We start from the raw sequence: 72,089 nt of genomic DNA, 5'->3' as shown, positions 1-72,089 counted from the left end.
TTCTCGGCCCAACATGAGCAGAGCGGGTGTGCAGGAGGTGGACTCTTGTGTGGCAGATCTGTAGGCCATGAGGATGAGAGGCAGGTGCGTGTCCCAGTCTTTCTGGTGCTCCTCAGTGAGGATGGCCAACTGCTTTTTCAGCGTCCGATTGAATCTTTCTACTAGGCCATCGCTCTGGGGGTGCAATGCTGTGGTCCGTGTCTTTTTAATGTTCAGTTTCTCGCACATGGTGGCGAACACTCGTGACTCAAAGTTTCTTCCTTGGTCACTGTGTAGGGTGTCTGGTGATCCGAACCTACTGAACATGCCTGTTACTAGTGCGTCGACCACCGTCCCCGCCTCCTGGTCGGGCAGTGCGTATGCCTCTGGCCATTTTGTGAAATAGTCCATGGCGGCCAGGACGTATCGATTTCCACTGTCTGAGCGTGGGAAAGGTCCCATCACGTCTACTGCTACCCTCTCCATGGGGGCTCCTGCTGCTAGCTGTTGGAGCGGGGCGCGAGACTGGTCTAACGGACCTTTGTACGCTGCGCAGAGGTCGCAGCGTCGACAGAAGTCCTGTACGTCTCTCCTCATCCTCCCCCAATAAAAGCCTTGTCTGATGCGACGGAGGGTTTTGCTTACCTCAAAGTGCCCAGCCCCTACAGTTCCATGGCAACTCCTGCACACCTCCTCCCTCAGCGTCGTCGGCACTACTTTCCGCCACTTATTTTCTCCTGTCGCTGGCTCCTTCCAGGACTTCATCAGCACTCCGCTGCTCAATCTCAGGGTGTCGAACCCTGCCCACAGCCCTTTGGTTGTGTCGGTGGCCCCTGCCACCTCCTCCCAGGGCGGCTTCTGGCCCTCTTCTACCCATTGCATTACTGGCGACAGCTCCCTGTCGTTTTCTTGGTGGCCCCTCCAATCTGCTGCCTCTGCCATCCGCAGCGTCTTGCACACTGGTCCATCCCCCGTGTGGTTAGGGCATATTCTAGCTTCCTCTTGGAGCTCTCTCTCTCTCCCCTCTCTCTTCTCGCAGTACACACACCCCCTTTCTGCGCAGGGTCGTCGTGACAGGGCGTCTGCATTGACGTGGTGTGTCCCTGCTCTGTGCTCTATGGTGAAGTTGTAGTCCGCCATTCTCTCTAACCAGCGGCACACCTGTCCCTCCGGCTCCCGGAAGGACCATAACCACTGCAGTGCTGAGTGATCGGTCCGTATGGTGAACTGAGGCTGTCCCAGGAGGTAGTATCTAAAGTGTCTTAGTGCTTCTACGACGGCTAGGAGCTCCCGGCGGGTGACGCAGTAGTTTCTTTCTGTCTTATCAAACGTCTTGCTAAAGTACGCCACCACCCGCTCCCCTTCAGGCCCTGCCTGGGACAGCATGGCCCCCATACCCCCATTGCTGGCATCAGTGTCTAATAGGAACGGCAGTGCGGGGTCTGGTGCTCTAAGCACTGGGGACTCGGTCAGCGCTTTCTTGAGGGCCTCGAACGCTAGGTGGCATTCTGCTGTCCAGTTGAAGTCTGCGTTCTTTTCTTTAAGCCGGAACAGTGGCTCTGCGATTTCAGAAAATCCTTTTACAAATTTCCTGTAGTAGGATGCTAACCCTACGAAGCTCTCGAGTTCTCTTTTGTCTCTGGGGGTGGGCCACTCTACGAGTGCCCGTGTTTTTTCCTCCAGAGTGCGAATGCCCCCCGCGCCGATGCCATGTCCCAAGAACTCCACCCTCCTCTTCAGGAAGTGGCACTTATCTGGGTGTAGCTTTAGACCTGCCTCTGCTATCTTCTGTAGGACCTTTCGTAACGCCCCCACCGCTGCCTGAAACGAGCCCCCGTGTGTCAATATGTAATCTAAGTATACGACGCATTCGGTTTGGGGAATGTCCCCCAGCAGTTTCTCCATTAACCTCTCGAACGTTGCGGGTGCGTTGCACAGTCCGAAACTGAGTACTCGAAACTGCCACAGTCCTCTCTCGGTGCGGAAGGCGGTCTTTGGTTTGGCATCGTCGCAGAGGGGCACCTGCCAGTACCCACTGCGGAGGTCTAGGGATGAGAACCAGGATGACTCCCCCACTCTAACAGCTCCTCGATGAGGGGCAGCGGGTACGCGTCTTTTTTTGTCACCTTGTTCAGCCCTCTATAGTCTACGCAGAATCGCATCTTCACGCTATTTTTCTTCTTCACCAACACTACCCCCGACGCCCATGGGCTCTCTGACGGCTCGATGATCCCCGCCCTCAGCATGTTCTCTACAGCTTCATTCGCTATATCTCTTCTTGCTGCTGGGACTCGACGGGGATACGACCTGATGGGCCGCGCCCCTTCAGTGTCTATTTGGTGTTCCACCAGGTGGGTACAGCCTAGCTCATCGTCCGACATCGCGAAAATGTCTTTATATTCTTCTAGTACCCTCCATAGTTCATCGCTCTGCTGGGGTTCTAACCCTTCGCTCTGGCGTTTGTGTAATCTCCTGAGCATCTCTAACCTCTCTCTCTCCCCCTTTGCCTGTTGCGCTGGCTGAGGGCAAGTGTTTGGAGGTGGGCTAGGGGCGTGGTTTTGTGGAGGGGCTTGGTCTGCTGGGTGGGGCTCATGCTCTACGGTGACGCGGTATACGGTGATGTTGTTAACATTAGGCCGCTCCCCTGGAACGGTGGGAGGGTGGCCCATCTGGACTATTGGCCCCTCTGCAAATGTCATGTGCTTTTTCCTAGGTCTATTGTGCATTTGTTCACCGTTAAGTAGTCTTCCCCCAGGATGCAGGGCCCCGCCATTTCTACCACCCACACCGGAAAGTCCACTGTCTGTCCCCCCACTGTTATCATTACGTGTCCCCTCCCCCTCATTGGCATCAACTCACCGGATACTGTTCTTAGCAGCTGTGCTGCTGGCTGCTCCAGGCGCGTCCCCTCGGGCATCATGTTGACGTTCACCAGCGTTGCTGTACACCCCGTGTCCACCAGGGCGGCGCAGTATCTCCCCTGTAGGTAGACTGGAACATGGCAGCCGTTCATCGCGCGCGGCCCGCTCTGCATGTTGACAGCTCCGGCGATGTCGTCTACTTCGGGGCACGGTGGAGCCCCACCTCCCCGTTGCTGTCGGTGGGCTCCTTCCTGCGACGACGTGGCTATGGGGACTGTGACATCGTAGACCCGTCTCGCCCCATCTGGACGGGCCCTGTGCCGTTTCCCTGGTTCCACGCTCTCCGGCGGCAGTCTGCTTCCCGATGTCCGGGGCGTCCACATCCCCAGCAGATCATGCTCCCTCTGGCCCAGCTGTTGTTCCGCTGGGTGGGCTGCCGAGCGGGGTTGGGCTGCAGGGTCGCTCTGCGGAGCAGTTGTTCTTTTAGCTGTTGTACTGACTCGGACAGTTCTTTCACCATGTTGCCTTGCTCTGTCAACGCCGTCTTCCACGCTGGCTCCTCTTGTATCGGGCTTTCTGCTGCCATTCTCGCCACGGGGGCAGCTCTCCCCTCTTCGCTGTTCATGGCCCAGCCCTCTACTGTCTCTCTTTCAAACGCCAGCTCCAGCGCTACTTCTAGTGTCTTTGGTCGTTGTAGCATTACTTGCTCCCTTAGTCCTCGCGGCGCGATAGCCTGGATGAAGTAATTTCGGGCTAGCTCGTCCAGTGCTTCTGGCGGCAACCGGCTGTATACGTGCCGGCTGAGGATCTCAATGTCTGTAGCCAGCGCCCGCAGCGACTCCCCTGGTCGTCTACGTCTGTTACACAGTTCCGCGACCATGATGCCTTCTTCTTTGCACTGTCCGAAACGCCTCCTCAGGGCCGCCATCACAACGTCTAAGTCTTTTGTATCTGCCATTGCCGCCACACATGTTATAGCTTCACCCTCGAGTGACATCACCAGGTGACTGGCTCTCTCCTCCCTCGACCAGCCATTCATGTCCGCTGCTACGTTAAACATTGTGCAATATGGCTCCCACTCGCCTTTACCGTTGAATTTTGGCGGGGTGATTTCCTTCCTTCCCCGGCGCCCGCCGTCCTTTGTCGCCTTGATCCGTGTCCCGTCTTTGTCCCCGGCTCGCAGGCTAGCTCCGCTGGGCTGTGGCACAGCCTCCATGGCTACAGCGGCAATGTCAACAAGCTCGGTCTTCACTCTCACTGGCCCCGGTTTTTCCGCTCCTTCTCCCACCTCGCTAGCTTGCCTGCTAGCTCCCTTGAGCCGCGGGATAGCTTCCGTGGCTACGGTGATAGCGCCGTCTAGCTCGGATTTTATCCTCACCAACCCCAGGCTTTCTGCTGCTTTCCCCGCTTGGATCTCTGTGGTAGCGGCCGCGTCTACCCAGTCATCTTCCTCTTCGGATGCCTGGTAGTCTGCCCCGGCTCTTGCTTTTCCCGCCTCTCGTTTGAGTCTTTTCCGCTCTTTCTTCAGGAACTTGTTAACCATCTCGCCAATTCTGGAGGCAATATTCACCGTTTAAACTTCTGACGCCAGTGTAACGTTCCTGGTAACTCATGAGGCAGAGGCTTCTTGCTGGTACAGGGTTCTTTATTATCAGTTAGTTATATTACAACTCTCAGCGGTTGTCACGCTCATAGCTAGCAGCATTCCCTCTAGGCAGTATCTGGAGACTGACCGCGCATGCTCAGTCTCCCCCGGAAGTATCCCCAACAGCATAGTGTTCCCCAATAACACTCCCACACATCAGTTCCTATCTGTAGTCGAGACACTACCATTGCTCACCACTGTATGTGTAACACTGATTCGCTACAGTATCTATACAGTTACGTGTGTCTACTAACATTAATACAATATAAAGTAACGCTATTTTCTGATAATTTGCTAAACTATTAATCAATCAATCAATCAATCAATCAATCAATCAATCAATCAATCAATCAAACTTTATTAAGGACATGCAAACAGTCCATAGCACACAGACAGTAGAAAACAATACATAAAACAAGAATAAAACTAGGCAATAACCACAAAGTCACATTGTGATTACATAAAGAATGCCAATGGTTCCATAAAGTGGAAAAGAGCCTGACTGAGCTTAGTACAGGTTCATCAGCAATGAAATCACACTGTTCGTAGAGAGAGCCTACACATACAACTGTACATGAGATGACGCAGAACAGCAGAACAGATGGGCACACCATCACTGACAAACATCTGGCTTGCACTGCTCCATCGTGGCATCTTGAGCAGCAGCCTCATTCCATCATTGTATGCTACAGATCATCTCTGCATACTGCTCTTTCTGCAGCGCCGCCACAAGTGGGCAGTATAGGCCTACATAAGGGTACAGAATGCTTTAAAAAGTGCAGTCTTCACAGGTACAGAGCACATACCAAATTTACAAAATAAATATTAGCTTGTGCATACAACATTCAACACTGTCTGTAAATGTCCCTATCATCGGACAGGTCATCAATTAAATAATGTTCTAAGTATTTTGTCTCCTTACACATTTGAAGGACTACCAGACAGAGAGAAATCAGGAAATGACAATTGACTGTCCTCCCTGCTCTTAGCAATCATAATATTACTCTTCTTTGCATTATACTTAATGTCAAAGTCTGAGCCATATTGGGAACAGACCCTCAGTAGCTGTTGAACACCAGCACTGTATGAACAGAAAATAACCAGATCGTCTGCGTACATCAGATGGTTGATGATGGTATTACCAACCATACAGCCTGTTCCACAGCCGTTTAGCTGCTTGGATAACTATGGAGACAAAATACTTTCTTGTTTCACGCCATTGGAGACGTTGAAAGGGGCAGAGACAGAGTTACCCCATTTTATATACATTAATTGGTGCGCATACCAAAAAGACAGAATTCTGACTAGAGATTTGAGAACCCCTCTGTTGTGGAGCTGTTAAAAAAGTTTTTCATGGTTCACACGATCAAAGGCTTTAGAGGCGTCAATAAAACACATACAAATTGTGGAATTATGCCTGTTATACATTATCTAAAATCTCCTTTAAAGCAAAAATACACATATTTGTGCCACTTGAAAAGAAAAGGAGACAGAAAAGACAAACAAAACAAAATTGACACGGGGGGGGTGTGCTTCTCAGTCCTCAGATCCTTCCTACTAGTCCGTTAGTGAATTCTGCTCGCCTCTTGCCATGAAAGCAGTCCACTTTTCCCAACGGCGGTCAAGAGTCTTAGCCTTCGTTCTAAGATAATAAGTCATCTTTTCCATGGAATGAATCTCCTCTACTATGGCCATCCATTGATCTGCTCCTGGTGGATCTTCCTTGAGCCAATTCCTCGTGATGGCCTTTTTCCCAGCATGAGTGAGAATCTTAAAAAGATAGGAGTCCTCCTTATGAATGACATATTCTGTGATTAACCCGAGATATACAATGTGTGGCTCCTTAGGGAACTCGTAACCCAAAACTTCCTTCACACTTTGACTTATAATGTCCCAAAAAGATTGTATTTTTGTGCACAACCAGAAAATATGAGAATGATTGTTCACCTAATTGTTTGTTTTTGATTTGAGGTGTGATGAAAAAGCGGATCAAATTCTTCCAGCCAAATTCCCTCCATCCTCTGGAGCTAGTTGAAGTTTGTTGTGTTTCGCATATCGAAAGCCAATCATCCTCTGACAAATTAATACCCAGTTCTAGTTCCCATTTCGATTTAACATATAGTGAATTATTCCCATTTCGGTTATGCAAGCTTCTGTATAATCTAGAAACAATTTTAGCGGGGGTTTGTGTATATGGTCCCATAAATACTTCACTTCATTTCCTTCAGCTGAAATCTGTTTCTTAATTTCTGTATCAAAGAAGTGTCTTAGCTGAAAATATCTGAGCAGGTCCCCGTTTTCTAAATCAAATTCTGTTTTACATTTCTCAAAAGGTTTAAACTTGTGACCCTCCAATAGTGTACAAACGGCTGTTATACCTCTTTCCCTCCACCTTGCAAAGGTGTTATCCAATACTCCAGGTCTGAAACTGGGGGACTGGGATGGCCAGATCAATAGTTTACTATCTTTGGCCAAATTATATTTTTTAACCACTTCTTTCCATATTGCCAATGAGTTTTCTAGAATGGTGTTGTCTCCCTTTAAAATTGCACAGTCGTTTCCCCCTAGTGATGCCTGAGGTTGAGTTTGTTCCAGACTCATCTCAATATCCTTCCATCTAGCCCGGTAGGTCGGAGAGCACCAACAGACGATATATCTCAATTGAGCAGCATAATAATATTCCCTAATATTTGGTAATGCCAGGCCTCCTCGCTCTTTACCAATCTGAAGTGTCTTGAATTTCACCCTGGGCCTGGCACCTGCCCATATAAACCGTGATATCTGTTTATCCCACGTTACGAACTGAGGGTCTGGGATCTTAACTGGTAATGATAGGAAGAGGTAACAGCCTTGGCAACACGTTCATTTTGGTCACCTCTATTCTAGAACTAAAATCTAGAATAAGCGTAGACCATTTTAACCAATCCTTCTTTAACTTATTATTAATCATATTATAATTTGACTCGTAAATGTTGTTCTTATCATGGGTAATTAGCACCCCAAGGTACTTTATTGAATCAGCCTCCTTTTGGCCTGATATTCTATATTTTCTGTGCTCTAGGGGTCTGACCTATAGTGTAATATAGCTGTATATACGTGATGTTTGTGTAAACATGTTATTTTGTCAAATTGTATTTTCTACATGTAACTTCTTCCGGGATCATGTGACATGTCACATGACCTGGCCACGGGTATTTAAACATGGCGTCCTGTCTATGTCTTCATGTCTGAGGAAGAGCGTGTGTGCTCGAAACGTCACTCTGTTTTGCTGGATGGCTAAATAAAAGGTAAATGGGAGCTCGATCAGTGTGCGGACGTTCTCTCTTTTTACAGTTTATAATCAACATTCAATATAGATATAGGGCGATAGGACTCACGATGCTCTTTATTCTTCCCATCCTTTGGTAGGACCGAGATCCTCCATCCTCTTTCCATGATGGAGGAGCCTCAGCTTTGTCAAGTGTCCAGTTAAAAGAGTTCAACATAGCTGGAGTGAGGTCCTCTTTAAAGATTTTATACCACTCATTTGGAAAGCCATCGCTCCCCGGGCTTTTATTGGCTTTCAGCCTTCCAATCGCAGAGTCCAATTCTTCTTTTGTTATGGGAGCGGTTAAAGCTTCATTTTGCACCTCTCCTATGGACGGGAGGTCTAATGTTAGCAAAAATTGTCTAATACTATCTTCACTTTCCAACTCAGGTTGCGAGTATAAATTCTCGTAATATTCTTTGAAGATTTTTTGAATCTTTTCTGGCTCATAGGTAATTTTATTTCCTGAGGGATCTCTAATTTTATGTATTGAGTTTCTAATTTGTTGATTTCTGAGGCGTTTTGCTAGGATTTTTGTTGTCTTCGGCCATGCTTCATAGAATGTCTGTTTTATTTCTTTCTCTATTTCATCCTTCCCCATAACATCTAGTTGCTTCCTTACTCCTTTTAACTGCTCTACCAATGCTTCGTCTCCCTCTTTTGGACGTCGTCTCTCTAATTCTCTCAAATTTCTCTGTAACTCCTCATATCTTAATTTCCTGAGCTTATTCCGTTCTTGATATTAATTTCCCTCTCATTACTGCTTTAACCATATCCCACACAAAGATTGGGTTCACTTGACCATTGTCATTAACTTTAATACAGTCAGTGATTTCTTTTTGGATCTGTGTCACCACATTTTCATTGTTTAGGATGCCAACGTTCAATCTCCATAGTGCATTCCTTTGCTTATCATTCAAATGTATAGTCAGATAAATTATATTGCGATCGGATATATCTGCTGTTCCTATTGAGCAGTCCATCACCCTATGCCTATCTCCAGTGTTCATCAAAAAGAAATCCAATCTAGAGTGCACCTGATGTGATGCTGAGTAATGAGTGAAATCTTTAACTCCTACATGTATGTTCCTCCAAACATCGAACAAGCCAGACTCCTTGATTAGAATATTAACATCTTTAGACCTCTGTGACTTATGTTTACTTGTACTTGTGGTATCTTGGGAATAGTTTAAGATTGTGTTCCAATCTCCAGCACATACTAAAATCCCCTCAGCTTCAGATGATATTACGTCGAAGAGGAGTTTAAAGAACTTTCTGTCACTCTCAGGAGGGGTGTACACATGAATTCAAGTGAGCAGAGCATTATCTATCTTCCCTGTAATGATCATATATCTGCCTTCCTTATTTCTCCTTTAACAATTCAAAATTAACGGAATTATGAATCAGAGTAGCCACTCCCCTTTTCCTACTATTTTTACAAGAGCTAAAAAATGAATTTGCATAACCAAACTTTTTCAACTTCTCATGTTCTTGCTTCGACATATGTGTCTCTTGCAAGAAAATCACTTGTGTCTTATCTTTTTTCATTTTAGATAGGACTCTACTTTTCTTAACACGTTCACTGCCGTCGACGAGTTAACTCTTCACATCACAAACCCTTTTACATCTCCTATAAAAATATGGGAGCTATTGAATGTGTATAACCTATTTTACCGACCCACTAAGTGGCGACAGTGCTCTCCAGACTAGAGAAAGCCGAGCAAAAACAGCAGGAAAAAGCGTGAGGAATCCATTCACATGAAAATGGTTTGGCGAAAACGCTTTCGCGCTGGCGCTGGGAGCTGGCGCACAACGGTGGGGGATTCCAAAAATAGACTCTGGGTGCAACACACTTTGAAACACACAGCAGAAAGCCCAGAATCGCACGCAGCTTCATCCCAGCTCACAACAAACGAACGAGCCAGATCCAGACTCGCCCGACGAGCGGCCGCCAGCAGCCAGGCAGCACAGACAGGCAGCAGAGACTCGCCTGTGACACACGCTGCAAAGCCACCAGAGACACACCCACGGAGGGAGGAGTTTGAAGGAGAGGGGGGTGGGGGTGCTGTTATGGAGGAAATTACTGTTCAGAACTATATTGTTTAGATGTCTGATGTCTCACTGATGCCAAAAATAAATGGTTAAAGTGACTGTTCTGCCTGTTCTATCGAATTTCACAAAAATGCATTTTTCTCAGCTTTCCTTCTCAGACGCTGAAACCATGCTGTATTCAACTGCTAATGCCTACATAACAGAACATGATAAAAACTAACTCTTTTAGACAGAGAAAGCACACATTCTATTAGTTCTTTTGAGATATTTTGTGTTCACAAAGTCCTAGAGAAAATAATCCTCCGCTCTTGAAAGATGAGCCAGAATCCTCAAAAAAAACCTTGGCAGAAGCTACCTACTGTATTGAAAAAACTGTTGGCAGTGAATGTGTTAATAACAGGCACTAATACAGCAGATCAAATAGAATCAGGTAAGATTCCATGGACTAAAAAGCCAGTAAAACAGATGGCAAGCGGAGGAGTTATCTACTCGCACGTTTAGATGCTCAGCAGATATCTTATCCAAGCCACAGGCCTTATTATCTTTTAAAATCATAATGGCATCATGAACTTCCTGTGGGGAGACTGTCACATTTTCATTGTCATCAACAGTGCCCACTACAAACCAATGCTATTGCTATCTGCTAGCATTGGTTGCTAGGTTGCTAACAAATTTCTTATTCATGTTACTTCCCGCAGACTAGATGCCTTGCGGGACATTGCTGCCTCTACCTGTCAGAAATATTACTGTTCTTATTATCCGATGTAGCCTATATCATCTATTCTAGTTTCCTCGAAATGGGGCTATAATTCAGAAAACGGAGGGCGTGAGAGCATGAAAAAGACTTGAAATTGTTTTTTCAGACCATAAACTCATTTGGAAAGTGTTTATTTAAGAGATAGACCGAGAGAGAAGTTGGCTCGTTTCCCATTGAGTTGAATGCATGTTCATGGGTAATGCTATACAAACTGTGCCCCCCCACTGGCCATTTGAAAGAATGCAATTTACGCATAGGCTTCAAACAGAGGGAGGTTGAATTGGGCACTGCAATGAATACATACAAATATGGCATGTTTTACATAACCTTGTGTTGAAGTAGTTTTCTTATTTTGCACAGTGAATGTGTGAAAAGCATTCTATTTATGTCTGCATCTGCCAGTGGGCCATCATGATGAGAGTGGGCATACTAACTACACAAGAGACTTGATGTTCTGTGAAATTAGATAAACAAAAATGTGCGCATATCAGTATCGGCATCGGACAAAAGAGTTGAAAAATACTGTTAAAAAAAATCCAATATCGTGCATCCTTATTCACAACACCTCTTATTCATTTTCTCACATTATGTCATTGTGTGTGTGTGTGTGTGTGTGTGTGTGTGTGTGTGTGCCACCCATGTGAAGTCTCCGATGTTCAGCTTCCTGGTGTCAAACGTCACTCCATTCCTCTGAAGCTCTTTGACCAGCTCCTGCTGACATTGTTTGCTGCCACACACACACACGCACGCACGCACGCACGCACGCACGCACGCACACACACACACACACACACACACACACACACACACACACACACACACACACACACACACACACACACACACACACACACACACACACACACACTATCATACCACAATACATACTGGATATATACACATACTGTCATTTAGGAGGAACTAACAACATTTGCCATGAAAAGGCAGGTTTGTATAATAGTCATTTTCACACATTTCAAACTACACCTACTTACAAATGGACAGACAGTAGTGGGTGATGAACACAGATGCATGGCATGGGACAATATTTCAAAATTCAAGAAGTCGCACTCGCAACACAAACATGTGACAATACCAGGGGCGTAGCTATGGGTGGGCCTGGCAGGGCCTAGGCCCACTCACTACTTGCCTAGGCCCATCAATCAGGAGACTTTAAAAGCTCTTAAACGGCCAACATTCCTGTCTTTCAGAAGCTGTAGCAGGCTCAGCTAGAGTCAAGGTACTGCTATCATATGAAACTAGAAGACCTAGGCATCCATTGGCACCAACCACGTCATCATGCTAGCTTGTCAGGCTAAATAACACCTCAAATCTAGGCTACATTTTGGCGAGGGAAAAACCAAAACACAATGTTTATTACATGACTATAAAAACTAGACTAGAAGAAGAAAACTATGACTAGAAAAAGCTTAACAGTGCTGAGCTGTATCTCAAATTAATCTTCGGGTTCCCACCTTTCAGATGATGTGTACCACTTCCATGTAGCATATACTATTGACCTCTGACCCTAATATCCCCAGGAGCAGAATGTTAAGTGGGGGAAGTGTATCTCCCACCCAATTTCAATGGAGTTCACATTCGGTTTCATCATCTCTTATTGCCAGCATTTAGAACAGTCCTCTTCCTCCTCTCTCTTGTTTTTGTATTATTTGTGTAATGATGTCATTCCCTCTATACAATTTAAGTCATTTCATAATCAATAAGCTATAATTGCACACACATCATTATTGGTATAAGTTATTAACTATGGTTGCATATCACACATGGGCAGACTCGATAATCATAAGTACCATTCTACAGACAGACAGCTTATCTGCTATCTCTATTGGCATTGAGAAGGTCACTGCGTTCTGCCACACACACAGACATGGCGCCATCCCTCCCCTCTCTCTCTCCTCTCTGCCTACTGTATAAGAATCCATGACAACTGTTGAATCTTCAGGTCTGCGGGTCTGCTTAGAACACTGTGTATATATATATATATATATATATATATAGTATATTATCAGTATATAAATGGGAGCTGGGGCTCTGTTTGTTTCTCTGTTTGTTTGTTTGTTTGTTTCTCTGTCCAACTGTGATGTCATAAATCCCACTGTGACATCATCAGTGATGTCATAAATCCCAATGTGACAGCTCAGTGATGTCATAAATCCTACTGTGACGTCATCCGTGATGTCATAAATCCCACTGATGACATCATCAGTGATGTCATAAACCTGACATCATCAGTGATGCTGGTCTCATTGGCCACACAGCTGCCGAGCTGCGAATGCGAGCTGCAGGGCCAGCTTGCGAGCTGCAGCTCAGCGAGCTGCAGGATGGGCAAGGCCGCAAAGCGGCTGCGAGCCTAGGAACCGAGCGCTTGTAGTGCGCGAGATCCCTAGTATATATATATATATATATATATACACACATACACACACATTTATTATCATTATTATTACACACATTATTATTATCATTATCATTATCATTGTTATAGGGTATTATTATTATCTTATAATTTTTGGGGGGTCTGAGTGAAATGTTCTGTGGTCTCTCCTGATTCTAAATATAGCTGGATCGCTTTGTTTAACCTAGTAAACTATTTTTATACGCATTTTACGAAATGTCTATGGGGAAAATGCGGAAAATACCAGTTCGGGTTCATATGCCTACCCCGGAAGAGGGCGTGACTTTCGCACTCTATTTTGGGCAAGAGACCTTTAAGAGAGACCCCACTCCTACTACCCCACTCCAGGCTCAGGCTGCTAGTGTTTTATTCCTAGGTGAAACGTGGGATGACCACGCCCCGAACTAATTTGATTGGTCGCAGCCACTGCTTCTTCCTGAAAACGTGCAGCAAGTCAAAAAAAGATGTGTTAGGGGGGGGGGGGGGAGTTCAGGCCAGGTTGTGCCGCAGCTCGTATGTTATGGTGCATTCCTTTGAAAGTCGGGTATCGGAAGTTCTGACGCAGTATTTCCATGTTCCTCTCTAAATGCCTTCCATTGCATCTGTGTGGAAAAACATGCATGCCTACAAACATGGACGGCTAGTAGGCTACCTACCGCATGCTTCTATCAAGCACAAACCAACTGTGTGGGAATGGAAATGGCAACTAAAAGTTGTTTCATAACACAAACACTAGGCTACATCAAGTGAAACATTTGTGAAAAAGGACCTTCTTACTTATCACAGTGTGTGTCTTTGTGCACCGCCATGTTGATTGTGACATCAGAGTGTTTGGCTTGGCGGATGCTGCCCAAGTTTCCGACTCGGAGTTCCGTCTTGAACGACCGTTCCATTGCACTTTTCCCTGTCGGAGGTCATTTTTTCCGAAATTCCGAGTGTTAATGGGTAAGGTGCTTGCCTTCCAATCTGGCGGCTGGAGTTTGAGTTCCAGTCAAAGCAAGTATTTTTCTTATTTTAAAACATTAGGGTTAGGCAAGTAAAACAATGTGGTTATGGTTAGGGTTTGGGTCTGGTTGTGGTTAAATGAGAAAACCCTAACCCGCCTAATCTTAAACTTTTTTTTTTTTTTTTTTACTTGCTGCACGTTTTCAGGAAGAAGCAGTGGCTACGACCGAAGAGTTCCGACATCTCCATTCACCGCAATGGACCAGTTTTTTTCCAGGAAGTAGAAAGTGGAACTCTTCAGTAAACAAGGCCAGGTCGAAACCTGGCATACGGCCGGTGCATGCGATCGTCACCCATATACTATACCCATACACATTTTAACAATCAACACAACACATATAAGCCGTCATCTGATTTTCCACCTTTTTTCCCTGTTTCTGTTTAGGGATGCAGGATAAAGATTTTTTTTTTAAATAAATGCTGCAGCTGCACACTTACTGTTTAAACTTGAATTATAATTGTAGTTTTTCTTTGTTCTTTGATGTGAATTTATGGCTTTTTGGCACCTATATGTAACCTTTTAAGGTTGAGATAATTGTATTATCATTATATGGTCCAAATATTTCAATAAAGCACTTGAAACACTTGAAATATTCTTGCTTGGGTGGTATCATTCTACTTGAAATGATGGTAAAATGTATTATTTTTAGTGTAAGGGTCAGAAATGCACGGCTTCACTCCCACTCGGGCTATCGGGCTGGCCCTTTAGCTCGAGTGGTTAAGGTGTTGCGCAGTGCATGGGTCTGAGCCAGGGATCCTTACATTAGTAAAATAACGGCTAATAGTCGAACTTAGCCATTGTCCCATAAAGATTCCATTACAAAACACGTTAACGTTAGCCAAACGTTTTTTGGTTACACAATGCATCGCCAGCTAATGTGACAGGATAAGGTCCGTTTGATATGTTGTTAAACGCGTTATTTTACACCATTTGAAAGAATGAACCCACCTTGAATTCTTTGAACAGGTCTGCCATAAAAAGTTGAATGTAGGCTAAGTAAGCAGCAGAAGCACTATTGTTTTTGTTTTAAATACTTGAGGGCTACATGCCACTGGTGTTGCACTGTCTGCACTCACTGCCATACAGAGTTGAATGTAAGAAGTAAGCAGAAGCACATTGTTTTGTTTTAAAGTTGAAGGCTACATGCCATTTGTTCATTGGAAATGGTTGCATACTTTAATAAAGGAGATCTCACTGCTGTTTACATGCTTTTCTGATCGGCTAACACGCTAGTTATAGCCTACTTAGCTCAGCTGTTAGCTACTTATCTTAGCTCTCTAGCTGCCTCGCGGTAAGATGTCCATGTTCCTTACGCATAACATTCATGTATATTTCAGAGGAGGTTTTTCCAGTGAGGCATAGGAGGATGGTCCTCCTCTATTAGATTGGGGATTTTATATAAAAAAAATATATATTAAAAAAATATATTTTTTATTTTTATTTTTATATTTTTCATTTTTCATATTTTTTTTTATAATAAAATATCAATCAAATGTGTTTTTTCTTATGTGCAGACGCTAATTTTTTCATTCATTATATAGCTCCATGCAGATGAGTCACTCTGGCCCTGGTCCCAGCATGGGGGAGGGGATTAAAAAAACACCCGCCCTGTGGGCTTGATTTATTTGGTAATTTATCTAATGAAAAAATAAGATTGGTTGAAAAAGACTTGCAATTCACAGAAAACAGTGAGAGTGATGTGTTTTCCAACGAATCAGATTGAGGAGGAGGGGAGCTCTCCCTTAGCCCGTGAAACCAGGTGAAACCCTAATTGGTTGTTGTTTGATAGATAGATTGCTTGACATTGATTGACATTCTGTATTGTCCAATGCTGATGAATACGTCTGAAAATCGGCAACGTTGTTCCACTGCCTGGTCTGTGGTCTCTCACACTGAATCAAGGAGGTGAAATCCACTGCTTGACCTGACAGGAAGGATTTACTGAGACAGTAGCAGCATATCATATTTCCCTCTTATTTTTATTTACTTTTTTATCAATCAGTAAGTGTTCACAAGCCAGACAGTCGTTGATATTGGATTACCACCAAAACGAGTTTCGAGTTGCGGGGAGACGAGCTGCGCGATACGGGCTTTTTGCAATGTCAGAAAACTGGAATATTTGCAACGTCTCGACTGCAGCGTTTCCCCTACAGACAGCACGGATATTCAAGTAAGTCAATTGATTTCAAGTTATCCGAACCTTCTATTAAATTTGGCGTGGAAATGGTTCACCGAGCAGCGCTATTTTTGTCGTATTGAAGTTTCATCCTGTAATTTCTTATACTAAAACCCGCAAACTTTAAATTCACACATTTTTTAACTGAATTTGGCCTGTAAATCGATAGCTGACAGCGGGCTCAATTTTAAAGCTTGAGTGGTGATCTTTATATCATATGAAAGTAGAAGAAATAAGGAATCGATTGGGATGAAGCATGTCAACCTAGGATGTCGGGAAGGGGGGGTAAATAACGCTCCAAAGTTGATAACTAAATGAGTAGTGCAGCACTGTTCACAGGAAGACACACTCTCGTTCCAGATGCAATTAAGTGTAATTTAACGCTATTTGACAACAGTTTCGGCCATAGACTTTGTCAAGTATCATACAAACAGTGCAAGACAGCCATTATAAAGACAGGTTAGCTGATTGAATGGACAACACCTGTCTTGTGAAAGCACACCTGAGTGTGAGACATCATAGGATGAATCAAAACAGTGATGTCACAGGTAGGCTGTATACCATAATATATCATGAATCTATGTGAATAAATAGATTTATATAAATAGTAATCACAGCCTAATGCATAGAGATAAATCCTGAAACCTTCTCGCAACAGTTCTAGCCTAAGCCAGTGGTTTTCAAAGTGGGGTCCCCAGCAAAAAGGGGGGATAATCTATTTTCACTATAATTCCATGCCATCCATAAGTAACACAATCTAAGATAGTGTAGAAGTGAGTAACTAGGCTAATTATAACCATAACAGCACAAATAATTGACAAAAATCTCGAAATAAATATACAGTATTTACTCTGAGAAATGAAATAATGAGAAAAGGAACAATTATTGATGGTTAAAACTGAATAATGACATCACAACAGTCTAATCCTAATGCTAATTTAAAATGAGATTTGGGCGTTTTGGGCAAAAACTGCTTGTGGGTGAGAGTATCAGCAGCAGAGCACACGTCATATTTTCCCTGGGACCGCCTCAGGTGCCAGGTGCTGTTCCGTCCTGTAGTCCTCTCACTGGGTGCTAATGCAATGCTCCTCACTGGGTGGAAAGCTAAGAGGCTTGACAGCATGGGAAACATGGCAAATACACACACACACATGCGCGCGCGCGCACACGTGAAAAAAAAAGCCCAAATTTTTAAGGGGGTCGCTGCACTAGCTTCCTCCCCTGTTTCCAAGCTCACCAGCCACCACTGGTATATTTGCTGGAAGGGGAGACGTCTCCCGCTACTGTTGATGTCCAGAGACACTGGGAAATGTGTGTTTGTTTATTTGTTGCGTCGCGTGTAACGTTAACATGGACCCTATGCGGCCGTGAGCGACTCTGTCAAGCTAAACATGATCAGATCAGGGCAGACAGGAAGTCCGAAACCGGACATTCGTCAAATAAAACACATTTCAAAGTAAAAGCCCATCTTGATGAAAGGGTGACAGGAGTCGTGTATGAAGCCGTGTGTGCAGCGATTGGGACACACAGTGCAAGCACCAGCCTAAAAAAGCAGCACTGTCGAGTTGCATCAAAATAGACAGTGTTGTACTTTGAAAGGGTTTTTCATCCCTTGAAATGAATCAAATTGTACATTATCGGCTTTATTTTAGCATGCAAAAGTAGCGCGAGACCCATTCCTGGCTGTTCATTGGCTAATGATTCTTGCATTTTGGTCCTCCGCTGACGCCACTGTCAATGGTATGAAAGTTCATTGGCTGACCAGTCTCCTAAGGGGGCGTCGCAGTGGCGAAACCTCCGTGGCACAGATACAGGAAGTGACTGGAAGTTGTGGTGTCTCTATCGCGGCCCTTTAACGTACTCTCATTGGCTACCCAAGAGTCACGTCCGTGTTACGTGCCATCCTATTGGTTGCTGGATAGACGCCCATATCGGATTGTCCTAAAGCGGGTTGAAGGTGAACAACAGAACCAGGGCCCGTCTCTGTCTCCTCTCCTCCCCGCAGCACAGGGACCCGACAGCCCGCAGAGTCATGTCAGTGTTCACCGAGGTCCCGCAGGCTCCCCCCGTGGCCGTGTTCAAACTCACCGCGGACTTCAGAGAGGACTCCCACCCGCAGAAGGTCAATCTGGGAGTAGGAGGTAAGAGATGTTTGTTACTTGCTAATGAATGGGCGGTAACTAGCTTACTGACAGTGAGTTAGCCTAGCAGTAGCAACCCGTCCTGTGGCCGACTGTGCTGCTTGTGCTGCCTGCTAGCCTGCTGGCTGGGTCGGTCTGTGACTGGAGCAGTGCTGCCTACCTGCTATGATCACGCCAGGGAGCATGCTGAGCTGCGCTTTGCTTTGACCTTCGTACTAGCTAGCTAGCTAGCAAGCAGCCACTGACAGGATCAGCTGTTTTGACAGCAACATACCGGTACATGGATACATGAGTCGCTCTATGGAAAACTACTCCTGACATTAGTGTGATAATGTAGTTGCTAGTTATATTCTAGATACTGAATCAATGAATGATACGTGATTGATTGGAATTAACGCTAGAATTTATAGATTTTTCTTTACATATTTATTGACAGTCGAAATGACATGGATACAAGCAAAGCAGAAATGCAGACAAAACAATCACACACAAATAAAGACGTCATTGAAAACGTCCAGACAATTACATCCCGAGCCAGGGGGGGGTTTCTAAATGAAAACATCAAATAAAGGGAGCATGCATCAATCAACAGTCTGCGAATTAAAAAAAATCAGTGACTCCTCTTGTGACTGCACTGCTCTGTCAAAGCACTGACATGAACAGGCTCCAGTCCTGCTCTGTAGAGAAAAAAAAATAGATTATCATGTTCACATGTTTGTCAAGGTCTAAAACCTTTCCACATGGACCCCTAATTTAGTCCACATTAGTTAGCAACACAAACTTCCGTTCTGTCTCTCTGACCCAGATCTGACAGTATTTCTATATGATTTTGTCGACAATCCCTGATTATATGTGTTGCACGTAGAGACAACAGTGGAACTATGGTCAAAACAGTCATTCTCCTACATTATGTAATTGTTGTATTAACTTATTGTAATTGAAATAATGCTGAAATTGATCAATTCATCCATTTGCTGGGGACCCCCTGGGACCCCCTCAAGGACCCCTGGTGGTCTCCGGACCTCAGCTTGAGAACCACTGGTCTGGTCGTGTGTAACTTCATGTGGCACAGCCTTGAACATGTCATGCTCCAGTATTTAAACGGGGAACTCTACAGGTGGATGTGATGTGATGTGATGTGATGTGCACTGCAGGTTAGGGATGCACGATATATCGGCAAACATATCAGTATCGGTCCGATGTTGCAATGTTAATATCGGTTATCGGTATCAGCCAAATTCTTCACATTGAGATGAAATAATGCAGTAAATCTATGATTTATGGGCTTTTACAAATGTTTTTGAAATAAAGAAATGCATTACTTTTTCAAATTTAGTGTTTACATGTATTTTTCAGTATGTCATTTTTTTTATTATCATAGAAATGTGTTTTTATACAGATCATATCGACATCGGTAAATATCGGTTATCGGTCATAACAACAATCTTAATATCGGTTATCGGCATCGGCCAAAATTTTCATATCGGTGCATCCCTACTGCAGGTACTGTATGTAGCATTTTAAATGTAAGCCCAGGCAGAAGCATTAAGACTGGGGCTTTTCTAGTTCAATGTCTTCAAAGCATCCGAATGTCAACATCAGTTCTTAAACTGGTAAATGGCCTGCATTTGTATAGTGCTTTTATCCAAAGCACTTTGGAGTGAGTACATTCACCCGTTCACACAGACATTCATACACCGAGGGAGGCAAGCTACCACGCAGGGTGCTGTCACAAGCATCGGGAGCCATTTGGAGCTCAGTATCTTCCCCAAGGACACTTTGACATGCAGACTGGAGGAGGCGGGGATCGAACCACCGGCCTATTTTATAGACGGTTTTCACCAGAGCACTTCCTATTTCTCAGCATTCGGCAAACTGCAGAAATATTCACTCGACATCGTTACTTTGTTTTCGCCACTCAGCTGTATAGACGGTTTTCACGGAATGGTCAGTCCTGCACTTGAATGTTTTTTTCTCTTTTATGTCCATAGCAAACACTGCAACAGGAAGTGAGCGGGGGTTCAATTTAGAATGTTTTTGTTGTCAAGTTAAAACCGTCTATACAAAGCAAATCAATTTGTCCATGGAATGCCTCAACATGAAATTCAAGCTACACGCTTTTTTTCTTTACACATCTTTAATATTTAAAAAGGAAGAACCAAGATAAAGGTGACAACAGGTGACTTCACTGATTGGCTCCTCCTCTCTGGTTGAACTTGTGTTTGTTAACACATTCAGTGCCAAGGACGTCTGTGGACGTCCTAAAAAAAAGTAACGAGGAGTGCCAAGGACGTCTGTGGACGTCCTAAAATCATAATTCATATTATTCCATAATTCTGCTGTTTAAGGTCGTACCTAGCCAGTGAGCATGAATCCCTTCAAGGGATCACACGGCGCCACCTTAAACATCGTCACAGGAGCTGCTCCACCCACCTCAGATCCTTTACTTTGTACAGGAGACAGCGGAGAAAGTGGAAACCGATGCATGCTTTCTGCCAGAGCCGTATATATTGCTCTGTCTACAGCGGACAGTGGGCTCGGCTGCATCCGCGCTCACAACTGAGCTCTTATGCTTCTATCTATCTCCACACGATTTCCTAGAAAGCCAGCATCCGAAGCCGAACGGCCAAGCCTTTTCGTTCAGTCGCGTTTGCCAGCGCGCATCATTTCCTTCTTGATGGGCGCTGGGATCTGTCCGGGGCAAAAACGAGAAAACAAACTCTGTGCGTGTGGGAGGAGCCCGCAGCTCAGAGGTGGAGAGGGGAGAGGGGGGAGAGGGGGGAGGGGGGGGGGGGGGGAGAGGGGTGTGTGGCACACAGGCTTCACAGAAACCACACCACACGCCACCACATCAGAAAACACCAGCCAGAGTCAGTGAATGTGCTCGAAATTAGAGTGCAAAAGGTATTCATAAAAGGGCCTATATCTTGGAAAGTAAAAAAAAACGACAGAAAACCCTTGAAAGTGCACTTTTTTGAGAGGCTGTAATTTCATAATGGAACTGTCTAGAAACAAAATTTCTTCTTTGGAAGAAGCAGGAGTGTTCAATGTTTCATTAAAGTCCAGCCCCGTTAATATAGCCATAATAGAAAAAATTCTATAGCTGTTTTCAACTGAATGGAAGTGAATCTGGCACAGGCTCCAGACAATTTTACTGAAGCGCTGTGGCACTGAATGTGTTAACCAATGAAATCGCTGCATTTAGACCTCGGTTGCCAAAACATTTATCTGTGCCCCAAACCAGTTAGGCCTGGATAATAAGCACTAAATGCTAGTAGCCAATGTGCCTCACTCGCGTGCTCTAGCCTACACTTTAAGATCTTTATTTCCTGGGATACACACCCATATAGATTGGTAGTAATTGTTCCAGGTGAAATTAATATGCCTTGTGGATTTGGAGATAAAACAGAAGAATTAACTGTAATATGGATGGCAAACAGTAGAGGCTGTATGACCTTCATGCATGTCAGCCTCATATTTGTATGGAAGACATTGTGTTTTAAAAGAATTATGTCTGTTAAGAAATCACACTGATCTCACTCCTAATTAAATATATCATGATTTTGTGAAGATATCTTTGTCTATATTATTTTGAGGATGAATAAACCTCATAAAAGTGGTATAATATGGCATCGTGCCCGGAACAATACACATCAATATCCAATAACAAAGTGAAAAAAAAAGTTGCATTACAAAATTCTTCGTCAGTCTTATCCTTGTAAGTAACTGTGTCACTTCACAATACATTTTGTAGCATACGTTTAAACTGCAGCTAACCTACTTTAACCTTGTGAGGGAGCTGGATTCGCGCGAGATCATGAGATCACAAGATCACGATCACATGACTAATCCAAATCCGAATCTATTGGTTTGAATCCGAACCACCCACCAATCAGCGCCCAGAGGCAGCACGGGGCGGGCTTTAGGCTTTAGGTGTGGCTCAGAAGTGAGCCCGTGATAGGCAGATGGTTCATCCAATCACCTGCCAGGTATTTTTTTAATCCAATCACAGGCCACATATTTTATGAAAGTGCCTGCCCTTTGAAATAGTTTCCCGAGTGACTCGTTCCCAGATGGTTATATTATGAAAACAAACCTCTGGCAGCGTCAGCTTAAATCTACTATGGATGGAGCAGGAAATGACACATCAGCTGTTTTATAGTTGTATTTACAGATAATAGTTCTGGACAAACAGGAACATCTTTTTGAAGGACCACGCGCGTCTTAACGAGGTTAAAGCTTCAAGCATCCACGGGAAAAGGCTTTATATTAAAGGATCAATATTGGGATTCATGAATTGATATCAGTTCCTCTAAATGAATATCAATTAGGGCTGCAACTAACGATTATTATTATCATTATCAATTAATCTCTCGATTATTTTCTCGATTAATCAATTAGTTCTTTTGTCTATAAAATGTCAGAAAATGGTGAAAAAATGTCGATCAGTGTTTCCCAAAACCCAAGATGACGTCCTCAAATGTCTTGTTTTGTCCACAATAGTCACATTTAAGAAGCTAATTGATTAATCGCAATTGCAGCTCTAATATTGAATCTATCTGTCTGTCTGCCTGTCTATCTCTATTTATCTATCTATCTATCTATCTATCTATCTATCTATCTATCTATCTATCTATCTATCTATCTATATTCTATTGTTTTAACCCAGCCCTAGTCTGTAGCGCTGGCTGATTTGAATGTTTGACTCAAGGCGTGTTGAACTCTGCGCAGCACAGAGAGCAGAGCTGAGCACTGTGCTGGGCCTGTCATCTGATATCACAGCAGAGAGCTGGACCGCTTTCTTAAAGCAGAGCACGCGTTCCACAGGAGTCAAACAGACACACACGCGCGCACACACACACACACACACACACACACACACACACACACACACACAGACTTTAGTCTCTGTTCAGGGTGACCTTCAGGGAGTGTCTGGTACAGAATGAAATTAAATACACTTGTTTCAATGGCTGCTCTCTCTCTCCTCTTATCATTTCAGACTGCACGATTATTATTATTATTATGGCTGAGCAATATAACAACATATCGATATCAGCATGAGACTAGATATCGCCTTCGATTTTGGATATCATAATATCGTGATGTGGCATAAGTGTTGTCTTTTCCTGCTTTTAAAGGCTGCATTACAGTAAAGTGATGTTATTTTCTGAACACACCAGACTGTTCTAACTGTTGTATTATTTGGCTTTACCCACTTGGTCATTATATCCACATTACTGATGATTATTCATAAAAAAATAAAAAATCTCATTGTATAAATATTTTTGGGAAAGCACCGATAGTCCGGGAAGGAAACCCTGCCGTTGTATTTTATTTTTGATCACAGTTGTTTTGAATAAAAAGTGCTTGTGACATCTGACATGTGGCTTTGACTTACAACTGAACATTTAGCTCACTTTGTAGAATATGATTTTTGGTCCATATCGCCCAGCCCTAATTATGGCTATTATTATTCTTAGCACTAAAAGATCAAAAGATCCTGGACATCATATTTAGAGAAATGGTTCCATGTTTCTGTAGTTCTTCTAGAACTGCTGCTTACATAATATTCCCTGAGGTATTAATCAAAATGTATTCAGTCAGATGAGCTGTGTGCGTCGAAGAGACGACCGCAAAATGACAAATGTTGCAGGCAATTTTTTTGTGTGTTTGCCTAATTTCAAAACTAGGGATTAAACGATAACCGGTTTTAATGATAACTGTGATAAAATTCCTTACGATAACCACACGCTTTGAAAAACATGTTAAATATACTGTCCATCATCAAGCAAAGTTGACAACCGTCTCCAAGATGCAGCCTTGAAGAAATGATTTTAGTGAGTGTATCAATCCTTTTTGGGTCCGAGTTCTCAATATAAAACTTGGTGAAATGATGTATGTGAGTGTATTAGTTAGGGCTGTGAATCTTCACTGGCCTCACGATTCGATTCAATTACGATTCAGAGGGCTACGATTCGATTCGATAACGATTATCGATGCATCTCGATGCATCTTAAATCGATGCATCACTTTTTTTCCCGAATACATGATTTTTTTTCTCACTTTATTTTTTCTCACTGTGTGGCTACTTTTAAAATAAAAGTGCATTTAGAATTGCATTGTATTATGATCCATAACTAAAATAAACAACTGCATGTACTTCCATTATATTTTATCTGATTACCGTATATATAAAAAAAAAAAAATTAAATTAAATAATCGATTTTTGACATTTGTGAATCGATGCAGAATCGTGCAGGTCCGCATCGCGATGCATCTTATACTCGATTATTTTTGACACCCCTAGTATTAGTACTTTTTGAACATCTTACATTTAACCGTGATCATTTTCGTCATTATAATCGTGGTGTGAGATTTTCATATTGTTTCTTCTGGCCAGTGGATGCTGAAGTCGAGCTCTGTGGCCTGTTGTTGGTGTTGATGTGCTGTTGTGGCTTTGTGTCCCCTCCAGCTTACCGTACAGATGAGTGTCTGCCCTGGGTGCTGCCGGTGGTGAAGAAGGTGGAGCGTCTGATCGTGGAGGACGGTAGCCTGAACCACGAGTACCTGCCCATCCTCGGCCTGCCAGAGTTCAGATCCGCCTCCTCCAAGGTCGCCCTGGGAGATGACAGCGCCGCCATCAGCGAGAACAGGGTAGGAGGGACACACATGCACACACACACACGCACACACACACACACACACACACACGCGCACACACGCCAGGGTAGGAAATTAATGGCGGCTCAGGGCAAAATGCCCCCCCCCCAAAAAATCTAAAATGTCCCTTTGAATGGGGATGACAGTCCCCGTAAAATAAAGACTTTCTGCAAATTACTCTATTTGCAAAGCGTGTCCGGATTTTGTTTTGAGTTTGCAAAGCATGACTCCAAAATGGCCAGCTAGTCATCCCTACTCCTACTGGGGTTATTTAGGGGAGAGAGGGGATGACATGCGGCATTAAGGACCACAGGTCGGATTTGAACCCGGGTCGCGAAGGATTTAGTGGTACATGTTCTACCAGGCAGGGCTCCAGAGTGCGTGTATTTACACGCATTTTCCCACCTTAAAATCGGCCAGTGCGCATAAATATTTTCATAACACGCACTGGTACGTGCACCTTGGAATTTGACGCCTCTCTCTCTCTCTCTCTCTCTCTCTCTCTCTCTCTCTCTCTCTCTCTCTCTCTCTCTCTCTCTCTCTCTCTCTCTCTCTCTCTCTCTCTCTCTCTCTCTCTCTCTCTCTCTCTCTCTCTCTCTCTCTCTCTCTCTCTCTCTCTCTCTCTCTGCTCTTGTCCCACAGGGTGCGGTGCGGTCAAGCTAAATCTCTCACATAGAAAGACAGGGGAAATACAAAAATAAAAAGCTTTCAATTGCTTCTGAGTGCTTTAGACTTGGGCCGAATCATTTTACTTTGTAAGTCCATCTGGAAGTCGTATCGTCCTTATCGCTAGTAGAACACGGACAGGACAGTCCGCAGCCAGCCGTCCATTACATAATGTTAGCATCGCTAGCGGGATGCTAGCTAACTATCAAGCCAATTCTGGGATTACTAACATTACCAACATGTAATTCAACATCGCTAAAATGTGTTGTTGACAATATGACTATGCTGTCTGTTAATGTTAGACCATCTAAGAGCAGCTATCTGCTACGTTTTTTCACTGTCTGCAGTGCACAGTGAGACTTCACAGCACACTGTAGGATTTGTCACTACACTAATCACAGTAACGTGAACGTCCACAATCATGCCCACCATTACATAATGTTAGGCAAACTACAGATGACTAAATAAATTACTGTGTTAACTCAGTTGGTGATGACTTTAACAGACGTTTATTGACATGAAAATCTTTGATCGTATCGTTTAATAATTTGCCAATATGTATACAAAATGACAAAGAAGGTAACGCTTAAAATGTATTATTGCGGTGCCAAAAGGCGTGGTGAAAAATGTGGGCGCACCTAAATGATGTGCTGGTGCACCTAAATTAAAAAGTAAGGTGCACCAGGGCACCTAGGGCTCTATTCTCCCACAGGCCATCGGCGCTATTACGGGCCTTAACCGCAAAAAAACGTGCCTTGCGCCTGTTTCGGCAAGATAGCAATAGGCTTTAGGCTGCCAAATGCGCTTTAGGCCGAATGGGCGTGGCGCAGTCCCAAAGTGGGCGTGTCGGCGCTAAATACCAGCTTAGTGATATCTTGGGAGCTGGCCTACATTTAGCGCTTTGCGCTTTTGAAAAGCACGCCTATTCTGTGCCTTCACTGCTTCTTCTCTGTCACCCTTCTCTCTCTCTCTCTCTGAGTTCCCAGCATGCATTGTGTTTCTTCATTTCGCTACTAAATAGCCACCAAATGAGCCAAAATAGATATAAAAGGTAGTTCTAAATTAATGTGTAATGGTAACACAGCCTGCCATTGTCAACATTTCAATATTGGACCAAATCAAACATCGAAATGAAAATACCACCCTATGTGAAACATATATGTCCTCCTGGGCCTATATATACCCCTTGTGGAGTTAACGTGATTTAGAGAAGTAACAGCGGAACGCGCTTCGGAACGCGCTTCTAATGGCATCTGCTATACTGTGATGTCCCTCCAATAACTTGGCCCTATTTCACATTTAGTTTTACAATAAAAACACATTTATGCAATGACTTGACATAATGTAGGGTATATTTATGTGCATCATCCTTCCTGCAGCAGGCGAGAGAAAATGATATCTTTCTGGACAAACTTTCACCAATCTAATAGGCTATATTTTTCTAGCTGATGCATAGAACATTCTTTTCACTTTGATCTTGCTATAGTGTAGCGTATTTACATGCTTGCAGTATTGAAACTGCAGTTAGATTGGTTTGAGAAGCATAATAATATGGAATAATAGCCTATAATGCAGACAGACAGGCTGGATGAAGGGAGGGGGGGGGGCAGAGCGTTTGGCTTTCGTCTGGTTTTGCGGGATCACTGGAATTGGAGCTAAAAAGGCAAGCGTGCGATTCGTTTATTGCACTTATCCAATGAGCATGACGGTGCATAATTTTACGCCTAAAAGGCGTGGTTGTAATGCTTTGGGCTGCATCTAGCGCCAGCACGACGATATCAAGTGCGCCTTTCCACGCCCACTGCTTTGATCTGCGCCTGCCGCTCGGCCTAGAAACTGCGCCGATGCAACGATAGGGGCCACCTAGTGTAAAGAGTTAGTCTGGAGCCCTGCCAGGTGAGCCCCAGCATCGCCCCCTTCTACCTTGCCTCATAGAGTGCAGCAGGGATGACGTATTTTTGTAGGCTCAACCAGAAATCGCCACCATTTTGGTTCGTCAGGGGAAAAAGTCTATGGGGTTTTAGAATGGGGATTCACTTAAATGCATAAAATAAGGTCTGTGGTTCACAAAAGTTTATGGGAGCAAGAATTTGGTTTGAGCAAGTTAATCTTCACAAACGTGAATCACTTTTATGCCTTTTGAAGCGTTTTCTAAAAAACATGTTTAAAAAAAAGCATTTACGTTCCAAAAGTACCGTAATAAAAGTTCTTCACGTTTGTGAAGATTATCCTGCTGAATCCAAATTCACGCTCCCATAAACTTTTGTTAACCACGTACTTTATTTTATGCATTGAAGTGAAATCCCCATTCTAAAACCCCCTTCACTTTTCCCTTACGAACCCAGAAGTATACTTCCAGACTCATTCCTGCCGTTCTCTATTGGTTTGCCCTCAAAGTCTCGCCCACTTCTCCGGCTCGCAGACGCAGTAGAGCAGTTGTGCGCCGGGAATCGGCCCTCCAATTATAGTAGTAGAGATACTGTAGGAATACTTTACGAATACTAGATAGAGCCCGACCGATACTGAATTTTTGAGGCCGATGCCGATACCGATATTAGGGAGTAAAAAAATTCCGATATCGATATATATCGGCCGATATTCTTTTAATATATATATACCCATTATATTACACCATTTTCTTGCAATGATCTCTCAAATATCAAACACTTGACAAAGATATGACTTGACATGACTTGAGATATGTAATGTAGGCAGGATATTTCACATCTTATCAATAAACCTTATTGTCCAAAATGACATCAATGCAATGAAACTGTAAACTTCACTGGGAATTTAATAATTATAAATAACTAGAAATAGAAAAACACAAATAGAATATAAAATATAACTTGAGTTAAGAAAAAAGATCAAATATACAGAACATGCTGTCTATAACTTAAAAAATAAAAAATATCGGCAAACATATCGGCCGATACCGATATATCGGTTATTGGCCGATAATATCGGTGGACCGATATATCTGGCGGGCTCTAATACTAGATCAACTGTATTGACTGTATCTCCTGCTAGACATGACAGGACTAGGCAGGGTGCACTTTGCAAGCAAAATAAAACAAATTGCGCAAAAAAAGAAAATCACGCACGCACAAAATGAATATTGGTCTGTCATGCAACATACATTGGAAGAACTAAGGTGTTTCCCAGCATTTGATAAAATTGTCCTGGGAATTATCCAAAATGCCCAGAAACATATTTCACAAGGGCAAAAAAAAGAAGTTCAAGTTGAAAAAAAAAGTTTCCTGAGATTTCCTACCCTGACACACAGATACACAAATGCTCACTCATACTAAACACATTGGCTGCGTTTGCATGCACAGAACCCGGCTATTAAAGTCTTATTCAGGTTACCGGTAATCTGTTTACATGGAAATGTGTATGCACGTGTAATACATTCCTGCATAATGTAAAATAACATCACATTCAGTGTTTCCCCTAGAAAAATGTTCAGGCCTGGAGGGATTTCGAAACGTACCCCGACCGCAACGGTGGGAGCCCTCGCTGGCAGTGGCGACGCTAAACTTTTAGCTCACCTGTTCACATCTATGTTCGCAATGGCATCCCAAGTATCATCATACTATTATGGGATGCGATGCGAACAGTTGTATTATGGGATGTGCGTTTCCCAGGCAACGACACACAGCACTTGGGAACAGCGCTGCACACTGGCACAATGCTCCTCAAGGCAAAATGCTTATTGTTTTGAATGATTTGGCATCTTCTATTACTGTCAACACCAGTATTGTTGTATTGTAATAATGTGCCATAAAGGTTTATTGAAATTTTGGGGAGAGCAAAACCACTCCACCAACCACACTACCAACTACCAACTACCCACCCCTCAAATTCAGACTTTCTACCCCACCTTCCTATTCTCTATGGCACCTCCCCCCTCCCACCACCCACAATCCTAACCCCCTAGCCACTAATCCTACCCACCCCTTGAATCCCGACGCTCTACCACTTTCCTATCCTGAGTTACGGCACAAGACAACAAGTATTCCTAATCCTTTCTACCCTTCAATCTAGCCTACTCTGTACCAGCGTTTCCGCTAGCACTCACAGCTGCAGGACATCGTGTCCTTTAAGATTTCAAATAAAGGACAAATGGTATAAATTCAGGACACATTAAATCTGTGTTTATTGGGCTTAAAAACCTACACTGCGCTATGTGGTGTGGCGATGGTCCAGCTGGTCGTCTCGTCCAGGCAGAAAACACTAGCGTCCCGATAATATAATAGATAAATGTGTCCACGTTAGCAAGCAAGCAGAAAACACTAGCCTTTTTTTTTTTTTTTTTATACCTTTATTTATACAGGGGGAGTCTCACTGAGAGCAATGCTCTCTTTTTCAGGAGTGCCCTGTTCACATTCACACACACATTCATACCTGGAAGCTGCCCAGTCGTCACCTTGCTAAACTAATGGCCTAAGTCACTTTTTTCCAAAAATGATATTTTTGCCTAAGTCAGCTCTTCAGGATGCTCCCCACCTCTGGTAAAACGGCCAACATCCTAATTGAAAAGAAAATGCTGTTTTTACCTCAATATTCGAATGGCCTAAATCAATAGTGTGACTAAATCAATCTAACTGTGACTTAGGCCATTTTATTTTTGCCTAAGTCACAAGACAATGCGACTTAGGCCATTTTACAAGCTTTTAAAATGGCATCTGCATCAAGGAAAAATAAATACTTAAAGGAAGCTCTTTGTATGTACAAACTGCTAGTGGGTTGGTTACGGGTGTAGCCTCAGCAAGTGGGACACCGATTAGAATGAAGAGGGCCAGAGGAACATATGCCAAGGGTGTTTATTTAAAGCAGATCCCTTGATGCTGATGTACAGGCAGATGTACAGGCAGATGCAGATGTACAAGCAGATGTACAAGCAGATGATTTAGGCTTCAAATAATGCATCTGTACATGGCAATCAATAGGGAAGAACGAAAGCAGCCTCCTCCACTGCTGTCTGGAGCACACACTGAGTGTGAAGGCTCTTAGAGCCTCTTAAGTGCAGGTGTGTGGTGATCAGTCCAGAATTAGGTGCAGCTGTGCTTAGGGGAGGGAAAATGGCTGGAGGTGAGGGAGTGATGGGTTATGGGAATTGGAGTCCGAGAGTCACTTTTGTACAGCCGCCCCCATATTCACTAGTGAATATGTATACTAAGAAAAGTGACTAGAGGCAGAGGAACTGAAGGTAAGGAGAGTAAATGAGGCAAACCGTTCGGCTGTCATGGCCGCCCCATAGCAGGGTGAAATGGGGCAAGCTGCATGGCCGGTGGAAAAAGAGCCAAGACGGCCGGAGGCAGGGCTGAAGGGGCCATCTGGTCCGGAGGGCATCCAGGAGGCAGAGCAGACAGGTTGAGCAACCCCGGATGATGTCCCAGACACTGACGCCACAGACAGGACCTTTCCGGAGGCCGACCTGGATGCTGGTGACGCCGGCAGGTATACTCAGGGGGCCGGCCCGGATATTGTCGACTCCGGCTGGACTGTTCTGGAGGGTGGCGCCGAGGGATGGGAGCCACTGAAGATTGGCGCCGAGGGATGGGCGCCAAGGGAGCAGACGGAGGTGCGGGGGCCACCAGAGCAGGGGGTGCAGGGGGCACCGGGACTGTAGCTGGGGGGGCCACCAGGACTGACGGTGCGGGGGGCACCGGGACTGGCAGTGCGAGGGGCACTGGGACTGGCAGTGCGGGGGGCACTAGGACTGGAGCCAGGGGGGCCACCGGGACTGGCGGTGCGGGGGGCACCGGAACTGGCAGTGCAGGGGGCACCGGAACTGGCAGTGCGGGGGGCACTGGGACTGGTGGTGCAGGAGGCACCGGGACTGGCAGTGCGGGGGGCACTGGGACTGGTGGTGCGGGGGGCACTGGGACTGGAGCCAGGGGGGCCACCGGGACTGGCGGTGCGGGGGGCACTGGAACTGGCAGTGCGGGGGGCACTGGGACTGGCGGTGCGGGAGGCACCTGGACTGGCGATGCGGGGAGCACCGGGACTGGCGATGCGGAGGGCACCAGGACTGGCAGTGTGGGGGGCACCAGGACTGGCGCCAGGGGGCCCACCAGGGCTGGCGGTGCGGGGGGCACCGGGACTGGCGATGCGGGGAGCACCGGGACTGGCGGTGCGGAGGGCACCAGGACTGGCAGTGCGGGGGCTGGGTGAGGCACAGGGAGCGCCTGGGCTGGGTGAGGCACAGGGAGCGCCTGGACTGGGTGAGGCACAGGGAGCACCTGGACTGGGTGAGGCACAGGGAGCACCTGGACTGGGTGAGGCACAGGGAGCGCCTGGGCTGGGTGAGGCACAGGGAGCGCTTTCCTTGAGTACAAGCATCCCTCTACCGCATCAAGCCTCCTCAAGAGGTGTCTCAAATAGTCCATGGTGTCTCGTGCAGGTTGACCATGCTGCCGCTCAGGTGTAGGCCCAACTACATGGGGATGGTATCGTTGTGGGGGAGGGGCGTGCGATGGTGGATGATATCCCCACAACTGAAGGTATGGAGGTGCCCTTCTTCCCCCTACTGGCTGCTGGTTTCTCTGGTCCATTCCCACTTGCTGAGGCCCATCCGGGCTCAAAGGACCATGTACATGCAGCTGGATAGAACGCTCATCCATAGGGACTTGAGACTTGACTTGGACTTGCCCCTCAAAGACTTGACTTGGACTTTCCCCTCAAAGACTTGACTTGGACTTGCCCCTCAAAGACTTGAGACTTGACTTGGACTTGCAAAAAATTACTTGTGAGCAGTGAAATTGTTTGAAATGTTAAAGGGTTAGTTAAAACCCAGCAAAGAGCTGGAGGAAGAAGTGAGGAGAGGCACATGCCTCCTCAGTGTTTGATTTAATTGACATTTGTTTGATTTAAGAAGGATTTAAGTTTAAATTACAATTTGTTAAGAGTGACCCAGCAAAGAAGAGCTGGAGGAACAAGTGAGGCACATGCCTCCTCAGTGTTTGATTTAACTGACATTGTTTGATTTAAGAAGGATTTAAGTTTAAGTTTAAATTACAATTTGTTAAGAGTGACCCAGTAAAGATGAGTTTGCTTTATTAAATGAAAGTCAAACTGCCCTCTGTCTCCTGAGTCTCTATCTATGTGCTCCACTAGCGTTTTAAACTGTTTGTGGTCACAGAAGTGGGAATAAAAGATGTGCAGTGTTTTGCCTAAGTCAGCTTTAAAATTGCCTAAGATGCAACGGCATGTTCATAAATTGGCCTAAGTCATTTAATCCACTTATGGAACATGATTTGACATACAGCGTTATTTGTATGTTAATAGTCATATATTGTCATAACCTTTTTGTGTGAAATGATTAAGGAATATCATATACTCTCTATTTGGTTCAGTTTTTTGTGTCTCCTGAAAAACTTGAAAATATGACTTAGGCTATTAGTTTAGCAAGGTGACTCAGTACAACCACAGTCTGATCTGTGGCCACTGAGCAGCTCCACTGGAGCGGTTGGGGTTTAAGGGCCTTGCTCAAGGGCACCTCAGTGGTGGTAATGAGGGAGTGGCAAGCGCTGCCATTTCACTTTCCCCACCCAGATTTATCCTGCCGGTCCCGGGGATTGAACCAACGACTTTCCGGTCACAAACTCGCTTCTCTAACCATTGGGCCACCACTGCCCCCCCAAAAAAGCCTCTAGCTACGTTAACAAGCAAGCAGAAAACACTAGCCTCCGTACAAACACACTTATTACAAATGAGTCAGGCTAATAAGAGTACTAGAAAATAGTAGACTTGGCTTGCTTTGGGTAACTAAGTTAAGAGAGGAAAACACACGCGCTATAGACGGTTTTCACCTGTGTGTTGCGCAATAGCCACAACTCAGCACGGCTGTATTCAGACCTGAATTACCGTATAAACTGGAAACCGGAGTACGTTATAAACGTTATAAATAAAGTCACGTTATAAACAACTAACCAACGCTTGGGGGTCCGTATGGAAACAGTGTTACTCGAAATGGTTAAAAGTTAAATCAATTTGGTCATTCAGTGGTTCATTACTTTACTGCCATGTAAAGTAACTAACGTTAGCCGCTAGCAGCATTAGCCACAGTATCCGTCTATATCAGTGCCCCAGTGCACAGCAGTGAGCGCAACACAAACCTCACCGCACTGTCAAAATCCCAACACTCAGTCCCCCAGCTGCCCCATTAGTCAATAGCATTTTAGAGAAACGTGATGTACCTCTCTCAACTGACCAATCAGAAGCAGCTAAAGACGAGCAGTACTAACAACTATAGTGTTACCAAACTATAAAGTGACAGGTCAATATTCTTGATGGGGTTTAACCCGGGGTTACAATAAGTATTAGCATCGGGACTCGGGAGATAATTTACAGGACACGATGTCCTGCAGATTTTAATTTACAGGTTTTTGATGAATTTTAAAGGCCAATGTCCTGCAATTACGGGACAACGAAAACCCTGCTCTGTACCTCTTAGCTACATCATGTAGCAGCCTACCAAGAGGGCCATCTTTGTGCCTCCTGCCCAGCCATTCAGTCCACTGAACAAGACAGAGATGTTCAGACAGTAAGCGCTCAGTTTGACTTTGACTTTGTCCCCGAACTTGCTCCTTAATGCTTGCCCACGCTTGTTCTATGTGCTGCGTGTGGGTACCTGTTTGCAGATCTACATACCACCTTGTATGATTCACAGTCATGTGATTGTAGCCGAGCGCAGGCAGCGCACGATAAGTAGGTGGAGTTGCTAGTAGGGAGATATGGGTGGTGGGAGCGGTGCCAAGGAAGAGGGATGGGCGAGCGGAATGGGGGAGTGGTGCTGTGGGCTTAAAGGTTTGCACTTGTTTTTATTTCAACAAAAACCTGTGAAGTGAATTATGTCAAGATTTTACATTCACTTATTGATAATTGCACATGCTGGATCAGACAATAATGTTGTAAGTGATAGATTGTGTGCTCCATGTGGAAAGACACAATTTGATTTTTAATGCATATTATGAAAAACCTACCTCAGTTTTTGTTACAATACTAGATTGTAAATGCTACATGTTGGAAGACACCATTATTTTTCTATTGTGTTTTTTCCCCATCTACCTAAATTTTTGGTACAATTTGGCACAATTTGGAAAGGTTTTAAACAGCCATTTTGATACAATTGCACTGTTGTAAATGCTAGATTGTAACGGCTTAATTTGGAAAGAAACTGAAAAAAATAACCTACCTCAGTTTTTTTGTACACTTAAGCTGCGTTCACACCGACCTATTAAAGTTTTTCGCTGGCATCGAGTTTACATACAAAGTCAATGCAAACGAGCGATTGAGCGTACATTCACCCACAAAATCGCTGGGCGTCCGAGCGACAGAGACGGTGCGATAGGGAGAAAATACACTCGTCGCCCGAGATGAAATATCCCAACTCGAGCGAAAATACGCTGGCATCAGTCGCTCACTATTCAACGCTGATTGGCTGCCGTGTGAGAGTGAGTCAAGGATCATACTGGCTTGGAACAAACTGCTGGTGTATTGTGTGGCAACAAACCGCATTGACAGCTCATTGACAGGCTGACAGCTGTCACCCCCCAAATCCTGACTCTCTACCACAACCCCCCCCCCCAACACCACCCATATCGCCCTAGTCCAGGGGCAGTCCGGGGCCAGTTGTGGCCTGCGGACCGATTTTAAGTGGCCCTCACCTTGTCTCTCAAACACAGTATTGGTTAATCAAGCAAGTTCAATTCACGTTTTGTTTTTCTCCGTTCACATAATGATGACAGCACTATCATACAGTTTGTAGACAAGCACAAAGTAGGAAACAACACAGGCCGAACTAAAGTTTTCAGATGGTAAACAAAAGCCCTGGAGTACAATCGAATGTGATTTTTATTTTTAGAACCCATATGATGCGAGAAGCAACTGGCCCCCCGGCATCTTCACATTATCTAATCTGGCCCCCATTCAAAAAGGTTTGGACACCCCTGCCCTAGCCACTCCACCTACCCACCCCTCGAATTCAGACGTTCTACCCCACCTTCCTATCCTCTATGGCACCTCCCCCCTCCCACCACCCACAATCCTAACCCCCTAGCCACTAATCCTACCCACCCCTTGAATCCCGACGCTCTACCACTTTCCTATCCTGAGTTACGGCACAAGACAACAAGTATTCCTAATCCTTTCTAGCCTTCAATCTAGCCTACTCTGTACCTCTTAGCTACATCATGTAGCAGCCTACCAAGAGGGCCATCTTTGTGCTTCCTGCAAAGCCATTCAGTCCACTGAACAAGACAGAGATGTTCAGACAGTAAGCGCTCAGTTTGACTTTGACTTTGTCTCTGAACTTGCTCCTTAACTCATTGAATGCCATGGACGTCCTTCGACGTCCAATTAAATAGTGACGTAGAATGCCACGGACGTCCTTCGACGTCCAATGCGTTTTTTGACGGTGGGACGTCGATCAAAGCCTTCCGCAGCTCCTGTACAACTATAGTAGCTATTGGAGGTGTATAACCTATTTTACGGACTCATTAGGTGGCGACAGTGCTTGCTCGGTGCAGTCCAGATTAGAGACAGGTCCGAGAAACAGCCTAAAAGCCGTGGATCAAAGACAACCCGATGCATGCTCCCAGAGCCATTTGCTCTGTCGCGGGAGCTGACATTGGCTCCGAACAGGAGTCAATCCGCGCTCACAACTGAGCCCCTCTGTCCCTGTCTGTCTACTGTCTGTCTGTCTGTATAGTTTCTCCAACCGATTAGCAGCCAGGAAAGCAGCCCCTGACGCCAAACCATTCAGCAATCCGGGTTGGCTCTTCCCTGCTGTGGCGCTGAGAGCCGACAGCAGCACACAAACGCAGCACTCCGAAAATATAATGGTTGCGTGAGGCTGTGTGCAGTGTGGGGAGGAGTTTACGGGGGGAGGGGGGGAGGGGGGTGGTGCACGCAGGGCATCACACAACAACTACGTCACTACATCAGAAAATATTATCTTCAGACTCAGTGAATGTGCTTGAAATGCTGCATTTCACAAAAGGCGGATTATCTCAGCTAATAATTTGAAAAGCCTGAAAACGCTGAAAACAACCTATCTTCTCCGGCTCATAACTAAAGAACGGAAAATGGTATCAATAAACTTTTTTTTGCTGATGATACAATAGAGCCAGCTCGTTCTTGTGCGTGTTCGGTGTTTACATAGTAATATCACACAATATTCTGTGGGCCTCGAGAAATCACTGAAAACGCTCTGAAAACTCTGGCACTGGGAGCATCCGTTCTCCAAAAGTGGCTGGCACTGAATGAGTTAATGCTTGCCCACGCTTGTTCTATGTGCTGCGTGTGGGTACCTGTTTGCAGATCTACATACCACCTCATATGATTCACAGTCATGTGATTGTAGCCGAGCGCAGGTAGCTCACGATAAGTAGGTGGAGTTGCTAGTAGGGAGATATGGGTGGTGGGAGCGGTGCCAAGGAAGAGGGATCGGTGAGCGAAAGGGGGGAGTGGTGCTGTGGGCTTAAAGGTTTGCACTTGTTTTTATTCAAAAAAATCCTGTGAAGTGAATTCTGTCAAGATTTTACATTCACTTATTGATAATTGCACATGCTGGATCAGACAATAATGTTGTAAGTGATAGATTGTGTGCTCCATGTGGAAAGAGACAATTTGATTTTTAATCCATTTTATGAAAAACCTACCTCAGTTTTTGTTACAATGCTAGATTGTAAATGCTACATGTTGGAAGACACCATTATTTTTCTATTGTGTTTTTTTCCCCATCTACCTCAGTTTTTGGTACAATTTGGCACAATTTGGAAAGGTTTTAAACAGCCATTTTGATACAATTGCACTGTTGTAAATGCTAGATTGTAAAGGCTTAATTTGGAAAGAAACTGAAAAAAATAACCTACCTGTTTTTTTGTACACTTACACACAAGATCCGTCTTAAAGTGTTTTTGTCCTTACCTGCTAAAACATTGTAATTTTTATTCACATTTGAACAACCTTGACCACATAGTGCTCCTTCACATAGGTGAGCTGTGAAAACCATAGTTAACTGTTAATAAGTGCATAATAAATTTATTTATTAACCTTAAAGCAGCTACGAGCAAGATTTTCGATTGTTATTAAACAGTCTAAATTTAATATCGATGCCTCACATCTTACCTCTAATATTAGAGGAGACCAACGCAGAGTAGTCTCGCTTGAAAGCAGAGTGAATCAGCGAGTGTGGTCTTGATGATTAGTCTGTCTGCGGCCGCGGCAGCCACTTCGGCTGTTTTTGGCCAGCGCAAGCGGGCCCGATATCTGGCTTTGTCCAGTCCAATTTGCGTGCCGATTTGAGTGCCGATGCTCGTGAGCGCTTTATCGCGCTGGCCATATGCTACGTCCTGACCTAGCCTACCTAGCCTTGTTAAATCATTGTTAGCCAGGTTCGGCATCTGAAAGCTGTAGTTGTTGTGACAGGACTCACCGTGTTTACTCCCAGAAGTAACGCAGATACCATATAGTCTCATTCTTCAGCTGAGGGCCGAACAGAGGGTTAGCCTGGGCCAGGATCGCTATCAACCAGCTGAGAGAGAGAGAGAGAGAGAGAGAGAGGGAGAGAGGGAGAGAGAGAGAGAGAGAGAGAGAGAGAGAGGGAGGGATGGAGAGAGAGAGAGGGAGGGAGGGGGAGAGAGAGACAGAGAGTGCGCGTAATATTTTAGGGCTGCAACTAACGATTATTCTCATTATCGATTAATCTGTTGAATATTTTCTCGACTAATCGATTAGTCGTTTGGTCGATAAAATATCACTAAATGATTTTCCCCCAAAGCATCAAGGTGACATCCTTAAATGTCTTCTCTTGTCCTGAGCAACAGCCCACAACCCAAAGAGAATCAGTTTACTGTCATAGAAGACTAAAGACAGCAGAAAATATTCACATCTAAGAAGCTGGAACGAGAGAATTTCAGTATTTCTTAGTTCTGAGAAATTAGTCTAAAGTAAACGATAAATCGATTAAAAAGATATTTGGCGATACAATTTTTCTCGATGGACTAATAATCAATTACCGTAGTCCAATTACCGTAAATTCCGGACTATAAGCCGCACCGGTGTATAAGCCGCACCTGCAAAGTTGACTATTTTTTTCTTATATAAGCCGCACCGGACTATAAGCCGCGGGTGTTTTAATGGTATTATTATTATTTTTTTTTTATTTTTTTTATTGTGTTTTAATGTTTAATTACCATATGTAAGGGTTCATGCACAGAGGGGATTGTCGGGAAAGAGATGGCTGTTTGAGGAAGCTCCCATTTATTAACATTTCAACAAAACAACATAACACAACACCACCTGTGTTGTTATTTACAGTGCACACAGTGTCATACAGTGTCATACAGTGTGGTGAAAAGAGGGCAAGAGAGGAAATTAAAACAGAAGTGGATTTATAGTTAGAAAGAGTGCTAAAAAAGAGAGATTTTTTTTTTTTTTTTTTTTGAAAAAATCCATAGATAAGCCGCACCGTTATATAAGCCGCAGGGGCCAAAAAAGGCCAAAAAACGGGAAAAAAGGTGCGGCTTATAGTCCGGAATTTACGGTAATCAATTACGACTAATCATCACAGCTGTATAATCGTTAATCTGTCATATGGCTACAGCTGCTTCTATTTCAATGATTTGAAATCACTTGTGTCGATATCGCTGTCAGGGATTCTGGACAACACCAAACTTCATTTCAGTGGGTAAATATAAATGTTGTATTCTTTTCCCGGAACTGTGCGTGCGTGCATGCGTGCGTGCGTGTGTGTTGTGCGTGTGTGTGTCTGTTGGTGTGTGTCTGTGTGCGCGTGCGTGTAGAGAGTGTGTACTCACAACAGGTAGCAGCAGATGGCGGTGAGGATCAGACTGGTGATGATCACCCTGTGACACAGAGAGCAGGGTATTTTAAACGCCGTTTTCAAAGCGATCCCTTGACCTCTCACCTCAAGATATCTGAATGAGAATCCGTTCAGGCGACGTCTCGTCATAGACGCGTGGTCAATGGGTCAGCAGCATGGGGGAAATCCTCCCGTTCTTCCCAGCCAGCATAGTTAGCATTTAGCTGCTAGCCCAGCCCAGGCAGACAGGATCGGGGATTCAACCACCGCAGTAAACGCACATCTGAACAGACGTTTATGTACCTGCTGTTGAATCCCCAATCCTGTGTAGAGCCGCAGCACCGTCCTTTGGTGAGTCAGCCCATTGAGATACGGTATATGGGGGTTTTTCCCCCACCGTCTAGTCTTGCGCGGCAGCCGTAGTAACATTTTGTGGGCGTTCCCACACAGACCGACTGTATCTATTGGTTCTATGAGTACCCACTACCCACATGCAGGGCCCGAAATTAGAGCCCGCCACCCGCCAATGGCGGGCATATTTCAGCTTTGGCGAGTGACATAAAAGGGCTGTCCGCCACATGGCGGGTAACAAAATAGTCATGTAAAATAATCAAACTGCGGTGTGTTTTGGTCTTACGACAGTCGCCTTTATTGCAGCCCCCAATCTCTCCTTGCGCGTCATCTCCGGCCTCATTTTTGGCTCGTTTACGAACGTCACATCCGCTACTCTTCTGTCCTGACTGGCCGTGGCCATCTGCATTCTGCAGCGCGCCAGCGCCTGCTTGCACTGCAGGGAGCTAACGTTACGCCGGTCCGCCGGCTATAGCTAAGCTAACGTTAGCTTAATATAATGTTAAATGGGTTACAATGTGGAACCATATCGAGGGAGTAAGCCGGCCGCTAAAAAGAAAACCCACCGCGGCTTTCTCCGACGAAAAGGATGAAGCGGCAGCGAGAGCGGGACCACCTAACAAAAGAAGGTTTCGAGAGGAGTGGAAGTTTGGCGATAGCGGTGTTTCAAGAGACTGGCTACAGTATGATGCTGGGGCTGTAGTGATGAGTTCTGTGTGCCGCAAGTATGCCAAAAAGAAAAATAGAAACAACACGTTTGTCATCGGTAGTAAATCAATGAAGCTGGAAGCCGTTTGTGACCATGAACAGAGCCAGTGTCACATTGGCTGCAAAGAGGAGAAGTAGAGAGAGGGTGAGGAGTCTGAGGAGTTATGTTTACAAAACCTTCAAATTTACTTCTGTTCTGTTAAATCCTGCAAAGAGGGTGGAGAGTGAGGAGTCTGATGATGTTTAACATTAGGTTACAATTTAAGCTCAAGATTGACTTGACATGTATTGATAAGATTGACTTGACATGTATTGATTAATCAATCATCAATCAATATATTAAAATAATTTGCTTCAAATTTTACTCTGGCCTCTTATTTAAGTGTGTATTCTTCAACGTCATACCTTATCTACTTGAAATGTACTGAAAAAAATGTATATACCGTATATGGATATATGTGACACAAAAATGCGTTTTTTTTTTGGCCGGTAAGAAATATGCTTGGCGGGTAGATTTTTTCCATCTACCCGCCACTGGCCGCCGGTGGGTCAAAAAGTTAATTTCGGGCCCTGCCCACATGTCTCCTCTTTACAGATAAGGTAACATTAGCATTGTTTGATAAGGTAACGTTAGCATTGTTTGATAAGGTAACGTTAGCATTGTTTGATAAGGTAGCACGAGCATGTTTCTCATTACTGACAGAGTCTCCATGAACTTGAAGCATTGCTGATGATACCCCAGAAAATCATCTTCTTCACAGCCTAATGTTGGCAGTTATGCATGGCTTCATGCCTCTCTCTCTCTCACACACACACACACACACACACACACACACACACACACACACACACACACACACACACACACACACACACACACACACACACAGGTGTGTGTAGCCTGACTGTGAGTCAGCATCACTGTTGTTTTAACCTGTATGACTCACACTTTCTTTACATCCAAATACAACAACAACAATAACAGACAGAATTAGGGATGCACCGATATGAAAATTTTGGCCGATGCCGATAACCGATATTAACATTGCTGTTATGGCCGATAACCGTTATTAACATTGCTGTTATGGCCGATAACCGATATTTACCGATGTCGATATGATCTGTATAAAACCACATTTTTATGATCATCACATTTTGTACATACTGAAAAACACATGTTAACACTGAATTTGAAAAAGTTATGCATTTCTTTATTTGCAAAGCCTTTGGAAAAGCCCATAAATCATAGATTTACTGCATTATTTCATATCAATGTGAAGAATTTGGCTGATAATGATAACCGATATTAACATTGCAACATCTGACCGATACCGATATGACCGATATGTAAAAAAATGACCAACATCGGCCAATACCGATATGATTGCCGATATATCGTGCATCCCTAGACAGAATCATCATCTCGTCTTCACATCGGCGCTTAGCGAGCTGCTGCTTGTTTTACAGCTCAGTGGTTCTTAGTGGTTCTAGCGAGCTGCTGCTTGTTTTACAGCTCAGTGGTTCTTAGTGGTTCTAGCGAGCTGCTGCTTGTTTTACAGCTCAGTGGTTCTTAGTGGTTCTAGCGAGGTGCTGCTTGTTTTACAGCTCAGTGGTTCTTAGTGGTTCTAGCGAGCTGCTGCTTGTTTTACAGCTCAGTGGTTCTTAGTGGTTCTAGCGAGCTGCTGCTTGTTTTGCAGCTCAGTGGTTCTCCACGTGTGGTCCAGGGACCACCAGGGGCCCTTGAGGACCCCCCCAGCAAATCTGATAAATTGATCAATTTACCAATTATTCAATTTTGAAGAATAACATAGTTAATGTTAGATAATGTAATAGTTTCTGAGTTCAGAGACAAAATCATAAAAAAAACATAATAATAATAATACATTTAATTTATAAAGTGCTTTTCTAAAAACTCAAAGATGCTTTACAGTGCGCTTTTTTTCTCTCTCCCCATGATGGGGAAGGCTAGGCAAAGGCATGACCCGCCCCTCTCTGCCTCTGATTGGCTGACTGTACTCGGCTGCTCTCGCCTTCTTTCCAGGCGAGCCAGTAGTATCTCAAACGAGCCTAAATATGCTTTAATTCGTGATGCAGCGGGGGGAAAGTAGGCTACTTTGAAGCATGACTCCTATAGATATTAGTGTTTGCTGGACAGACAGCTAACATTCATACATGACTGCAGTTAGTTGTTGCTGAGGCTATGGTCATCTAAGCATTTATTCATAACGTGAGCAGCAGATGCAAAACAATCATTAAATCAACAAGCATGAGATACTTCATTATATTGAACGTTACAATTGCAAACCCTATAACTGAGTTATTTAGGCCTACTTAGCCTATTGCACAGACGTGTATTTTTTTCTTGTCATTCTAAATTTCATCACATTGTTGCTCTGATTAATATTTAAATGCAAATACATGTCACTCTTGTGTTAGAATGAGAATGAGAATTAAAGTTCACTGTAACTGGGCATTGACACTGTTTTTATATCACCCTTGATCAATTCTCATGAATCTTTTATCCTTTCCTTTTTTATTTGTCTGTAGGCTACATACGCGCACTGCCAAGAGTAGCGGCAGCATTATAAACCAGAGACCAGCAGACTATATTAAAAACATAAACACACTGTGGCGTCTTTCATGCATGCTAGCAAGCGAAACTACTGTCTGTCTGACCCACTGAGTCTGACCACAGACTGTAGAAAGAGACGCGGGATAGCCAAGCGAATACGATTGGATGAACGTTTGACGCTAGGCCAATCACAGACAAGAGAGGGTGCCTCCAGCCTTCACCATCATCCGGAAAAAAATGACGCTTACAGTGCAGGGGTTAAAAAAGAGTCAAATGGGGATCCATTAGCTCTCTTAGAGCTCAGTCCATACATTCAATGTATGGACTGAATTAGGGTGAGATTTGATCAAATCTGAGAATATGTAGTATTTCCAACATGACTACATTGTAGGTAGAGAGACAACAGAGCAACTATGATCAAAATAATCATTCTAAAAATGCATAAATCTGCTGGAAACCCTCTGGAATGCCTTCAAGGACCCCTGGTGATCCAGATGGATGGAGGGAGGGAGGCAGGCAGGATGACGCACCCGGCCTCCATCATCCAAACCCCCCATGATGCAGGAACACACTCGTAACATTTGAAAAGATGTAGGCTAATGCAGCAGTATGACACATTATTACATGTATTTTTTTTAACAGTGTAACGTTAGCCTACCAGTAAATGCAGTAGGCTACAAGCGGATAACATGGAAGGAGACACTAAATTGTTACCACCACCACCATTATCATCACCACAGTGCAGCCCTGTCACTGTCAGTGATAACGGGCACGACACCTAACGTTAGCTTAGCCCCGGTTAGCTTACCCCCGGTTCGGTCCTTTAGGCACCAAGAACGGGGCCACGACGCCCACCAGTGCCCACAGCGTGGTGAAGCAGATCATGGGCAGCGCCAGAGAGTGGGACACCATGGCTCACACAGACGCAGACGGATAGAGAAGTGAAGATGCTACGGGTCTCCTTGGAAAATAAGAACAAGCGCATCTAATGGCTCCTCCTGGCTGCTGCAGCTCTCTGGTCCCGCCCACACAGCGGAGACGGCACTTGATTGGTCTGAGCCGCTGCGATTGGTGTTGCTGATTGGCTGAACCCGGGTGCCTGTCAGTATTACAGTGCGCTTTGAGGTTTTTTTTTCTTCTCCTCTCAAGGTATCCCAAAACATTGACAGTTTTAATAATTTTCTCATTTATTTTATCTCTAATTTTGTACTTGTATTATTATTATTCATTTATATATTTTGTTATTAGCCTATTTATTAATGTATTACTAATTTATATTTTGTTATCATTTATTATGTTGTTGTTTATCTAGGCTACTATGTATTATTTAAAAAAATCACAATATTACTTAAATTATTATTTCTGAATGTATATTGTTAATTGTTTTGACAAGGAGAATTGGCTAAGAAGATGAAAACGATCATTATTATTATTATTATTATTATTATTATTATTATTATTATTATTATTATTATTATTATTATTATTATTGATCCTGACTTGAGGACCCTGTGCACAGCAAGGGTCGCACATATTCAGGGGAGTTTTGCTGAGAGCAATGCTTAAACTTCAACGCTTCAGGCATATACAGTAGGTGGATTACATGATGGGCCCCTGGGCCTGGACACATGAAGGGCCCCCCTCACAGTGCACAAACACAGAATTAAGGCCAGAATAAGAACTAAGACAGGGGTTCCCAAACTTTTCCGTCCAAGTACCACTACGTACCAAACCAAATTTCCCAGGGACCACTTCCACTGCGTATACCAACCCCCCCCCCCACTCCAATAAAATAAAATTTGCTGATTTAACCATGCAATAGCAGCAGAAAGGCTAAATGACAATATAAGGCTACTAGCTGGTTCAAAACAGACACACACGGACACACACACACACACACACACACACACACACACACACACACCTGCCAACATTAGGCTGTGAAAAAGAGGACCCCTTTGAAAATGTTTTTTTCCCTCGCCAACATTTTGTATAACTTTGGAGTGTTATTTTCCTGACAAATTAGCATGACATGCTTGGTACAAATCGATTCCTTAAGTCTTCTACTTTCATATGATACCAGAAACTTCACTCTGGCTTGAAAACTGAGCCTGCTGCAGTCTCTGAAAGTAAATGTTCAAAATTGGGATATTTCTCAAATATCGCGATATTTCTGAAAATCAGCCGATTCCGGTTAATCCTCAGGGTTAATGTGTATGTAAAAACTGTTTTCTGTAAAAAACAAAAAAAACAAATGCAATTCTCTGGCGGACCATAGTTTGGGAGCCAATGAACTAAGACATAATGTACATTCACCTGACTCTCAACAGGATTTACATCCCCGTCAGCCACCTGAACTCAAAGCCAACAGCACAAAAATAAATGAACTCACCTGTATCTCCATAAAGGCAACAAAATTTACGTTTGTGTCCACCAGTCAAATAGTGAATGTTCACATTTTACCAGCCACTCAATAGATTATCATTGTTCTTTTGGATGGTGAGTGAAGCAAATCTACCAGCCACTTTTACCAGCATTTGGCTGGTGGCTGTGCTAATTTTGGACCCTGTCTCAATAAAACTGGATTTATAGCACAGGTACACTCAATTAAAGCCAAAACACAATAACCCTCTAATTGTTCATAAACTTATGGAACATTTTGTCAAAAATAAATGGTTGGGGCCCTATAAGGGATCATTTTTAGCCTGGGTAAACCCAGCCCCCACATGACCTGCTCTCAGGCAGACCCTGCTCACTAGTCACAAGGTAGTGACTGAGAGCAGGTCTGAGAGCAGGTCACGTGGAGGCTGGGTTTACCCAGGCTAGATCATTTGATCCTAGACCCGGGCAAGATATGCGGTGGTCCTGTGAAGAGGCTCTGGGTTATGGGCCCCCTGAGCTCTGGGGCCCCTGGGCCTGGGCCCAGTAGGCCCGTTCGGTAATACATCCCTGGCTTCAAGACAGGTCTAACATCATAAAGCAAACTGCAGCTAACATCCCACCATCAGATGTCTGGTGTACAAAATCAACCGTGTGAGTCATGAAACAGAAAACTACCTCAGTGCTTATCTCATGTCCTGACAAAGGCATTGCAGGTACAATACAGAATGAGTTAGTGATCGGGGTACTAAAGTATAATTCATGTTTCCTTTCTAATTCAGACATGGAAAATGGTTAAAAATCTAAATTGAAGAATGAACAGTCAAAGATTTTAAAATTTAAACTGAAAATCAATTTGCAAACAGAATCAAAAAACACAAAAACAATCAAAGTCTGAACCCATTTTTCATTTTAGGCATTACCTTTTTATCATTATTCATTTTAGATTGGAAAAATGCAAAATTAACATTGAAAAGTAAAATTCAAAGTTGAAAATACAAAATTGAAAACTGAAAAATGGAAGTCACGTGACCATCTCGGGGTACGACCACATTTCAAGGTACGCCCATATAAGGTATGCCCACAGACAGCCAAAAGAAAACGGAAGTCAATTGCTGAAAGTCAAAATAAAAGTACCGTATCCTGTGTCACAGGGGCAGCTTGTGAACAGGCAAGGCAGGCAACTGCTTGGGGCCCCAGTCGGTTAGGGCCCCCTGAGGCCTGGAATTTGGAAAATTTGCAATGGCATTGAAACCTCCCTATAGGGGCTCCATCGACAATTTTGAATGACATGAATTCACTTTCACTTTCAATTCAAGTATGTGACTCATTCCCGTCAAACTTGTATGATTCACGTATTCTCTTGAATTGAAAGTGAATGAAGTAAATGAATTTATCTGGAAGTCAAAACGAAAGGGAAAAAAAGAGGATGTGGGGAAAAAACAAGTGGAGCAAATACTGAATAGGCAGATAACTGAATGGTCTTATTTTAGTATAGCAACCTATGGGGAGGTAGGCTACTTGAATAAATTCAGCTAGCAATGGTGTCACTATTATTCTTTTTTTAGTTAACCTGGCTAAGCTAATAGTTAAGCTATTAATTGATATGAAAGCAGGGCAAACAATTAGCACCAGTCACCACTCACCAGCCAAATGCTGGCAATAAAATATAAATCTGCAAGTGGCTGGTAGGTAGATTTGATTCACTCACCACCAGCCAAAAACAAAGAATGCTAATCCATTGAGTGGCTGCAACATTTGAACATTCACTAGACATTTGGCCGGTGGACAAAAAAGTTAACTTTGCACCATGTATGAAAGTTATGAATAGGCTAATAAAATATGTCCTAGGAACTTGAGGAATTCCAATGATAATATTGATGTATTTTTCATTGGTGTCAGGTTATTAATAAAATGATGGTGATGAGGATGGGAATTTTTGCCTAGGGCCCGTACAGACTCTAGAATCGCCACTGGCGTTAGGCTCAGTTAAAGAGCATTAGCTAACGTCATGATTGATACTATGGATATCAATTTTAGGTATTGTTTCTCGGCCCAGAAAATGTTATGGACCCGTGCTTCTGTCTGGCTGTGGGCGTACCTTATATGGGTGTACCTTGAAATGTGGATGTACCCTGAAATGGCCATGTGACTTCCATTTTTCAATTTTGTATCCCCCCCCCCCCCATTTTTTTATCCCATTTTTATTAGTGCTAATTTAATGTATTTATCCTGGTTGCTACTCCACCCTCTGCCGATCTGGCGAGAGCCGAAACTGGCTCCGTGCTTCCTCCGAGACATGGGCAGTTAGCCAGCCGCTTCTTTTCACCTGACAGAGGAAGCTTCACTGGTAGGACATAGCACGTGGGAGGTTCACGCTATTCCAACCAGTTCCCCTCCCTCTGAACAGGCGCCCTTAACGACCAGAGGAGGAACCACATTAGCAACCAGGATATTGCATGTTTTGGTGAAGGGGGTTCCTATGAAGGAAACCCCCGGGAGGCATGGGGAGAACATGCAAACTCCACACAGAAAGGCCCTTTTGACGACCCCACCCGGGCGGTGGGCATGCGGACGGGCACGCACTTCAGCACTCACAGCGTCGGGAATCGAACCCAGGACCTTCGAGCTGTGAGGCGACAGCGCTTACCACTGCACCACCCCCTTTTGTATTTTTAACTTTGAATTTTACTTTTCAAAGTTAAATCTGCATTTTTCCAATCCGAAATGAATAATGATAAAAAGGGAATAGCCAAATTGAAAAATGGGGTCCGACTTTTATTATTTTTGCTTTTCGATTCTGTTTGCAAATTCAATTTTCACAGTGTCACTCACTGTGGGCGTGCACTTTGTGGTTTTCAAGTAGGCTAATATGAGGGATCAGCTGAGCAGCATTTTGGTAAAGAAACCGCATCACTGGGTGGCAACGGCAATGGAACCCTATGGAGCCCAAGTGGCGCGAGGCTTGAGTGGCTGACTCTAGCCAGTTAACTCTGTTTACATTTTAAAAACTGCGACAGTTCACACAACTTTAACACAACATGCATCAAACTCTTGAGCTACTTCTGCTCTCACTCAGAATGTCAAAAATATAGGCTAAGCGATGTCATGTAGGCTATAGTTTTTGAGATACCGGTATTAACATTTGTTTGGCACAACTCATCTACTATTAACTGCCGCGGGGTTCCGCATTTCTGGGTGGCAACTGGCAAGTGACGTCACCCTGCTATGGTCTCTCCCGATTCTAAATATAGCTGAACCGTTTGGTTTGACTAACTAAAACATTTGTTTATAAGCATTTTACAAAATGTCTATTAGAAAGTAGGCTAAATGGCGGATAAAAATATCTGGTAGCCTACAGTTCTGAAGCAGCAAGTAGACGGTCACTTTAGCTTTCTGTAGAGACAGTCGGTATGTGTGGAAACGCCCACAAAATGTTATACGGCTGGCTGGCGCAGCTAAATTGTTGTTTGTAAATTGTAAATTGCATAGAACGGGGGATTTACCCCACCCTCACCACGCCCCCAGCCAGGCTGTGACCCAGCGTCTATGACGAGACATCGCCTCAGCCTATTGCACTCACTCACCTGGTTCACACCTCGGGTGTTGGTTTTGTCAATCGGACCGGGTGCAGGGTGAGCCACGGAGTGGAATTTTCTGTTGACCGCAATCGCTATGGATCATTTATGTCTGAGTTTATTGCCAGACTTTTCACTCTTAACTTTGCAAGGCGCTTGGAAGCAGCCATTTATTGGATTTGGTCGCGCTGCTCATGCAGCCTGTGATATGGGATAAAGAGTGTTAAATGGAGCAACTGGACTGGACTTGTACCGATCTGCCTGCTGCCCGGGCGCGGCTTTTGTTTTTGTGATCACCAGTCAGCCGCAATATTATATTAGTCAACAGAAAAGTATCCGAAGTGTTGATCCACGGAAAGTTTCGTTGACACTGGATTCCCTGCAGCATGTTGCACCAGCTGAACGTAAGTTATCTCTTGTTTAGCGTGTGAATGAATGAATGAATGAAAACGTTATTTAACAGATTGCAGATTGGGTACAATAGCCTACAGTACGGCTCAATACACACAATTGTTAAAGGAACACTCCGCCCATTTTCAACCAGCTTTGTATCATTAGAACATCAGTAGTATATCAGAAAACTGTAAACTGTTTTGAAGTCTGTCATTTAATTTGACAGTTATTGAGTGTTAAAGTGTGGACCAGTGACATCACTGGTCCACACTAACTCAAATTAATAACTCATTAACTCAAATCAACTCTCAATAACTGTCAAATTAAATGACAGACTTCAAAACAGTTTACAGTTTTCTGATATACTACTGATGTTCTAATGATACAAAGCTGGTTGAAAATGGGCAGAGTGTTCCTTTAAGGGGATGCAGACCCGAGAAAGACGTTTGTCTTGTTTACATCAGGGTCCCCCATTTTCAATTCATAGTGACATTTATGACACACACAACATACATGACATCATGACATTTATGGCATAGGGCCCTAATACAATACATAGGCCTACATGACATACAGCATGACCTACATGACATACAGGTATATAGTACTGTTACATTTGTGACATATACGATATGCAAATATACAGTACTGTTACCCATAGATCCTAACAGAGAATATATACATATGATGATGGGGAGGAGACTGTACATTAGGAGGGGGTGGGGGGGGGGTTAGGTTTGGACATTTACGGTGGCCAGTTTCGAATTGCAGCCTCCCGTAGGTGCTCTCTAAGAGCGGTTTTGAATGTGGGTAGGGATTAGAGCTGCACAATATATCGTTTCAGCATCGTCATCGCAATGTGCGCATGCGCAATACTCACATCGCAGAACGCGCAATGTCATAGGATAAGGCAAAGTAACTCAAACATGTCATGCTATAACTCTTTTGCTGGTTGATACTCAGCATTAGCACACTAGCATCCTGCCAATCACTCTGGCTGCAGCTAAAAACACTTGCTACTATGTCACCCACGCAGGTTACCCACTACCTTCTTAAAGGGACAAGGCTTGATGAGCTCATCAAGTCATTTGGTGAAAATTCCTGTATTCTTTCATATCGCAATATATATCGCAGAAACCAAATATATTGCAATGTCTGTTTTTTCCAATATCGTGCAGCCCTAGTAGGGATGCACATCTTTTTACGGCTGTGGGTAGGGCGTTCCACATTGTTGTGGCATAATTGCGAAATGCGTTTAGTCCCTTGTTTGTGCCGAATCTGGGTTGCACATGGTTTGTGGAACTCCCTCTGGTGTTGTGGGCGTGGTACTCACTGACCTTTGGGAAGTATTTCGACATGTACATGGGTACCTGTGTGGTGTAGTGTATCTTGTAGACCAGGCCCATTGCAAGTTGCTGTACTCTGTCGTCTACTCTAAGCCATCCTAGGTAGTCAAAGTGGGCAGGGGTGAGGTGGGTTCTAGGAGTAAGGTCAAGTAGTAGTCTGACCAGTTTGTTTTGTGATGTTTGTAATCTTGTTTTTAGCGCCTTTGATGTGCCACGAGGTGCAAGCATAGTCGTAGTACCCTTGAATGAGTGCTCCTGCCAGAGTCTTCAGGGTATTCTTGTTTACCAGAGAGGAGATCCGGTACAAGAATCTAGTTCGTTGGTTGACTTTTTTGATTACATTGGATGCCATTTTGTCACAGGAAAGATTTGCCTCTAGGATGGAACCCAGGTATTTAATTTCATCTTTCGTTGTGACAATATTGTCACCCACTGTAACTGAGAAGCCGTCGGTCTTGCTGAGTTTGTTATTTGATCCGATGAGAATGGACTCTGTTTTACCCAGGTGTAATGATAGTTTGTTATCAGCGAGCCAGGTGCAGATTTTGCCGAGTTCTGAGCTGAGGGTTTTTTCAACCTGTAACTTGTTCTTGTCGGAGACCAGCAGGGCTGAGTCGTCCGCGAACAAGTCGAACAAGTGTAAAGTCCACACTAACTGCTACGTTCAAACTAGTTAGTTTGACACTAAAGTTGTGCCTGTTTAGTTGCACCACGGAGAGGTAAGGTAGGCCTACATCTGAACCCATCTTAACTGATAGGCTACTCAACTTGCGGCCCGGGGGCCAGATGCAGCCCGCGATAGGGTGCAATGTGGCCCCCTGATCATTTTCTAATTCACAATGAAAACAAACGTTAAATAAAGTTTAACTGAGGTGCTGCTAAATTGTCAAATATAGCCACCTTGCTGCCCAGGTAGCCTACTTAACTAACTTAACTTAACTTAACTATCATGTGTGTGCACAATAGACTATACATGCACAACTTCTTTACTTCCTGAAATGAGCCTACAGCTTCTTTATTTCCTGTCATCACTATTGGATGAACTGATTAATCAGGTGTGCGCCTGATCATTGTTGTGACTGCAGCACACCTGACATTAATCAGTTCATCCAATAGTGATGACAGGAAATAAAGAAGCTGTACTAATTTCAGGAAGTAGTGGAGTTGTGCATGTAGCCCATTGTCAGAAACTCCGGCTGATGACCAAAAAACCTACACCTACAATGTCTGTTTATTAACTGGCCCCTGGCCTCCTGTCATTTAGGTAGCCTAAAGGGCAAAGGGCAAAGCAAGGTGAGTATCCCTGTGTAGTCCTTAAACCCCACACTAGTGTTGCAAACTCTTTTTCAAGCAAAGGCAGTATTGGCTGCTCAGAAAGGCGCTAGAAGGCGCTAAATGACGTCACATGCTAATTTGCATATCGAATTATGCTTAAAAAAACACACCTCAGCGTAGCCGTTGTACTTATTGACTGTATGGTTGTAAAGTGAACAAGTAAACCCTATCCTGCTGCTCTCTCAGCGGAGGAAAGAAGCTCCACTGAAGCGCTGTGTGTGTCAGACAGGCAGATGAGAGAGAGAGAGAAAACCCAGCAGCAGCCGCAACAATTTAAAGGCAAAATCCGTTCAATTCAACACATTTAGCCTACATCCCCTGGTCAGAAAAAGTAGTCAGATTTGGCGCTAGGCACATTTTTGAAATAAAAGCGCTTGGGGGTCTGAAAAGTAGCTAAATATAGCCTGGCGCCAAAAGCGCTAAATTGGCAACACTGCACACTAGCCATACCCAACAAACATCGTCTTGACCGCGACGTCACCAGACGATAGAATTGTGGTTTAGCATCTACCCAGAAAGTCATGCCGCTGCCGGCCACAAGGTGACGTTCTCTCCACGTTCCCCTGTAGTAGCATCTATACTGTCTCTTGTAAAACACGTAGCCTACTATTGATCTTATTGCTTTGAAAACACCACATGTAGGTGTCTTTTGTGTTTTAGTTGAATAAAACGACATTTGACTGACAATTTATTTGGTGGTGTCACCAGATAGTCACAGTGACGTGTACTCCACGTGCAATGACTACAATTATTGAACGCCAATTTTTGTATAGTATATAGTATAGTATAGTTTTAACCTGTAGTGTGTGTGTAAGTGCCCGTAGCAAGTGCCTCTTATTGTATTTATCACAAGCTTCCTGAATCCTGTGGTGTATGTCCCATTACCGCTGAATGCAGTGTGTTCTGGGTAAACATACATTATCGTAACATATAAAATATATACCGTACCTGTCTCATCGTTGGTTGAAATCATCAAACTGAATTAGCGTTAACTGCAAGGCAGCCTCGCAATGCAAGTTCTAGTATGAACCTACAACATTGAGGACAGTATAAGCCGTACAGAGTAGACGCACGCACAGTCAACATAAAGACTTACATTATCATACATGATCTAAAATAAATAAAATTAAATAATCTCATTGCTGGTTGGAATCATGAAACTGAATTAGCGAGGTAGCCTTGCATGCATGTTAGGGTGCATCAAATTGCAATGCAAAAATGAAATCTCAACATATCAAACTGTCTGGGGTTGCATTTTGTTATGAGACACATAAAAATGACTTTTGCAAAGTTTTGGGAAAATCTATTGAGATTTAGGGGTGTAACACAGCATGTGAAAAATACGAAAATCTGCCTTTTTGGGTCAAGGCAAATTTTAGAAATGCATAGATTGCACATTTTGAATAGAACAAGATGGGTTTTTTTTAAATATTTTTTCCCCGATTTTTTTTATCCCATTTTATCCCCCATTAGTGCTCACTTGATTTCTCAATCCTGGTTGCTACTCCATCCTCTGCCGATCTGGGGAGAGCCGAGACTGGCTCCATGCTTCCTCCGAGACATGGGCAGTCAGCCAGCCGCTTCTTTTCACCTGACAGAGGAAGCTTCACCGGTAGGACATAGCACGTGGGAGGTTCACGCTATTCCAACCAGTTCCCCTCCCTCTGAACAGGCGCCCTTAACGACCAGAGGAGGAACCACATTAGCAACCAGGATATTGCATGTTTTTGTGAAGGGGGTTCCTATATGAAGGAAACCCCCGGGAGGCACGGGGAGAACATGCAAACTCCACACAGAAAGGCCCTTTTGCCGAGCCCACCTGGGCGGTGGGCACTCGAAGACATGCGGACGGGCACGCATTCCTTCAGCGCTCACCTCGTCCCCAGGTGGGAATCGAACCCACGACCTTCGAGCTGTGAGGCGATAGTGCTTACCACTGCACCACCGTACCTCCCATGTATTTATTTTTTAACAGAACATTTGAATTTGAATAGAACATTTATTTATTTGAGAACATTGAAGCAACCTAGAACCGAGAACATTGAAGCAACCATTGAGCAACCTAGAGTCCTAGTCCTGGTCCAGCTTGCGCTTGCAGCTGCACAGTTTTGGCTGTTTAGAGCGGTCATGCTCCACTGCTTGCAGTACATTCTGCAGATGCTCCTCTCCCCTGGCTGCTGCCACGAAGTCTGATGTGAGTTTGACGCCACGCTCGGCGCAGTCATTCACAACATTGATGGCACGTACATTCACCGCACCCATCTGGAATTCCACACTGGTAGCCCAATCCTCTACATCAAGCGAAAGAAACGCTAGATCAATGTGCAGCTGATACATGCCGAACCAGCAGTCTGGGTTGGCGAGGTCGGCCAAGCTGGTGGTCGACGAGAGGGTTGGGAACTTCGGCTTGCCGAAACCAGTGCCAAAGCGGAGCTGTGGGGCTCGCATTGGGACATCAGCCGGCTTGTGCTCGAAGATGGCATTTGCAAGTGTGCGCCGCTCGCCAACTGTCACCTTGGTGCTGAAGAGTGCCAGGGGCAGCATTTCGCCTGTCAGGTACCATAGGTGCCGCTCCAGCGCCTTAATTGCTGATGCTGCGATGCCCTCGTCAACAGACTTGTAAGCATACAGGTGGCGGTAGAGTGTGAGATCATTCCATGCTGCATCTACGGCCGTGTCGCAGGTCAGCCACCACGTTGCGTAGATGTGCGTGATAAAGTTGGCAAACGCCCGAATCTTCAGCACCTGCTGCCGCGTGGTGATGGTGCCCTGAGGAAGCAATGCAATGTGCTGCTCCATCAAGGCCAGTTTGAGTGTGTAGAGCAGCTTGGCCATCCATCGCGCCTTGTGCAGTGCTCCTGGCCGTTGGAAGGTAACTGGAGTGTGCGCTGGACCGTCTGTACCCAGATACACACGACACAGCTGCACGAACTCACGGTAGTCACCTCGCTTGTAGTCAAGCACTCCTGCAGCACACTCAATGAATTCACCACGCAACTTGACCAGGAACAGTGGTTCGGCGGCGTCTGGAATGTAACGGGACAATGGGTCGCTGTCCTTGTGTGGCACCAGGTTCCAGTTATCCCGCAGACGTGTAAACAATGTAACCTCTGGCGAGCGTGACGTCTCCACCTTGAGGTCAGTGAAAATGTGGCTGAGGAGCACCTCGCCGATGTGGTGCCGACACCCAGACCAGAGCAGTGGTCGACCCATTGAGAGCTGAATGGCGATGCAGGCTGCTGTGAGATGGCCAGTGTTTGATGCGGTGGTGTCAAATGCCATGTTGACAACCTGGTCAGTGCAGCACCACTCCTGCAGCAGCTTGCACGTCAGCCGGGCGATGATCGTTCCACATGCTTCATCTGTCCCCTTCATGAATGCTGGCACACCGAGCAGTTTGAGCCGCTCCGCATCTCCGACCACCACTGTCAGACGCTCCTCTAACTGGCGTACATTGTTGAGCATTGGCGTCAACTTACTGTCCCAGTGTAGGGTGTGTGGTGTCCACTGCTCGTGCCGTTCCTCACTGATTGCCTCCAGCACGTGGCGGCGTGCTCGGTCTGCTGTCGCATAGACAAGACCTTTGCCGAATTACTACCTGACTCCTCGATCAGGCCGCGCGTGAAGGCAGCCTCCTGCATTGGTGTGATCTTCAACCGTGTGGCCAGGGACACAAGACTCGGCCGGCTGAGGATGTTGGATGGAATGAAGGCTGTGGTGCCAGTCTTCGAACCACTAACCCCCCCCCCCCCCCCCCCCCCCCCCACGAGAAAGCAGAGAAAGTAGAAGTTTAGAACATTCTTGTGGGAATGATTAATTTAGCAGAGATAATGAAAATGAGACAGAGAAAGAGGAGAGAGATGTGCCTAGGTGGATTATGAGACAAAGGGCCCTGGGCACACATACCTACCCCGCCCCCCCAATCAGTGCTGCCACACAAAAACAAGACATTCTTGCAACGAGTGCAGGCACGAGGGCCATGTATACGCAGAGGCAATTGCACAATATCACCTGAATTCACCTCACCACACCCATCACCTCAACTCAACTCAACTGAGGGTTTACAGATCAGAGTCAAAGCCAATCTTAGAAAAGCACTTATCTGAATATGATTTTGGATTATATTTAAGTCCCATAATCTACTGGCTGGTCACAAAGTCTGGTTTATGAGTCAGTGGTTCCTAGCTGCCAGCTAATAGCTGGCTAGATAGTGTTAGTGTCCGAGTATAATAATAATAATTAATTGATTGGATTTATATAGCTGTTTCAAGACACTCAAAGCGCTTCACATATCAGAGAAGGGAGGGGGAGGGATCTCAACTCATCCACCACCGATGTGTAGCACCCACCTGGGTGATGCACGGCAGCCAGTTTGTGCCAGAAAGCTCACCACACATCAGCTATCATGATGGCGAGTTCAGGACTGAATTTGCCAATTAAGTAATGAGGGATGATTAGGTGGCCATGATTGAAGGAAGGCCTGTTTGGGAATTTAGCCAGGGCACTGGAGTTACAAAATGGGGACAAAATATCGATACTCACGGTATCGCGATATTTCCACTTGCGATACGTTATCGATACACTGGCACCAAGTATCGATATGTTTATTTAAAAAAAATAAAAATAATAATAAACATTAATAAACAGGCTAAAATATTATGCTGTGTGTGGTAGTTGAAACATAGTTTCAAGTTGCCGTTTATTTATGTTTGTAGTTCAAAAACATAAATACTGTAGGCTACATGAATGGAAATGTTTGCTCATTAATATCTACTTTTAGAAATGATATAGGTAGGTAGGTTATATAGGTTTTCTTGTTTTAATAATAATAATAAAAAGACTTAATGTGTAACTTTTCCTCCGTGGTATCGAAAATGTTATGAGTGAGTGAGTGAACTCTGAGAGAGTTCATGTCAATTCTGCTAATAAATACATAATACCTGCTTCTTGCCTTTTAGGGGTATTTTTTTCTCTTCAGTTACACAGGTATCGTGATGTATCGTCTTCCAATATATCGATTATCGCAGAATCGCTGTATCGTGATAATATCGTTATCGAGGGCCAAGTATCGTGACCATATCGTATCGTGAGCTACTCAGCGATTCCCACCCCTAGCGAAGAGTGCTGATGGGCTCTTTAATGACCACAGAGAGTCAGGACCTTGGTTTAACGTCTCATCTGAAGGACGGTGCTCACTCACAGGACAGAGTCCCTGTCTCTGCCCTTGGGCATTGGGGAGATTATTCATCAGATCAGATTATTCAGACCAGAGGGGAAGAGCACCTCCTACTGGTCCTCCAACACCACTTCCAGCACCAGTCTCCCATCCAAGGAGTATCCTAGGCCAGACCTGCTTAGCTTCCCAAGAAAAGACAGTAATGTAATGCAGGAGCCACTGGTATAGCAAGCAAGCTAATTTAACAGTGGCCAACTAAAACCACAATAGTAATTTTGAGACACTTTTGGCTCCAACCTCCGCAGTTATTTCACATTAGACTACATCCCATCCATCTATTAGCATGCTAACGTTAATTTCTAATGTTTTAACACATTCACTGCCAACAGTTTATCCAATACAGTAGGTAGCTTCTGCCAATGGGGTTTTTTGAGGATTTTGGCTCATCTTTCAAGAGCCGAGGATTATTTTCTGCTAGGACTTTGTGAACACAAAATATCTCAAAAGAACTAATAGAATGTGTGCTTTCTCTGTCTAAAAGAGTTAGTTTTTATCATGTTCTGTTATGTAGGCATTAGCAGTTGAATACAGCATGGTTTCAGCGTCTGAGAAGGAAAGCTGAGATAAATGCATTTTTGTGAAATTCGATAGAACAGGCAGAACAGTCACTTTAACCATTTATTTTTGGCATCAGTGAGACATCAGACATCTAAACAATAGTTCTGAACAGTAATTTCCTCCAATATAACAGCACCCCCACAGCACCCCGCAAACTCCTCCCTCCGTGGGTGTGTCTCTGGTGGCTCTGCAGCGTGTGTCACAGGCGAGTCTCTGCTGCCTGTCTGTGCTGCCTGGTGGCCGCTCGTCGGCGAGTCTGGATCGGGCTCGCTCGTTTCTGGGGTTTCGGTTGTGAGCTGGGATGAAGCTGCGTGCGATTCTGGGCTTTCTGCTGCGTGTTTCAAAGTGTGTTGCACCCAGAGTCTATTTTTGGAATCCCCCACCGTTGTGCGCCCAGCTCCCAGCGCAAAAGCGTTTTCGCCAAACCATTCTCATGAGAATGGTTTCCTCACGCTTTTTCCTGCTGTTTTTGCTCGGCTTTCTCTAGTCTGGAGAGCACTGTCGCCACTTAGTGGGTCGGTGGAATGGGTTGTACACGTTCGGTGGCTCCCATATTTTTATAGGAGATGTAGGGGGCTTTGATCCACGTCCCACCGTCAAATTTTTTTTTTTTTTTTTTGACGAGTTAACTCGTCGACGGCAGTCAACCGTTGGTTTCTGCTTGACGAGTTAACTTGTCAACGGCAGTGAACGTGTTAACTGGAAAGTAGCTAGCTAGCTAGCTGTAGCTAGCCACACACAAGTTTACCTGAGATGCTCCAGACGAAGCATGTGGAACGATCATCGCCCGGCTGACATGCAAGCTGCTGCAGAGATAATTTTTTGGAAGATAATAAAATTGTGAAGGTGAATTCTTTGCCACATGGCTTGCTGCTTCTTCTTTTTTAAACCAAACATTGAAACCTAAGCCCAAAGTGATAGAACCAGAGAATGGCCTAAAATGAACCAATTTATCATGGCTCCCCAGTGAAGCCAGTTACCCCCTGTTGCCGAAAAAGCTGATGTGCCGTTATACCCCTAGATCACCACGTATTGCAAAAATATTTTGCATGTGTTGTTTTTCCATGGATGGTAACACTTTTAGCACCCAGACAGATCAATATTCTGAAAATGTGTATTTTGATGCACCCTAATGCATGTTCCAATAGGAACCTTCCTTGGAAGTATATATGCCAGAAGGTATTTCCATTAATTCAATAGCCAAGAGGACTCTGAAGCAGGCGCGCCGAGATCGAACTCCGCTCGAGGATGTCTTTTTTCTCTCTTAATATAGCCGTTGTGGGAGCGGCATATTTCGACGTTGTGGGGAAGTAGACGAATTACGTCGCTACGATTTCCATTCCGGATATATAATTAAACCCTGACTAGATTTAGTGGTTTGACGTGCAGCAGACGGTCGTTATACGTGAAAATGTTTGCTGGGTAGTGTCGCAGAAAATGACGTGTACACTACCTGTGACCAATGAGAGAAAAGCATGGTGAAATGATCGATGTTATGCCGTTGCCAAATTAAGCGGTATGAAAACTCGCTGACTTGATTTCATATTATTTGAGACACAATTATGCCAATTATTCTACGGAGGACTTTACACCTAGTAAATGGGTAGGTGTAAAATGTAAGTTATAATTTATGCCTACGTTGTAAATATTTCACTTGGTGCAACCCATATGTTTTTAGTAGTGCGTAAACTCAGACTTAGTGAGACTTTACGCTCAAACTAGGTTATATACGTTTCAACTTACGCACAGATGGTACAACCCAAAAAGGAAACTGGAGCGAGTGGATTGACGCTATAGGCTCTACAATTCATTTTTGCCAGATGGTAACGTCATTCATTCATCTTTCCCAGCCGGCCCACTACTACGTTGAATTCATCAGTCATCACAGCCGCTGGAACTGAGGTACGTACGGCTATCACCACACAGACACAACAACGACAAAGACAACAACAGGTCCTTTATGAGCAGATCTCTATTGAAGCCTGTGGATGCCATTTTTTTACTCAAGTGACGCTGTTATGAGCTGCTTATGATTATGAGATCTGGGTTTGGATGGATTTTTCACCATGTCCGAAATGAAAAAAAATAAGCTAAATGGATCAAAGAGTTCTGATGTCAATGATGCTCATGCAAAAGGTGAAAGAAGACAAATAAAACTCACTGCTAAAGTAGGCTATTGCAAAAATAAAATTGAAACGGAAAGGTGCCCAGACAAACACAGAGGATGTTTCCAACTTGCTTCAGTCAGACCCAGCTTGTGTTCAAACACTTGATGCACTGAACAATGAAAATGATGCTGACATTCCTGAACAAACTGAGGGTGGTGATGTGGGACATGCTGTAGTGGTGGACGATGTTAAACCAATACCCTTTTTAGGGCCGGGGGGCCCTCTATACTTGACCCTGTCGCCAGCACAAAATGCACGACTCCACTGCACGACTCCACACATGGTCACGTCTCAGTGGCGGCCGGCCACTAGAGGGCGCCAGGGTGCCGCCCCACCTACCTACCCACATGAAGGAGGGGTCCCCTCCTTCATGGGGGTTATGGGTAGGTTGGGCGGCGCCCTGGCCGCACTGGTACAACAGTACCGCGATACCCTGACGTTAAAAAGGATACTATACCACGTTCATTTAGTACCGGTACTTTTAAAAATGACATGAGTTGCGTTGCATCCATGTGCCACTGTCTGTTTCTCCACCGGAGTCTGTGTGCTGCAGCTTTGCTCTGTCTGTTTCAACTCCCTGTGTGCATGCCAAGTCCGCCCTCCCCTGTCTCACAACACTCCACTCTCCACTCCACTCCTCTGTTCAGCCGACATGCAGTGTTGCCAACTTGGCGACTTTGTCGATATATTTAGCTACTTTTCAGACCCACGTGGCGACTTTATTTCTCAAAGGCGACTAGCGACAAATCTGGCGACTTTTTCTGACCATGGGAAGCAACGTTAATGTGTTGAATCTCTATGGATTTTGCCTGTAAATTGTGTGCGGGGTGCTGCTGCAGCGGGTGCGGCTGGCTTTTCCTCCCTCCCTCTCTCCCTCTCCTTCTCTCTGCCTGTCTGACAAAAGCTGTCCGTCTGTAAAACGATGTTTACACAGGCAAACGGGAGACAACACGTCCACTTGACTTGCCAAAGCATCTCTCCAACAGACGATCCGACTAGTACAAAGTGTGACAGTTTAGCGAATGTGATAACCAGTGTTGGGCACTGATTACTAAAAAAGTAATATATTACATATTACTCGTTACTATTTTCAAAAGTAATATTATTACTTTACTTATTACTCCATGCCAAAAGTAATTCGTTAGATACTCGTTATATTACTTTTCCGTTACATTCCACACAAATGGCAATAGGCCTTTTTCACTGCAGCGATTTTGTGTCTAAAAGGCAGGAGGTAACACAGGTGCACCAAGATGTTAACACTTTGAGTGCCACGGCCCTTGGGCAAAAGGTTGCTTGCTGTGCCACATAGGCCGCAATGCATTTTAAAACAGTCATATAATTTCTTTAAAGGTCCCAATTCGTGCAGCTGTAACCTCTTAAAAACGTGTGTCTCTGGTCCATAAAACATGATTCTGGATTAATCTGTCGAAAATATAGCAAACCCGTTTGTTGTGACGGAGTTCTCACTCCCTCTTCTGGTTGCTTCCCAAGAACGGCCTGTTTCTATAATATATTCAGAACTAACAGTTCCCATTGGCCGCTGAGGGAGAGCCCGCCCCAGGCTCCCAGCGGCCAATCAGATTAGCGTCTGTGGACCAGCACGCTAGGTTGCGAGTTATCGTTAACTAAACGGTACTACGCTAAAGAGGACATCTCAAAATGCCTAGACTTACCGAATGCACCTCTGCAGTTGCTGGATCACGTACAGTTGGCGTCGCTCCAGCTAGAAGTGTTAATTTTGTGGCTATAGACTAAATGGTGCAGGTAGCTTGTGTGAGAGAGACCCGCGCAGTATGCAGGAGGAAGCTAGTGACGTCCCGATTCCCCCAGATTCCCCTCTGGGCAAACGAAGCGTTTGGGGGTGTGGCTTGGAGGAGACTGCAGAGGGACGCTGGATAGGGACAAATCCAACTGTGGCAGTTCTGAGCGTGTGACCACTCATTACAGGGAGGGCTGACAGCAGTATATATGCATTTACAAGTAAAAACAGCTTTTGCACGGAATGGGACCTTTAATAATTACTATGTAAACACTGAACACGCACAAATAACGATGAGACTCTCTTCTATCACCTGCAAAAAAAAGTTTATTGATCCCATTTTCCGTTCTTTAGTTATGAGCCGGAGAAGATAGCTTGATTGAACGAAAAACAGACCTTTTTTTCTACGAGCTGAGATAATGAGCCTTTTGTGAAATTAAACATTTCAAGCACATCACTGACTCTGAAGCTAATTTTCTGATGTAGTCACACCTCAAAAATAATTTCCTTCAATAAAACAGTGAAGGCCAGGGAATTTTGTTTGGCAGAATAATATTTTTTAGCTGTAACCAGCAGCACTGGCCCCTGCGTGCGCTGCTGGTTACAGCTTCCTCCTGTGTCAAATGCCATGTAACCGACCCTCCTGTAATCCTGTCCTGCTGTCTGGGTCTGTCTGGGTGAAGTGTTGTATGGTGCTCTGCGTGCCCCCCCCCCCCCCCCCATCCCCCCCCCCAACTGCACACGCCTCCTCCTGGGTGTGTCTGGTGGCTCTCTACTGAGTTTGCTCTGCACAGTGAAGGGTCCGCGACATCCAGCATTTTTACAGCGTTCCGCGTGTTTGTCACGGGCTCCTATGCTTCCAGTTGAGAATAATAAAGCAGATTATGCGGCTGTGCTGTCGCAGCGTACACGGAGGTGCTCAGTTGTTACAGCGGATGCTGCTGCTGCGGGCACAGCTGGCGTTGTGCTCGTTGTGCTTCATGCACGTCGATGCATACGGACGGATGCGATGCGATTTCCTCCTTTTCCCCAGCGACTTCTTCTGTGTGTTTGGCTCCTTTTTCTCTGATCAGGAGAGTGCTGTCGCCACCTAATGGGTTTGTAAAATAGGTTATCGACCTCCAATAGCTACAATATTGTTAGAGGCGACGTAAGAAGCTTAGATCGACACCCCCCCGTCAAAAAAACAATTTGGAGTTACTGACGCCATTTGGCGTCGCTGGCAGCCTACGGTAAATTTCTAATGACGCCATATGGCGTCGCTGGCACCCAATGTGTTAATTAGGGCTTCCAACTTCCAGTCCATTTAGGTGTTCCAGTGCTGGAGCCTTAATTAGTTAGTTGGTTGCACCTGTGTATACTCTGTCTTCTAGACACAAATGGCCGTTGTGAAAAAGGCCCATGGCGTTTTTCTCATCAAAATGCAGACTTTGCGGTGCGAATGTGTGAACTAGGTCTATTATGTGCTGTTCCATTTAAACTAATCGCTTTACCAGAGCACAGCTTCCTACAGAGATGCTTGATGAAGAGCACACCTGGCTCAAAGTGATGACTGACAAGATGCAATATTTTAAACAGCTTCTGTTTTATAGAATGCAGTATGCACTGCCAATGCAAACTCAATACGTATAGGCTACATCTTTGCTTAACAAGTTTGTGTCACAAATAACGTTAGCTCTGCAACATTAACATTAACCTGACAATAATAACAGCAATGTTTGATGTCCACCAGCTTGTGAGTTCTTACGTTATCTCTGTATTTTAACAGTTTTCCGGTTTCTGTTGTGCTGTCCTCTCGTCTCGTAACGTTAACGTTGGGAAGTTTGAGCTCGTGTTTTTCACAGTGGAAAGAGTGTTAGTAGCCTACCTGTCTTGGACACCGTTTACATTTGACTTTGATGTTCAATCGTTGTAGGAGCCAAAACGCACCATTTTCTCTTCATCATCTGATGTTAATTGAACCCTCATTGATATGTGTGTGTTTATATGAATTATCTGTATTTGGCGTACTGCCCCTTTATTGAGCCACTACGTGGTAGGTGGAGTCGGGGGGAAAGTGCTCTATAATTATAGGTGTGTCGGGGATCGCATTCAGGTGTGCGTGACTCGGGAAGCAACACCGTTTTCAACCGTGTCCTGTTACTTCGTTCTTGCGGTTTACTTTTGTGTTCCACCGGTTAAGTGTGCAGCATTGTGGTTGATGATGAATGGTAGCATCATATAGTGACATTGGACTATTAGTCCATGAGCCAGGTCACTGATCGGGCTCAAATGGGTGGGCAAATTCTTGTAGCTATTTTTTTCTTCCTATATATGTCCACATTATTTATTGGTATGATAACCTTTGCAGACTGGCAGCTTAGTGGTAGTTATCATGTGTTGAATATATGGACCCCTAGAGCAGAAACCTGAGAATCGCGCCTACTGCATTTTCGGTATTATGGGGCTTGGTGACTACCCAGGATGCCTAAATCCATGCAATGTACATTTTTCGTTGTACCCAGATATCTACTATGTTAATAATAATTGATTCACCTAAAAATATGATATGTATGTCTCTGAATTTGATGAAAATCACAACACATTAATGAAACAAGCATACATTTTTCCATTTATGCTGTGTATTTAGTCACAGCAGAGTAATATCTATCTTTTGTTTGACACCAGATTAAAAATCTCACAGATCTGACCTTTCCTCAGGTACCAAATGTATGCCTGTAGCCCCTGTAGTTTTAGAAATATCCTTATTTAATTGAGGGTACTGTATGTTGTTTTAGGCGGAATTTCAAAAAACATGTAATATCCAAAAAAGGATCCAATTGTAGAGAAAAGGCAGGAAGGGGGAGTAAAGCAAAATCCCTAACCAGGGCATTTATTCAGAGTCACATCAGGCAGACCACGTAAAACAGACTGACAACTAAACACTGACCAAACAAAGGGAACAAATTTATATACATAACATGGGTAATCACAAAACAAGAGACAGGTGGCAGACAACTAAAGACGGGCTAATGGCAGGATAGGAAACAGCTGGTGGCACACACTGGGAAGGAACTGCACAGGGAGACCTCTATAGGACCTGGGAGGAATAACAGGAGGGAGAGACATGAGGGAGGGGAGAGAGAGAGAAACAAGGTCAGTGCAAGGAACAACCGTGACAATTAAAGTACTGTATTTTACTTTTCCAACAACAACTTAAAATGAACTAATGAGCTTGTTCCTTATGTCACAAAGAATGTGAAGCACACTATCAGTGTGTCAAGTGTGAGGGGTCCTTACTTAAGATCAGTCCTCCATTTCAGTCCTCAGTTTCAGAGTCAGTCAGGTCTTCCTCCATGATCATCGTGTCAAGGTCCTCTTGGGGCTGATTGTCACATGTCTGCAACTTGCACATGTCTGTACATTTCAAGCCACTGCTTAAGCACTGTGTGACAAAGTGGGTGAGAACACACCATTTGTCCCCATTGCACATCACCTCTCAATCTTCATCAATCAATTAGTCTTACTTGCATCACCTGCATTCAGTCATCAATCAGTCAGTCAATCATTCTCAGTAGTGAGGTCACTGGTAAGACCAAGTGTGTGGGGGGGTAGGAAGATAAATCTCAGTGATCTATTAATGTTTGTGACCTGTTTAGGTAAAGCTTGCAAACCTATGTTTAATGGTGAGCTGTGTTTAAGTATTTCTATGTGGAATTGTGTGACAACTTGTAACTTTGATACTTGCCTGTTTCAGAAGATGAATGGACTTCACCTGCACCAGTACAATGGTTTAGACAGGAGGGGCTCTTGGTGATTGAAGGGGTGGCTATATAAGCAGTTGCTTTTGGGCTGTTGGGAAGGGAGATCAGCATGTAGCTGTGTGCATGTGATGGTAATTTAAGTTCTGTTATTATGAGTTGAGTTTTGTTTAGTTAAGTCAAGTTAATTGTTTATTTGGAATTTTCTATTTTTTGTACTTATTTTTTGGATCACCTGCACATTGTGAATAAATCACCTTTTTTGCTAAACCTGGACAAGCCTCTGAGTCTGCCTCCTACTATTGCATGCCACTGGTCAGGCTTCCTAACACACTGGCAGTCAGATCCCCGCATCCACTCTATGGTGAGCTGGCCATCGTCATTTCTGGCCCAGCCCTGCTCGACTGGGCTTGGGACTTGTGGATGTTGCTGAAGACTGCCTCTCCAGATGCCAGTCTGGTAGTTGGCACGCATGGCATGCATGAAGAGGCAGTCCTCACACGGTGGCAGCTGGCTTGACTCAAGCTCCCCACGCCGCATGCAGAAAAGTTGGTGGCGGGCTGTGTTGATGTCCTCTGTTGTCATGGATGCTGTGTAGAGTTTGCATGTGAATGCTTGCAGCTTCTTGAATAGGTCTGTGGATAGTTCCCAGGACTGTCCCAGATCATGAAACACTTCTTGGAAATGCTCTGATGTCATGATGAGCTTTAAGGCTCTGAGCTTCCCCCGGCCTGCGAAGGCACTCAACGTGTCACATCCGGTGTATGTGTGCATGCCAATCAGAGCATTACAGACACCATCTCCCAGTGCTTGGCGTAGCTTGGTGATGTCAAGATACCTAACCCGGTTCTTCGTTCCACATTTCTCGAACAAGGGACAGGAGATATTGGCAGAGAACGCCACGCAGAGCAACAACACATCAGTGTCATCAGCTGTCACTACAACAGCGCTGTAGCCTTCCTCTGCGGCATGAGCTGCATGCAAAAGGATTCTTGTGTCAGCCTCTTCTTGGTTCGACTGCAGGCCTGCAACCTCTGCCCACTGATCCTTGGTGATGTGCAAGCAGCTTTCCTCACTCGCGACGTAGAGCTGCTTGTCGTTCAGCTTGTCCCTCAGCTTGGGTGTCTTCCACTCGGCCACCAGGAACCTTATGAGGTTGGCCTTGTTGGCTGAGCTGCTGAGAAACTTTCTCCATTGCTGTATCTGGTGACCTGGTGCAATGCTTCGGAACTGTATTCCTGTGGTGCACCCCCTGTTCGCTCTCTCTGCGTTCTTGATTGAGTCATCCAGATATACATTGAAGACCACATCGATTCTCTTGTTCCTGGCTCCTTCATGCAGGATTTGAGTTAGGGCTGAGTCTGCAAGTTGAGAGGTCTGGTCATTGCCCTTCATCTTCTGAACCAGACTCATCCCATCAATGATGGTAGCAGATGGCCCAGGGATGGTCTCTGCTGGTAAGACCTGCTTCTCCAGTTCCCTGGCCACGACAGCTTTGTTTGTCTTCCTCAGTGTCCATTGGCGAGTGCCCATGGCAATGGCCCGAGTGGGTGGGAAAGGACAACACTCATCTGGAGATGGCGGCTCTCTGCCACCAGGACCATGTGGGCAAAGAGCTTCCTGTCAGCCTCCAGAACGACTTTGTTTGGGTTGCTTCTAGAGGGCTTCTTTCGGATATCTGAAAATGTCTTCAGCTTCTTCTTTGTCATCCTGTCATGGAATTGGGTCTTCTTTGGTCTTTCGTCTTCAAGCCGATCCTGCTTGAATGCCTCCTATGCTTCCGTGCCAATTTTGTGGGCAGTAAGAAGATCCCTTGCTACATCTGGAGGGGGAAATGTGCCTGTTGAAATGCTGACAAACTCACTTTTGTTTGGGTCGAAAGGGTTCGTCCAGTCATCTTCAAGAAGCTTCACAATGGACTGCACATCTGCTTCATCCCTGGTGATTCTACAGTAGCAAGCTAGTGATGACCGACAGCAGTGATCTAGCTACGTAGCTATGAGCATAACTAGCTAATTGAAAGCAGTTCATCTTCACCATCATGCCATGATTATATGACAGAACCAACAGCAATAATCTGCTAGCTAGCTAATTAAATTGAATTAACTAGTTATGCTCGTAGCTAGCTAGCTACGAGCATAACTAGTTAATTCAAAGCAGTTCATCTTTACCATCATGTCATAACTATAGCTAGCTAGATATGACAGGACCGACAGCAGTAATCTAGTGCTAGCTAGCTACTAGCATAACAAGGTAATTCAAAACAGTTGATCTTCACTAACATACCATAATTAAATTATGAAGAGGTAAAGCTCTATTGAGCATATGCACTCACCTAAACAAAGTGTTGAATAATACCTTGTCATGGCTTCAACATATTGGAATGTATTGACAAAACTGCTCACAGCAGTATCAAAGCAGATTTTCTCCCACGCTCCTCCGCGTGGCTCCATCTAGTGGTGCAAACAAATACTATCTGCAGAACATCTCTGCAACTGAAAAAGTTATCTAAATTATGAGTACTGGCACACAAATTGTGAAATTTTGCAACATCGGAGAATGCCCACTATTCACGTATGACATTTCTGTGGTCAAAATAGTGAATGCATGATAAGTATTGTTAAGCTAACTCCTACAAAGGTTATCATACCAATAAATAATATGGACATGTATAGGAAGAAGAAAATAACAACAAGAATTTTCCCACCCATTTGATGCCAATTAATAACCTGGCTCATGGACCAAAAAAATCCTCTTAAGCCCACAAACATGCTTTTTGAAATTCCGCCTAAAACAACATACCCTCAATTAAATAAGGATATCTCCAAATCTACAGGGGCTACAGGCATAAATTTGGTACCCGAGGAAAGGTAAGATCTGTGGGATTTTAAATCTGGTGTCAAACAAAAGGTAGATCTTACTCATTAACTCTACTGTGACTAGATACGCAGCAGAAATGGAAAATTTGATACTTGGTTCATTAATATGTTGTGATTTTAATCAAATTCAGAGACATACATATCATATTTTAAGGTGAATCAATTTATATTAACATAGTAGATATCTGGGTACAAGGAAAAATGTACATTGCATGGATTTAGGCACCCTGAGTAGTCACCAAGCCCCTTAATACCGAAAATGCATTAGGCGCGATTCTCAGGTTTCTGCTCTAGGGGTCTGTATATTCAATGCATGATAACTACCACTAAGCTTCCAGTCTGCAATGGTTATCATGCTAAAATGTGAACTAGAGATGTCCAGCAAGTCAAAAAACACAACTAGAATTTGCCCACCCAAATGAGCTAATTTGGTGAATTTTGGGGTCTTGGCTCATGGACTATATGCTGTTATTCTGTGTTACGATGGATTAATGACAATAAATGGATTGCCGGTGAGGTATCCGAATATATCCTGATGCATTGGACATTGAATGTTTAGTGACTGAACAACACGCGTCTGAAACAAGCAACCCGATCCGCCCCTCATTGGCCAAGTTGTTTTTGGTTTAATTTAGGCCATACAATCGTGTCACCTTTCTTCCCGACAAAAACAAAGTCATGGGAATATATCCAGCCAGGGATTTTCCTCCTCGGCTCAGCAGGACAGAGAGGGAGGTGTGCCTGCCTGCCTGTTGGTGCTCTGAATGTGCTCTGCGGTGACGTCACCTTGTTTTGGGAGCGTTAAAAGCCATGCTGCTTGTGATCAGTGAATGCCGACTGCGTGTCGTTTTGCAGCGCAGCGGCATCACAGAATGGACTCAACAAAAGATGTAACGACTAACGAGTTGTTTTATCTTGAAGTAACTGTAATATTATTACTTATATTCTATAGTAATTCGTTACACTACTCCTTACTTGGAAAAAGTAATATTATTACAGTAACGAGTAACTAGTAACTCGTTACTTCCCAACACTGGTGATAACGTCAAGTCAAGTGAGTGTGATTTATTTTGTGAGAAGCAAACTTTTTTCAGCATCGTTTGACGAGGCAATTAAAGACAATGCGCTCATGAGCGCCTAACCTCTGCCAAGGAGGTAGGCTATTGAGTCATGACGGTGTTTAAGAGTGATATGAGGTTGCAAACTTGCAAACTGTATAACGTTAAATCACATACACTAAGTATAAGGGACATCAGATTACTGCATATTACCATGTAAAAGCTTTAATAACACTGAAAATTATTTATTTAGAATCCATGATTAATGTTATACTAATTGTCAAAAACTCACCTACATGTATGAACAAACAAGAAAACACTTGACACCACATAGGCCTACTGTACATTTTATTGTGAAAAATAATAAACATACATGACATTAACTGTAAATCTGGCACTTAATGATGAAGCTCAAACTCAGGATTATACTAAAGTAGACTGAACAGAAATTATTCTATTCTGCGCTCTACTGAACACATTTCCTCATTTTCTATTTAGTCAAATGAGATGCCAGCATAATCAGCACCAACTCAGTTGAGGCAGCCTTCCCCAGCTCTCTTTGAACACCACATAAAGTATGATGAAGACTCAAAACATGAATTTTAACTTCCATGTTCTTCTGTCATCCATTATTACACGACTTTTCCTGTTGTTTTTCGCTTTTTGCCATGGTATCGTTTAAGTATTGAGTATCGAGATATCTATGCAAAAGTTAATTTCCAACACGGACAGGAATGCCCCACCACAGCTAAAGCTGGCGATTGGCAAGGACCTCATGGGTATACATGGGTGACGATACCATGCACCGCCCTATGCCAGGTGTCGACCTGGCCTTGTTACATCAAAAGTCCCACTAGTACACGTTTTTGTTACCCAGGAAAGCAGCAGGGGGTAGCAGCAGCAGCAGCATCGCCTTTTAAACTTTTATATCACACTCTCAACCCGTGTTTCCCCACCGCTGCAGGCTGTCTCTCCGCCCTCCCTTTTCCCTTCTTCTCTCATGGCTGTCCAGATGCAGCTGTCCACCAGCCAAAACAAAATGGTAAAATAAGTAAATAGCCTAACTGATGCACGTTGGAGGAGAAAAAGGTGTTTCAACAAACAAAGCAGCAAACATTGTATCAAAATACTCGTTGTGATGTTAAGATTACATAAATGGCTGTAAAGCATGCCTCAAAATGTTTAACGTTACAATGAGGGTTTTATTTTTGAAAGAGCTAAAGCGGATGACCTACTTACATTCTGGCTGACTTGACGCAGTCTATGCGCCTGAGGCTGGCTGGGCTGTGTCGGGTGCATGCCGAGACATGCCACTTTTTTCTCTCAGCATATTGCATCAATGTAAAATTAACTGTTAAGAATCAGCCTGTGGGAATCACTGAATCTCTACTGACTCACGCTGGAAAAGGGGCGGCAACTCAGGAGGACAAGAAGCAAGGTCGGAAAATCCCGTGTTGGACCACTGCCAAGATTTATATCTCCGTGACGTGCAGACCTGTCGCGTAAAAACCCACCTAACTTGCAGGGTCACTCAATCAGCTAAACGGCCTGGCTTGGAAACTTTTAGACTGAAGAAAATGCAACTAGTTTGTGGATATTAGTGGGATTTTTGGCCAGTCTAAAAGGGGCTCAAGTGACTATGTTCCAATCAGAACATCAAAGAAAAGGAGCTCAACAGGAAGTAAATCCACTGTCTCATCGTCTACCTCATCTGCATGTATGAAAGCTGAGGCAGACATGGCTGCACTCATCACCCGTCAGAGGCTGTTAAAGTCGAGCTGAACCCAAAAATGACTTTTCTTTTCTTTTAGTTCCTGGGTATGCAGTGCACCTATTTAATGATGTATGCAAAAAAAATCACAAAAAATTACTAATTCCCTTAGTTTTTCACACTTTTTTCACACATCAAAAGTTCATTTTTCAAGATTTCATTGATAACAGTAATGTACAGTTTGCTGACGTCAATTTCTACCCCATTTCAACCAATCATATCACGACATGCAGCTGTCAATCAAATCTTCATTTCAGGATAATTTTCTCTTCCAAATGAAGTAGAAAATGGGGCCTAGTGCCTGTCATCTGGCAGAATTCCTATCCCATAAACTAACTACTAACTTGGCCAATTGCATGAAACATGAACAAAAAACAAAAACTATAATCTCTAAGAATGCAAACAAATGTAACTGGCTCGTTAAAACGCGCATTCCAGGAATATCGTATTTACAGAAATAGCGTAAAAGGTGCGCGCTTGAGAGCGTGGTAGTCAGGGGTCTCCCCTCGGAGATTTCAGGCGGGCGGGCAGCACCCATGCATCGGTGTCTTTCTGACTGCTAACTATGATGCCCCCTTCAGTGTGAAAAAGAAAGTATTCGAAGCTGCCTTCTCGTCAGCCATCTTGTATGGGTGTGAGACTTGGCTGAAAGTCCCCCTAAAGACTGTAGAGACCCTTTACATGACAGGAGTCAAAATCATGCTCGGAGTAAGGACTACCACACCAAACCTGACCTGCCTTCTAGAAGCAGG

At 44.3% G+C, this 72,089-nt stretch overlaps 1 protein-coding gene and 1 pseudogene across 2 annotated transcripts; one reads left to right on the top strand and one right to left on the bottom strand.

Annotated features, from left to right (window-relative positions):
- The first annotated feature begins 18,212 nt into the window (after window positions 1-18,212).
- Window positions 18,213-37,054, top strand: LOC310775853 (aspartate aminotransferase, cytoplasmic pseudogene; annotated as a pseudogene). The gene is made up of 3 exons (XR_014554040.1): window positions 18,213-18,340; window positions 24,816-24,997; window positions 36,998-37,054. The product of XR_014554040.1 is annotated as an aspartate aminotransferase, cytoplasmic pseudogene (transcript).
- LOC310774613 (V-type proton ATPase subunit e 2-like) lies at window positions 24,842-44,081 on the bottom strand. The gene is made up of 4 exons (XM_083634706.1): window positions 43,943-44,081; window positions 39,499-39,546; window positions 38,115-38,213; window positions 24,842-24,961 (listed from the first exon to the last, which is right to left on the bottom strand). Exons 1-3 carry the CDS (start codon window positions 44,044-44,046, stop codon window positions 38,120-38,122), a joined length of 246 nt encoding a protein of 81 aa, XP_083490832.1. The 5' UTR covers window positions 44,047-44,081; the 3' UTR covers window positions 24,842-24,961; window positions 38,115-38,119.
- Between the last annotated feature and the right edge of the window lie 28,008 nt (window positions 44,082-72,089).

The sequence above is a fragment of the Poromitra crassiceps genome (genome assembly GCF_964638095.1).
Source record: "Poromitra crassiceps genome assembly, chromosome: 4".
Taxonomy (NCBI): domain Eukaryota; kingdom Metazoa; phylum Chordata; class Actinopteri; order Beryciformes; family Melamphaidae; genus Poromitra; species Poromitra crassiceps.
The sequence above is the reverse complement of the archived record's forward strand: the minus strand, read 5'-3'. Positions and strand labels throughout refer to the sequence as shown.

Excerpts from the sequence above, each read along its gene's own strand:
- LOC310774613 (XM_083634706.1), bottom strand. The coding sequence starts at position 44,046 with ATGGTGTCCCACTCTCTGGCGCTGCCCATGATCTGCTTCACCACGCTG. Across the intron at positions 39,547-43,942 it reads CCTAAAGGACCGAACCGGGG|GGTGATCATCACCAGTCTGA; the intron begins GTAAGCTAACCG and ends TCTGTGTCACAG. Across the intron at positions 38,214-39,498 it reads GCCATCTGCTGCTACCTGTT|CTGGTTGATAGCGATCCTGG; the intron begins GTGAGTACACAC and ends TCTCTCTCTCAG.